The sequence below is a fragment of the Vigna angularis genome, chromosome 7 (assembly GCF_016808095.1).
Source record: "Vigna angularis cultivar LongXiaoDou No.4 chromosome 7, ASM1680809v1, whole genome shotgun sequence".
NCBI classification, from domain to species: Eukaryota; Viridiplantae; Streptophyta; class Magnoliopsida; order Fabales; family Fabaceae; genus Vigna; species Vigna angularis.
Genome location: NC_068976.1, coordinates 572026 through 635000, shown reverse-complemented (window position 1 = coordinate 635000; position 62975 = coordinate 572026). Strand labels below are relative to the sequence as shown.

Sequence of the window (62975 nt, the reverse complement as noted above, 5' to 3'; positions counted from 1 at the left end):
ATCGTGAAAAGAAGTAGAAAGCATACCTACATTGACTAAAGATGTTTTTGCTATTAATGATACCTCGTTTCAACCTTCATCATCATCTTCTTTCCATGAGAAATGAAAGAAAATCTTTCTAAAGCTCTTGGACTTATAAATTTAAGATGAATTACGTCACTTCACTAAGTGAATTATGAGTAAATATATTTGAATTTATTTGTTATTAATATATATTTGACATGAATCATAACCATAATATATTTTGATTATGTTGTAAGATTCTTCAATTGAGAAAGCACCTAAAGTATTTTGATTGTTCATGGTGTTACAATATACTTACTACTATCCTTAGAATATCAACGAATCACAGTCGTATTTGTACTACTAAATATGGAGAACTCAATCATATTATAGTTGAAATAATAAATTAAGGAAGATGTCACACAAAAAGAAATACAAAATTTGATGTAGAGGTTTGACATACCACAATTGAGATAATAGATTAAGGAAGAATCACACAAAAAGAGATACAAAATTTGATGTGGAAGTTTGACATGCAGGAAAAACTTTAGAAATATCACAAGAAGTATGTATTGTAGTGTAACTTAAAGTATATCCTACCATTAGAGTCAACATTGAAGAAAAGTTGTATTGTTTGAATATGTTAGTTTTTTTAACATATAATTATATATTTGAAAATAAGATCAAGTAGACACTAATTTGAACGTTAAATTGTTTCATACAAATAGCCATCTTCAAAAATTGAAGATTGACAATACTGAATAGTAAAAAATAAAATAAACCAACTAAAAGAGTGTCATACATCAATTAAGAAGAAGCAAAATTGAAATCCAAATGATAATGATGTGAAAGATTATTTCAGTTGTATAGTTACATTAGTATATTGAGTTTGGATAAAACTCTATAAGATAACTATGAGGTGGGTGCCAACAAAATTTAAGTTGATCATTTGGAGAAAAACTGTATTGTTTTAGGATGATTTCATATAAATATTACTTGTTATTATAAGAAAATGGTCTACACATGACATTGTGCTAGAATCATTAAATTCGCATTGTATAATCAATTTATGATTTTTTTTTCCAAAAAAAACAAATTTGGCTCTAGCAATTGATGTTCTATAAAAAAATAATCTTATCCTCTTCACAATTCTAAGAGTTAAGTTTAAAAAGGGATAAAATGTCTAAGAATTTGAGAAGATAAACTCATAATGAAGGTTGAAGTTATAGACATGAGAAACATTGATCAAATCTATAAAGAAACTGTGATAATGACAATTGAAAATAGCTAGTGAGAGTCTCTTTCACATGTTGTCCTATTAGTGGCTAAACCAATTTTTATTCATAAACTTATATGTGACATGTCAATAATTAAGTAAAAGAAAAATGTTTAAATATGTTGAGAAGAAAAATCAAGTTGTTCGATATTAAATACATTATTTACTGAAATTTTAAAATTTACTTTAAGAATTTTTTGTCTGGGTAGTGAAATATTATCTTCTATATCATATATTTGTTTTCTCTCATCATATTTTGGTTATATTATGATATTTTGGAGGAAACGTAGTTTTTTTTTTTAGTTTCATAGACTTTAACTAAAATAGAAACTTAATTTTTGAAGTAAATCTTAAATTTTATATTTAAAAATATTAGACCGAAATATTTTTCCATAGTGACAGTTAGTAAGATTATATAAAAGAGAAAATAAGAAGACATGAAATGTCTTTTTGATCATTTATTGATGAAGAGTTATGTCTCTCAAATACCTACCATTTTTTTATTGTAGAAAGAAATACTAATGCAATTATTTTTCTTGTGTTTGAGTGTTGCCATAACAACTGAAATATTATTTTTTTTTCTTCTCATATTATTTCCTCTATTTTTGTATAAACATGATATAATTTCCATTATATTAACCATAAATAATTATACACAAATCAACCTCTATAATTTTTGAGAGATAGAGCAATAAAACCTGTTAAGTTTCCAACAAGGCAGTTTGTCTGATGGCCTTTAACAGCACCATCACAAACAAACTCATAACACAATCATTGTCAGAAAACAACAACCCTTGGCAAACCACACACACAAGAGATAAAGCATACATTTTCTTTCTTTTATTATATCAAATTTTAACAAATATTTGTTATACACAAACATAAAATAAAATCATTAATTTTATACATAAAAGACAGGATTATCTAAGAATTATTTTACTTTAGTTTTGTTTGACACGTAAAGTTTCTCACTCTGTAGGTCGCCGACCCGTCACTGTTTGTGTGTACCCACACAGTTAACGCCGCACTACTGTGGACCCAACTTTGGTTACATTTCTACTTCTTCTGACTTTCACTTTAACTTATTTCTTATTCAAATTTTGTAGATTTTTTTTTTTAACTTAACTAAGTTTTGAAATTTTTAATTAAGTTTTTATTACACTTATAATTTATTAAAGTTTTAAATTGTTTTAATTAAGTTTCTATAGTTAAATTTTACTGCTAATATATGCCACTTATCTTAAAATTATAAAATATAAAATTAAAAAATTTAAAATTACAAAAAATTTAAAATTTAAAATTATAAAATTATGAAATACATAAATTATAATATTATAAATTTTAAAAACTATTAAATCTATAAAATGAAAACACTAAAAGAATAAAAATATTAAAAAATTACAAAAATAAAAATAATAAAATTAAAAATTTTAAAATATAAAATTACAAAACTAAAAATAAAAAATTATAGAATTATAGAGTTATAGAGTTATAGAGTTATAGAGTTATAGAGTTATAGAGTTATATAGAGTTATAGAGTTATAGAGTTATAGAGTTATAGAGATATAGAATTATAGAATTTAATTTAATTAAAATTTAATTTATAATTTATTAAACTAAATTTAGTTATACTTAAAATTTAATTTATATTTAATTTAATTTGTAATATATTTTAGTTTTTTATAATTTTATTTTAAAAATTTTAAAAATATAATTTTTCCGTCGACCGGTTAATCATAATCACTTTTATCTAGTGAATCTACGTTTTGTATTACATTACTAAAGGCTAACTTGCTTTTCGATATAATATCCAACAAAATATGTTTTTATTCTGTCCATTTTTCTAGATACACTATTTCTTTGTTCAAGTCTTGGTCTTTATTTCGTTATCCCTGTTAATATCCTATATTTCCATTTTTCTTTTTGTTTTGTTTTTCACATTTTTTATTTATTTATATCATATCATTCTTTGAAATATTCTTGTCTTGATATCCTTCTTTGATATTCTACATTTAACACTTAATTTTTGAATATCAATTTCAGTTATGTTAACTGAACAAATACATTGATAAATATTGACAATTACCCGACAAAAAGTTTGTTTTATTGTTTATGTGTATACATTTTTCTTTCTTCAATTTGTTTTCAGTATATTATCAAGATTGACTCTCCTTTCACACCCGTGATTTGATTTCGTAAAGATTAAAAAAATATTCATATTCTACTAATGAAATAGTTAATCATTTTCAATAAGGTAGTTAATTAAACTTATCTTTCCCCTCAATTTCGGTGAAGCTATAGAATTAAGTATAATAGAAAAATCACATATACTTATAATTTTTTTGTCTAGTAATATTTTATAATTTTCAACTTAAATTATATATTTTTAGAAGTTTTATAAATTACATAATTACTTTGAGTGGTTGATTCATTATGTAACATCTCAATTATATCACAAATATATATTATGGTAGTCCCCAATTATGATATAGGAGAAAAGTTAGGAGTTAAACTTGCAACTAAAGTCTTAAGAATTACAGTCATCTTCAAAAGAAGCCATAATTTAGAACTTTATGTACTAAAGAGTATTTCAAAATACATGAAATAACTAAGAAAATCCTAAGGAGTCTAGGCTGCAACATCATCACCCTCCAATGCCCGCTCCAGGGGTACCTCATCGCCCTCTACTCACATCCAAGTGGATGATCATTGCAAAAGAAGCACACAACACAAGCAAGACATAAACAAGCAGAAATGGTGAGTTAGATATACAAAAATCATGTTATACTATCACAAACAACATGCAAAATTCATTCAAGCATACTGAATTGCACTACAAGACTTGTTACACTTTAAACCGACTCGTCCAGACTTAGAATGATAGTCGAGTTATGGCGGGTCTTGCACTCATGGTGGCTTATGATACTTGGGTTCCCCACACACTCACGAGGTTAGCTTGTTCTGGGCCTTGAGGCGTACTGGAAGCCCTCAAGACTAAGACCTCTTGTCACTCCTCACCACATCGTTCAATCCTCTCTACGTGAGAAGAAAGACCATTGGAGTTTCAGGATGACCCCAAGACTGAGCTCCTACTTTCATTCTAAATAACTAAGGGCACCACCATGGATCTTCTCCTTGAAGATCATGGAATTACGTCCATCAACCATACTTTTAAAACCACATACTTTGAATCACCAATCATACCTTTGAATCACACACACTTTCATTTTAATAGTATACAACATGTTTGAATCCATCATACAATATAATCTGCTCCAACACATACTTCACACACCATACAACATTCAACTCTGTGTGAAACAATACAAAAGAAAAGATAGAGAATAAAACCCTGAACGTTTCGCACAGCGCACCCCTTCGCACAGCCAGACTGAGAGTGTTTCGCACAGCGCACAATATTCACAAGGCGAGATAGGATGGTCTCGCACAGCGTACCCCCCCTAATTCGCCATGCGACTTAACTCGCAGCATGCATCAGACTTTCAACCTCTCGCATAGTGCACCCAAGTCGCTGTGCGAGAGCCTAGACATGGACCAACCCCCGTAAAACTCTCGCTTTGTGCCCAATTCGCCTTTCGAATTAAACTGGCAGTGACTCCAAGTCACCTCCAGTCGCATAGCGACCAAATTCGCTATGCGAATCGCCAGACAGAGAGCAGCACCCTCTAGTCATTCGCACAACGCACCAGCTCGCACAACGAATGACTTAAACAGAGAGCACCTTCTGTAGGGAACGCAAATTCTGCAGAATCATGCACTCATACCAGCCCTCACCATTTCTTCTAACACCCTTAATTCATGTTTTACACCTAATTAAACTTGTCTAGATGTTTCTAAACCCTTCTAATATAATTTTAAGGTAATTACAACTCAACTATTACTCCTAAACATCAATTATCACCACTTGAGGACACCAAACCCAATTCTAACACTTTACACTTATTTGTACCACTTTGGTGACTCAAACAAGTCATAATACACTGGTTAAGACTGCCCCAACAGAGCACAATAGCCCCTGACCTCTAACTCTCAAAATCACTACCTCACTTCCTCTATAATAACCTAAAACACTACCAATCCTCTTTACTTTCAACATAACAGCTACTATCTTGGAATATACCCATCTCACATCCTCAATTGCAGTTACACAACACGTTTAAATCAATTCACAAGCAATAGTTCACAGATTCACAGATGAACATACCAATACATATAATCTCATTTACTCATAACTTAACATACAACCCAAACAACCGAATTAATACATAACTCAGTATATTCACATACATGCAACTAATTAATAAGAAGTATTCTAGCTCCCCTTACCTTAGAGATGCCACAACACAGCTCATTGGAATGCCCTAACACTACCCCGAGTTGTGAGTAACCTAGACAACACCCTACACACCACCACTTGGTGATTAAGAACAACTCTTAGAGCTAGAGTTTGACAGAAACATGAAGAAGTACATTTCTAGTTACATGCAACCAACAGAATCACATGTTCTAGGTTCGAAAACAACGAAGCACTGGATAAAGCCACTTACCCGACTAAGACCCAAAACTGATCGGTTGGTTTTGAAAATCTCTACGTTGTGGATGCTTGGGCACCACCTGATCAGAAATCAAACGGTTCAGAGAAGAGATTTAGTAGAGAGAAGGTAAAGAAAAGAGGAAGAACTGATTTCTAGAGAGAGAGTAGAAGTAGGCTAATGAACCAGGTTTGTCCAAAAATATATTTTATACTCAAATAGAGATCTGATTCTATTAGTCTAATATATACTAATTCACTCCTTTAAATCCCAAAATTTTTAGGTTCTCACACATTACCATAAGAATAAAAATTTATCCTTATTGTTATCAAAATTTAATTATTATTTTTATTAAAAATACATATTAAAAATTAACCATAATTCATTATTTTATAATTTTATGATAAAAACTTTAAAGACTTACAAACATATGTTAAATGCCTTGATTGAAAGAGAACTCAAGGTAAATAATGTATATACATTAAAAACGATGTAAAAGAATAGCATAAATATAACTTGTACATTTAAAATGATAAAAAAATCAAATGAAAAAAGAAATGAACAGAAGAATAAATCAGATCTAAGTTCAATAAAAAAACAACTTAATGGAAACTATTTTTGATGAAATAAAAAATAAACATGATAAATAAAGGTATCCATGAAAGATAAAGTTAGTAATTTTCATTAATCATAACTACAGGTTATCTTTAAGTTTTTAATATTTGTGTGATGTATTTGTCATATTAAATAGAACTTTTGGGTCACTCTATTTCTACATATTTTAGAGAGCTAGGAAAACTCTAATAAATTCATGACATATTCATATTTGATTTCTAGGCAAAGATGAAGTGTTATTATTTTATATTTAAATATGCAACTTCTTCATGTTTGTGTAAAGTTTGTTTTTACTTCATTTGTTTTATTAATTGTTTATATTAATTATTTACATTCTCTTCCTTTGTTTTGAAAGTCTAATGAACTTTCATCCAAAAAAGATGATGGGAACGGATGGAGACTGGTATCAGTGCATATGACCCACTAGGTGAGTATGTATGAATGACTTTCACCAAAAAAACAAAACAAACAAAATAAAATAATTTCAAGGGCTCAATTATTTGGCACTAACAAATTTGTTAATGCAAATTAGATGGGTGTTGACAAATAAATTACTTGATATATATATAATGCTAATTGATTGCATGAAATTGTTGAAGCAAGAAGCACACCCATCATTCCATTTATTTCATACCTAAACAATTGAGGCAACTCAACACATTGGAAAAAAAAGAAAAGTGGCCAAGGCCTATTGCAAATTGTGATTCTCATGGGTCACTTTCATCCTAAATGCTTCTGACCATAAGCATAATAAGTTTCACTATGATACCATACCCATGGTCTAGACATGTATCATGCAAAGGGATGAGAATGTTGAGGAAGAAGGATGGACTAATGTTAACTTTCAATGCCTCAACCAACAACTCTCAATTCATTTCTTTATCTTTTTCTATCTTTTATATCTATATACTTATATGTGATTCATTTTGTTTATTTTTAAAAGTAAAGGTTAATGTATATTTTTCTATTCAAATATATTCTTTTTTAAAATGTTGTGTTTTGATCTTAAACTAAATTACTTATCTCAGCCTATGCACTTCATAAAAGTTATCTAAAACATTCTTTTTAACCTATATTTCAAGTGACTTTCATAAAATATAGTTAATGATGTGATTGATGCAAATCCTATTATTAAGTTTACAATTTATTTTTTAAGATTTTTGAAGATGATATTAAAGTTCATTTATTTATCTTAATATATTCAATAGTTAACACCGAGATATTTGATGATCTCACATTGATTAAATTTCACATCTCAACTATAATTAAATTAATTGGTAACATTGAGTTAAGTCATTTTGCAAGAGAGAAAAATAAAATAAATACAAAGAGTAAAAAGTTAAGATATTTAATTAAAGAAGAAATTAAAAAAAAAAAATTGTAAATAATAAAATAATTTATTTTGATATCTTACCAAATGTATTAGGTGCATGAATGTTTTAATCAGACGAAAAAATATTCATGTTTTTTCACGAATTGAAATTTGAAATCTTTAACAAAAAATAAAATTACATAACTTGAAATATATGGGAACCATAGATCTATAAAATTTACATTCACAAAATATGATACGAAAGTGAAAGAGATTGAAAGATCAAAATTGTCCAAAACATTCGAGAGGACGAAAAATGCAATCAAAACAACTCAAATTAGAATTATATATGCAGGGAGCATAATTACGCGTTGATAACTTAACTTATATAATTTTTATGTATCGTATTTAATGAAGTAGTTTAAACTTACATTTCATATATTTTTTATTGAATTCAATTATCATATTTTAATGAATTTGGATTTTGTAATTAAGAAAAACGTTTATTCAATCAGTTTTTAAAAACATACAATCAATCATAGTCATTTTATTGTATACAACTACAACTGATTTAACCTAACTCACAATGACACACCTCACATCTCAATCTTATGAAGCTAAATCCATGTAAAAACATACTTTTCATTGTAGCAACGTTGAATTCTATTAACGTTTGACTAATGTTTAATTATTCACAACATTAATTAACTAATTAAACTGAGAAGGGTCAAAGCTATTTTATTGAACCTTTGCCCATAATTAACCTAATGAGGTTTTCCCCCAAAATAAAGAGCACCAAATGAAAACGTGTAATGTTCCTAACCCACTATAAAGCAATGTGCGTTTGTGCCAAAGCACCACAAATGTACGCGCGAATCACTTAACCAACGTGGCCTCATGCAATGTGAATGTGAGTTTGGACCAAACATGCACCAGTCTTTGATTATTTTTTTCATAAAATAAAATATATTAATAGCAGCTAATGCTGATAAAATAACTTGTCGGTCAGTGTACCTCGTTTCAGCCTCAAGTCAAATGATGTATTACACTTCAGCGAAGCAGCAAAGAAAGAATCCTATGACTTCACCGTCTCAAATCCCCTTAAAAAGAATAATCTCGATATAAATATGAAGTTTATTAAGAATAATATAAATAAATAAATATAAAAAATAAAAAAGTTATATCTCAATTTTGTCAAATAGAAAATTGGCACCTTTCTTTTCTTTTTCATGCATCATTAGCTTGACCAAGCTGGCTTTTACCACGTCTAAAAGCCAAAACAGAGCAAAGTTAAAAAAGTGTCATGTGGAATTTTGATGAATAAAACAGATTAGTTGGCAACTTTTTTTTGCTCTTGGTCGAGACCTAATTGGGTGGCTTCTTAAGGACCTTTTCTTCCTATTATTTGTTCTGGACATGAATCATGATTCATATTCTGTTTGCACATTGAAAAATAAATAAAAATGAAAAGCGCGTTCTGGAACTCTGCCAGCAGAGTTAAGCGCGTTTACTTATTTATATGGGAATATTATCCATTACTACTACCACTTCTTTGTAAAAATTATTCCTACTATTTATAGTGGTACTTTCCTGCATGCGCTTTTAACATCACAATCACACCAATGAGTGATTTTTTTTTTTTTATATAATTTTTTAAGCACTGTTCTATCATGCTTTGCAAAACAGTTTACGAGTACTACACCTTTTCTTTTCTGACAAAATAGTTAAACGTAAACTTATGTTTTATTCACTTTTTTAATTTTCAATTTCCGAATCTTTACCATAGCTGTTAAAGAAATTAAGTGGGCTTTCACTCACATAAATGAGAATAACGGTTAATTAATATTGATTTAACTTTTTAATAAAAAATAAATACTAGCAAAATTTTATCTCAATGTAGTGGACAAATAAATATAGTGAATAGAACAACCCTTTATTTGTTTTTGAAATAAATAATTTTAAAACACTTCTAATATATATAATTTTTTTTAATTTTACAAGAAACTTATTACGATTAATATTCAACTATACTTTAAATATTTTTTCTCTCATAAAAACGATTTTAAAAATTAGAAAGTACCTATCTTTTTTGTTTCCCAAAATTTTATAAATTGTTCTTAAAATTAAATATTGAATAAGAGTCTTGTTGGTGCCGATAAAGAGATAATATATATATATATATATATATATATATATATATATATATATTATTTTCCCTATAACATAAAGAAGATTCAATTCATAATTATTTTGAAGCAAAATTATCCTTAATTAAAATAAAGAAGAATTGTATGAATAAATAACTAAAAAATAATTTTTAATTATTTTTTAATGATAATTAATTATCATATGTTTAAGATATTATCTACTTTAAAATATGTCATTTATTACGACTTTATTCTTAAAAACTATCTCAAAGTGAAAGAAAGAAAATAATTGTATAGAATTATATTGAAAAAAAAAGTCTCATATTGTGTCTGGTGGGAACGATTATAAAGATAATTTAAAACGTATATAAATTTATTAGTGTTAAATTAATTAATAATTTCATTTATCTTGATAAATTAAGGAAAAGTGGTTATTTTTTTTTCAATTATGATATGAATGCGTAGGAATTATTATGACTATTATAATTTTGTTTCTTGGACAGTGTTTTGTGTCACGATCCGATCAGTACTAAACCTGCTAGCCTTCATAGAATCACTGTCTCAGACTCTCTCTCTCTCTCTCTCTCTCATTTCTCATTTCTAAAGAACACACTCTCTAATCATTCGAAGAGGCTTGTGAGTGTGAGGGAATAATCAATCACTGATCCACACCAACCAAACCATAACCGAGCACAAACAGCGTGCGTTCTTCTTGTGATTTGTGTTCCAAGCAACCAACCACAGACTCACACACACCCCCTCCATAAATCACTTCCACCATTTCCTTCTTTCTTCTTTTTCATCCCCAAAACAAACAAGGTGCTACTACTACTGCTCTACTATTCATCCTTTTCCTTTCAAATTTCAAATTCTTCATTTTCTTTCTTGATCTCAAGCAAACGCCTTTCCCTTCCCCTAGAAAATGAGCTTGTGCCATGGTTAGTAGTTACTACTACTAGCTTCTGCTTTTCACTGCTCTGTCTTCGTTACTGCACAAATTTTCTTTTTTCTTTTATGGATGTTGGTACGTACCCATTTCAATGCTGGGTCCGTGATGGATCTGATGCGGTGAATTAATTACTGCGGCCTTGTCGTTATTCCCCTGTTTTTGATTCCCTAATGAGAGAAAGTTTGTGTTTTTCTTTTTCTTTTTCTTTTAATTTCTTACTGTATAATAATGCTAAATTAGTTTCGTGACTTCACTGTTTTAAATGCACGCCACCAAGTTTGACGCGGTATTTCCTTTTCTTTTTGTAGGTTTGCATTTGCTTAACTGGAGCCAGATTCTGTAGATGGTTTCAGCCCAATGAATACAATGACGCTGGAGTAACTGACACTCTTCTCCTGTTTTCTGGGTTCTATTGAAGATTTGGTTTTTGTTAAAGTCCAATTGCATCGTGTGATCTGCTTAGCCGACTTCGCCTACTGTGAAATAAGACATTTGTTGTTGTATTTATTGGTTTCTGGGTGGGTTTTGTGGTGTTTCGATAAGAACATTTATTCGTAGGTGAACTTGTTTGTGCTACTTTGGTGATTGGTCAGAGAATGTCTAGGCCTCTGCAAAGAGGTGTGTCTGGTGGGGTTAGGTTCCCTGAGAGTGGCCATGACTTGTGGGACTCCCAATCTAAGGATAAACCAGAAAAGGAAGATTTTGATAAGAGGGGTTCTTCAGATCATAGCCCTTTTGCTTTGAGGTTTCCTTTGAGGTTGCTTCTGGGAAATAATTCTGATTCCAAATATGGCAATGGCATTGGTGAGAATGGTTTTGCATCCGATTCCTTCATCGTTAGCTCCCCGCGGAACCGGCTTAAGCTGATGCTGCTTTCTTTGAAGTTTAGTTTAGTGTTCATAGTTGTTCTGGCTATTACTGGATCTTTTTGGTGGACTTTATCGATTTCATCCTCGTCAAGAGATCACATTTACCATGGTTATAGAAGGCTTCAAGAGAAGCTAGTCTCAGACCTTTTGGATATTGGTGAGTTTTCTCGCGGTCCGTTGAGGTTGAAGGAATCGGAATTCTGTCCTCAGGAATTGGAAAACTTTGTTCCTTGCTACAATGTTTCTGAGAATGTGGAATTGGAAGTTTCTGATAGCAACGAAATTGACCGGCAATGTGGTCATGAGCCTAGGCAGAATTGTTTAGTTCTGCCACCCGTGAATTACAAAATTCCTTTAAGGTGGCCTACTGGAAAAGATGTTATCTGGGTTGCTAATGTGAAGATCACAGCACAGGAAGTTCTTTCTTCTGGAAGCTTGACAAAGAGGTGAGTGACATATCAATGTTTCTCTTGCTTTAAGCTATTTTTGATTGCTAAAGCTTTTGGATGTAATCTAATTACAGGATGATGATGCTGGACGAAGAGCAAATTTCATTTCGTTCAGCCTCTCACATGTTTGATGGTGTAGAAGACTACTCACATCAAATTGCTGAAATGATTGGACTTAGAAATGAATCTTATTTAATACATGCTGGGGTAAATATTTTTGTGCTTTCTCTTGAAATATACTCATGAATTGTTTGTTGCTTGATTTTTTTACGGTCTTTATTGATTATACTTGTATTTCACTAATTTGATACCTTCTCTCTGTCAATTTCATGATACTTAATGGCATATGTTTTACCATAATATATATATTAACTATCTTGATAAAATGAATATTCTTAAAATATTCACTGTGGGCATATAAGATGGTACCTTGTATATGCATAGTTGTTATAAACTAGTTAGGTCTGAAAGTGATGTTATAAAGTGCTTTTTAGGGACTTGTGTTAGATTTTTTTTTATGGGTTTGTGGCATTGGATCTGAACTGAGTTCAGAAAGTGTGGTTGTGATGCTCCTTCCATGAAATCTTATTTGATCGAGAATTTTGGCATCCTAAAATTTGCAGGTTCGAACTATACTAGACATAGGTTGCGGCTATGGTAGCTTTGGAGCACATCTCTTTGACGGTCAGCTTTTAACTATGTGCATTGCAAACTATGAGCCTTCTGGCAGTCAAGTTCAGCTTACTCTCGAGAGGGGTCTTCCTGCTATGATTGCTTCTTTCACTTCGAAGCAGCTGCCATTTCCATCTCTATCCTTTGATATGTTACATTGTGCCAGATGTGGCATTGATTGGGACCAGAAAGGTATCTTCCAACTTTCATTCTATGCTACTTTCTGTTGGATTGGATCAACATGCATCAATCATGTTCTCTACTTATTTGACAACATAGGTGATACATCACATATTATACGTGTTATAGGAAGAGGTTAGTTGTCATAAAATAAGAATAGGATCAACTCCTTGGTTCTTCACCATACGCCTTGTTTTTGTATATGCCTTGATGTATTTCTGGTAAGTTTATTACATTGACTTTTCCGATATTAATAAAATGATTCTAACTGGTATGCCTACAACTCATTGGGAGCATTTCTGATGCAACAGAGCTATTTTTTGCACTGCAGAATTAAGAAAAATGATATGGTACATACTTTAGGAAAAATGTCCATATTTAGTTCTTTGTTAAATGAAGTTTCCCATAGTTAAATGTGCTAAAATAAGTAGAAACCTTTTAATGTTTACTTGCCATTCCTGAAGTATCCAACAGAACCGGGTTTAACTTTTGAAACTCTCCATTCTGTTATCTGTTATAAGGTGTTAACATAAACTCTAAAAATTTGTATCTTCCTTCAGAACCATAACTTTGATTTATGTATAATTGTTATTAATATTTTAGTACCTTGTAACTTAATAATACTCATATTACATGGTGTAGATGGCATGCTCCTGATTGAAGCAGATAGACTTTTAAAACCGGGTGGGTACTTTGTTTGGACATCACCACTAACAAATGCTCGTAACAAAGAGAATCAGAAAAGATGGAAGTTTATACAGGATTTTACATTAACTCTTTGCTGGGAACTCCTGTCGCAACAAGATGAAACTGTAGTATGGAAGAAAACCAGTAAAAAAGGTTGCTATGGTTCAAGGTAATTCTTTCATACATGTACTTGAGAAAAATTATTTGACATTTTTTTTGTCCTGTAAAACAGAATTATAGTTAATAGATTCTATACTATGTATATACAATATGTTTAGAATTTTGAAATGAATGTGACCTGACTCTTAGCTTGGTCTTTTCTTTCTACCAGAAAGTCAGGTTCTGGCCCTTCTTTGTGTGGTAGAGGTATTGACGTGGAGACTCCACATTATCGAGAACTGCAAAACTGCATAGGAGGAATGCAGAGCGCTCGTTGGATTCCAATTGAGAAAAGGGAAAGATGGCCTTCTCGTGCTAACTTGAACAAGAACGAGTTAGCTATATACGGTAATGTTTATGTTCTTAATGATTTGTAGACCACTTTGTGGAAGTGATTGCATTGTAATTGTACTCTCTTGCCGAATCAAATCTCCTATTCATTTGGTTAACTTAATAGGCCTATATTTTTCAATGTACCAGGGTTGCAGCCTGATGAACTTACTGAGGACTCTGACAGCTGGAAAACAGCAGTCCAGAATTATTGGTCTCTTCTGTCACCTTTGATATTCTCTGATCATCCAAAGAGGCCGGGCGATGAGGACCCTTCACCCCCTTACAACATGCTCAGAAACGTGTTGGACATGAATGCCCATTTTGGTGGCTTTAATTCTGCATTGCTGCAAGCTAGAAAGTCTGTGTGGGTGATGAATGTTGTCCCAATAAATGGACCCAATTATCTTCCCTTGATCCAGGACAGAGGATTTGTTGGCGTTCTCCATGATTGGTACTTTAATCTCCTTTGCCCTTTTATTTAAATGACATGCTTGTCTAGTTCAATTACTTTTTTTTTGGTTACCTTGATATAGATTCTCTGTCACATGCTATACTCTTTCTTCCTTCCACCTTTTAAAACTCGATCCGTTGTTATTTTCAAAACCTTCACCTTAATTTCTTGATCCAGGTCTAACTATTTTCAATGGAGGTTTATACCATGTTAACATTTACACCTTGTGAACACAGCTTTTTAATTTTAGTAATGATTCAGCCATCTGACATTTCTAAAATACGTAGTTGAGAGCAAAATTAAAACATGATCATATACAATTTACTTTTCGAATTACATCTGGCTTATAGCCTTGATATGATTTTGTGAAGAATAGTTAGTTGGTAATTATAGTTTCCTTAATAATTTTTATTTTCTATGACTTCTAGGTGTGAGGCTTTTCCGACATACCCTAGAACCTATGACTTGGTGCATGCAGCAGGATTTCTATCCCTTGAAACTGAGCAGCACAGGTGTACCATGGTTGACATGTTCCTTGAAATTGACAGAATACTTCGCCCAGAGGTATGTCAATTTAGCACTGTTGAACCAAAACTGCTATAAGATTAGCTCATAAAGTACTGCATCAATATTTTATGCAGTTTGTTCTGTAAAATGTGGATGAACTTTGAATCAGGCAACCCTTCTATTGTGTACATTGTTGATTGAGTGTGATCAGTATGTTCATATAAAATACTTTTTTAAACAAGTAAAAATGTTTCATGATTTCATCCCCTTCAAGGACTTTTGATATGCTGACACTGGTCATGTGTGCAGGGTTGGGTTATAATTCGTGACACAGTTCCCTTAATAGAATCAGCCAGAGCTCTAACAGCACAGCTGAAGTGGGATGCAAGAGTGGTAGAAATTGAAAGTGACAGTGATCAGAGACTCCTGATCTGCCAGAAACCTTTCTTTAAGAGACAGGCAAGCTAAAAAATTGGAGGCCTGAAGAAATTAGATCAATATATATACATATATCTATATATATATATATATTCATTTCCATAATGACCATAAAGCTCCAAAATACAAAGTGGGGGGTTCAAAATTTTGGACAAAAGAACACAACATATAGAGGAAACTGTATCTTCCTCAATGATACCACCACATCACCTATGTAACCGTAAGGTGTGCATAGGACCATGTAATTACCAAACAAGCCACAGAGCAGATGAGAAAGTAGTATACTGGTAGGTTAATTTACTTTTTCATGTGATGTCTGATTAGAGTTACACAGTGACAGAATCAATATTAAGATTGGGAACATGGTGAGAAAATAAGTTATTGTTGTACAATGCTCTGTGGTTGATTACCCCTTATAGAATATTTTTCTGCTACTCTTCATAAGTTATTGAATGTCTCTTGTATAAGCTTTGGCAAAACTACACTTCATAGTTTGTCAATGTTTATAATGTTAAATCAAAATGCTATTGTTGATCAGTCCATTACAGATTGTAACAAGACATCTGCATATAGATGTTTGTTTGGCATTAGTAATTTAAGGAAAATTATAATTTGTGTAAGTAATTTTCTTAAAATAAAAGTAAAATGGTGAAAAAGTGAAGTGGAGATTATAAATCATTATGAAAAATGACTTTCATGTCTATGAAAACTTAATGAACCTAACTTTGAGGGAAAAAAATTTAGGAGAAAAAAGTATGATTGAAAGTTAAAAATAGTCTATATATGAATTAAAAGTTAAAATTTTTAAAAAAATCATGTGGATGAATTTTTTCTCTTGAAACGTTCATTGATAAATTTGTTCAAACATATCATATTAAAAAATTTCAACCATTTTTCAAAAACAGTTTTATAAAATTGTACCAAATACAAAAGATTTTTGATAACACAATTGCATGAAAAGTACTGTGTTATAAGTTGTTATGACGAGGGTCTTAATCAGATGCACTTTTAAATGTTAATATTATCACAATTTCCGAAAAATAAAAGATATCGTGGTAGATGTGTAAACATAGGATGGGTAAAAGATATCACAATTTTCGAATATATATTAGTTTCAAAAAAAAGATTCAAAAGCTTTGAATGATGACACGCTTTATTATTCTAGCAAAGGTACCATTCTTGATATTTTAAAATACATGCAAGTACATAATTTTAAAATACAATTCTTCATTCAAATTCTTTAAACTACAATTACAGAATATAATACTTTTTACTAATGAAAAAACATCCAGAAGTGCGCAAACATAGGATACCCGTTAGTTTTTATCATAATTAAGTGATAATATCTTGTCAATTTATTTTTTTAATTTCCATTTTTGGATGAATTTATTTTACTTCTTCTTTAATAATTAAATTAAAAAGAATCTATCTATTTTTATTGTAATAAATATAGGCTCGTCTTATTGGATGTAGAAGGCTTTTCCTTCTAAACAATTCCAAATCTTATCTGATGATAATGAGAAGGACATTTTTTGTTGGAATAAATATGAGAAGGACTTTGCACCCATATGAATTATGATCTTATTTAACAGGAATATGAAATGACAGCTTCTCCTAATTCAAATTTAAATAAAACTGACATTGATTTCTTTAATATATAAAAAGTTAACACAGTATAATAGTATATACTTTTATTTCTTATTTCCATTTCTTTCCTTTTCACATATAAGCATTTAATCAATAAAACCCAAGTTTTTGAACAAAATCTTCTTAATTTTCTTGTTCGCAAGACCTTAAAGAAGTTTTATAAAATAAATAAGTATTGCTATGGAAAACATCAAAACCGACCTTAGCTCAGTTGGTAGAGCGGAGGACTGTAGTAGGTAAATGCCTGATAGCTATCCTTAGGTCGCTGGTTCGAATCCGGCAGGTCGGAGTTACATTTTTAATTTTGCCTTATAAATGAACTCTGTGTAGTCTTTAATATAAATTTAATAATTAATAATATAACCGACCTTAGCTCAGTTGGTAGAGCGGAGGACTGTAGTGGGTATTATACCTGATAGTTATCCTTAGGTCGCTGGTTCGAATCCGGCAGGTCGGATTTTGTTTGTTTTTTATTTTTGTCCTCTTACTTTTATATTATAATTTTCTTTTTACTCTTTAACTAATTAAAACTAATCAGAAACTTTATGCACTGTTCTGTTGAAAGAAAGCTTACTAAAAATGTTAATGAGTTTGGAAATTGTTCGGCACCACTGAAGAATTCCACTAATCAGTCGCCATAAAATTTACGAATCTACTTTAAATCTTCAATGTGCAACTTTGATATGATTCTTTAAAAGAGCGCACACTCCTGCTAGTGCTGGAATCATTTATTTATACTCTAAAAGCAAATTAATTGACTGATATTAAAGAAAGACTAATCAGTGCATTAGATGAAACTCGTACACCCTCTCTGACAAGGGCTGTGGATTTTTGTGGTGTCCTACATCAGATACTTTATAGCATCTGAACTGAATTTTTTCATCATGCCTTGTTCTTCAGATAATTTAAGAGTGATGATTGATACCAATGGGCCACCCAATTATTCAATTTGTATATTTTCCATAGAATTTCTGAAACCCAGATGATCATATATCATATCAAGTTCCACACACCAAAGTTGGAGACAAAGAAGAGTCCATTACTTCAAAACTTGACAATGTTACAATCAAAAAACATTTCAAAAGTTCAGACTGTAGGATGAAAGCAAATAATGGCTTTCACATATAAGTCTGACACACTCCCTCATGTTAGAGCCCTTTGGGCTTGATGCCACTACATGATTATGGATCATTTTATCAAAAAAACAAATCAAGAGGCAGCAATACCTATAACACATTTTCCTCTGGTGTAACATTGCAAAGAAAAGAACCATATGAAACATGTCCCATTGAGTTGTTCCTTCTACAAGCACTAAAAACCGATTTTTCACCTCCTTGTTCGGTTCGTGCTTTTGTGGGAAGCACTTGCACTTCTTCTATACCCTTTGGAAAGAGTTGATCCTCCATGAGTAGGTTTTCTTATTGATCTTTTGTCACAGCTCCGCGTGCTGTTCCCAAGGGCAGTTCTGGCAACACTGTCACTTAATATTTCGCGTGTCCTTTGAGCCTTGAGTGGTTGTTTGTTAAGGTACACCAAATTTGGAAGAAGACCAGAGACTGCTTTAGTTAGCTCGCCATAGCTGATGTTTCTTTCAATTGGATTTCCCAGCAGATTAAGAGCCTTAAGTGAGTTGTAGTTAGCTACTAGCTGGCCTATTGCTTTTGTTGTTGTGATCTTGTTGAAGCTCAAATCTAGAAGTGTTAGTTTCAATAGCCTGTGTAGCCCTTCAGCATCACTTATCTTGTTCCCCACAAGATATAGTTCTTTGACAAGTGTGCAACTTGACAAACCTGACAAACCACACAATGAAATGGAAAAAACTGAAAATGAAGGCTAAACAAATTTGAAATGCTAACATCTTTGTGCATCAACTTATATCAAAGCTAACCTTGTCCAATTCTCGAGATGCGGTTGTAACTCAGGTCAATTACCCGCAACTTGGTCAATTCTCTGAGGCCGTCAAGAGTGCTGATCTTGTTTCTTGACAAGTTAAGTGTTTGAATACCCTTTGGTAGAAATCCCGGTGAGATGTGAGCTGCATGGTCAACGTTAAGAAATGAATCAGTAAATGCAGTTAGTGATTGAATTATTGATGTTGCATCAAGTGCTACATTCTAGTTCCAAGTTGTACCTATGAAATTGTTTGACAGGTTGACAGAGCGGAGATTGGATAAGTGTGAAATAGCAGGGATGGCTTTTACACCAATACCAGATATGTGAGCAATAGATGAAGCTGGATTTAGAGACTGGACTACACTAATGGCAGTTAAAGTCTCTTTTGAAAAATTGGCGTCTGCATAAGTCAACTGAGATGTGGCTCTCATCATTGTTCCACCAGTATCAGGGGAAGGTGGGAAGGTTATGCTTCTGCCATTGTCAACATCAAAATCATCCTCAGGAAGTAGTTGTTGAATTTCAAGACCTTTCACCCATGCATCCACTCTGGCAAAAGAGGATGATGACGCTTTGGAGAAAGCAAGCCATTGGTCACTTTGAAACCTGCTCCCCTTTTTATTATCTGTACTTTTACCAGTTCTTCTTTTGTTAAAGGATTCTGCAGTAATTGAACCAGAGGATTTCACAGGCCTCATTGTCTTTCCTTGTTTTGGTTCAAGGGTGTCTGAAGAGTACCCACTATTTAATGCAGCACTGGCAGGAACCAGCGTTGAATTGCCAGAGAAAGTTCTGTGTATGTTCCTGTGGCTCCGCAGGATCATTTTCCACCACAATTTTTTCTTTCCAGAAGGAAGTAACTGACTTGAAGAATGCCTTTTCAGCACTACTCTATCAGCACTGTAGTGACTCTTCACTGACCAAGGGCTTTCAAGATTAACCATTGCTGATAATTCCTTAAAATTATCAAAAGGCTTTGACTTTAAAGCTGTCAAAAAACGAGTTTTCGTACCATGCTCATCAAACTTTTCAAGGTTAGAGAAGTGTCTCTTGAACTTTGCAGAAGTCCACAAATCAGCTTTGCGAATCCCAGGATCACTGACGAGTCCACTTTCGGTTGTTTCAACACTCTTTTGGCTGTATTTGTCGGTTCTGTCATCCGATTCTTCGTTGACTTGATTTTCATACAAAATAGGATACTCTATTTCTTTATCAGTGGCACCATATCCTTTGTCTGCAACAGCTTCATGATCTTGGAGATCAAAATCAGAGATTTCCCTCTTGATCTTCAGTGAATCTTCATCCTCATCTTCCCGTTCATAAGCCTCCTGTACTTCAGCCTCCACACAAGTATCAGGACTCATAACCCCTGAATTGAAACTTGAATTTTTGGGAATACCATTGGATAATGTGGCATCAAAAGTGGTTGGCACTGATGCTATTTTTGAAGATTGTAGTTTGGCAAGTAGAGTGCTAAAATCTTCCTTTGAAGACCTTCCACTTCCCTGAATAAACAAACAAAATTGAGATAATATAAATTCAATCACAATTCACAAGTTTTATAGGAACTCCATAAAACAAAACAAGAGACACAAATCCTAATTGACTTTCTTACCTTGTATTTCTCCTTCCTTACAGTCAAAATAGAGAAGCACATAGCCATGATTGCCACCAAAAGATAAGGTTTGTTCCAACCCTTCAATTTTATCTTCTCTATGGCTTTTGAGTCGGTTGCACTTTCTTATAAGCAATCCTAGACAGCTTTCCACATAAATCTACAATTTTCTTCCTTTCACAACAATACAAAAAAACACACTAGTAGTTCAGCAATCACATTGAACCAAATGTTAGCCATAATCAATGGGAAGGCGCTGGAGAAGAGAAAACACTCTCTCTGAGCAAATCAGAAAACCAGAAAGAAAAAGACCAAAGCCTATTCCGGTTTGTGAAGATATCTCTAGAGAGTTGGCCAGAGTTCTGTGTGTCCACAGTCCACAATATCTTCCTCTCCAAACAGGCCTATACCCAGTTGAAGAACAATAATAAAAAAACAAGCAAATAAATGTGCCAAACATTCATCTCATGAAATCCCAAATGAAACAATGAAAATCAGATAATAACTTCATAAACACTCTAAACTATATACACCTCTGAGATACAATAAGAAGAAGAATGAAGTGGCTAAATGAATACAAGACTTGAATGATTGAAACACAAGTCAAAAGGGATGATACACACCCTAATGCCTCCTCTGCTCATGATTCTAAAGCAGGCACAACCACACGAAAATTGCGGCGAGAATTGGTAGCATTAGTGCAGAAAAGACGAACCTTGTAAAGTAGAACAGAGCCAGCTCCTCAAAGACAACAATAACCTCTCAAACAGTATCTGTGCTTTTGCTCGGGAATCTTCAAAAGCTTTGGGATGCTCAATAGTTATAAAGTTAAGATTGTGTTATGTGGTGTCGTCACGTGATGTCGTGTAAGAAATGCAAATGCAAAACACCAGACGAAGAGAAACATAGAGAGGTAGTTAGTATTTATCGTTAAGAATGAGAAAGAAAAAAAAGAGAAAGAGAAAGAGGTTTTTTCTATCTTTCTAGTTTGTACCTGTGAAATCACGGAAAGAGGGACGTGTGATATTCTAATAATTTAGTGTGTATATGCCACACACATGTAGGCCATGCATAACTCAGTATTTATATTCTTCAAAATTCTCTATCACCTTTTTTTCTCTCTCACTTCTGCAGCATAACACCAAAATTTAATTGGCTTCATTATCGATTTTGAAGTCCGAGCAAATTTATGATCAACTTTAGAGTCTGTTCAAACTTAAATTGCCATTACTCCCTTATTTATATAAGTTTTACTCACTTTTTACTCTTACTATATTAACTAAAATGTTTTCTGTGTATTTTTCAATATCAGATTGTTTATTTTATTCCTTTTTTTTTTCTCAGCTGTCTCTCTATTTGTAAACATTTTGTGTGTCCAATTGCGTGTGGTTAATGAAAAGTATATTTTTTTTGGTGAGTTTTCTGTCTTCAATCGCTATTATACCAAGTATTGTACCTTTTCATGTAGATCCTTTTCTGTGTGCAATTGTGTGAATAATAAAAAGGTGTGTATTTTTTTCTTTATGATTTCTCTTTATTTTTTATATGTTCTTTTAAAGATAAAATAGTAATAAAAATTATCTTTTAATGTTTTTTAAAAATAAAATTGTGATAGAATTTTAATTTTTAAGTCGGATAATATGTTGATTGAATTTAAAGATTCTGAACAAGGAGTTTTTCTCTCTTCGGTCACTAATGTTTAGATATTTTTTCAGTACAATATGAGTAATATAAAGGTGTATTTTTCTTTTTATGGTTTCTCTCCTTTTCAATCACTAAAATACTAACCACTATTCCTTTTCGTGTAGATGTAGATATTTTTCAGTGTACATTTTGTGTGATTAATAAAAAAGTATTTTTTCTTTTCATGATTGTAAGAATGATACCTTTTACTCTGCAATTGCGTCTGATTAATAAAAAGGTGTGTTTTCTTTTTATGGGTTTTTATTCCTCTTCAATCTCTAACTACATATATTCCATTGCATATTTTAAATTACTATTTTATAAAGGAAATTACTCAGTGGTTATAACAAATAGTAATAATTAATTAGTTTTTGTTTTTGTAAAATTCAGGTGTGTTAAACTTTATTATTAAAGATTGAGATTAAAAACAATTTATTTTCTTTTATATTTATTAAAAACACTTAAGCATATATTTATTATAAACACTTAAGTGTGGCGTATGAAATATGATTCCAAATAATATATTTAAGCATGTTTTTTATATGTAATTTAGTTACAAATTAGTTAGGTCAATCATATGAGTGTTAGGTTCAAAAGGCTAACATCTTCAATCTCAAGCATGAGTGCTTCTGTATGCACCTCATCAGTCTCTTCTTACACCTTTCAATTTTTTTATTATTCCAACGGTGCCCCTGTCAGAACCACATAATTATAGAGAATCTTTTGACTGTTGTTTGTATGTGGTATTTATGTGTTGTTTGTATGTGCTGGGATGTATTTCTGGGTTGGATGTATTTTTGGATTGGATGGGATGAAGATCGAGACCTTAGTGATTGAGAGGATGTCGGTGCTGGGTTGGATGGGACAAAGGTTTGGATCAGATGTATTTCTGGGTTGGATGCGACGAAGGTCGAGTCGAGACGTAGTGATTGAGAGCACACCGGCAAAAGAGCGGTTGCAGAGGTTGTCGTTCACTGTAGTCGCAGTTGGAAGTGCAATTCACATCACGTCGAAATTGGAAACACGGTTGATACGACACCGTAGTTGGAATTGCGGTAGCTACACTTGGAAGTACGGCTCAATTGGCCGTAACTGAAAATGTAGTGAATGAATATTTTATTCTTTTTCTTTTTGTTTTGATTTACTATTTTTTGAATTTGATTTGTTTTTATTTTCTATTAGTTTAAAATTAAAATTTGCGCATAATAAATATCTTTTAAATAAATAGATAATTTCAAAAAACATTATCTATTAACAAACAAATATAAATTTCAAATTAATTATATTATAAACAATATTAAATAAATATTAAATATAATAAAAGTTAACAATTAAAAAAATGTTAACAATTCAATATAAAAAGTTTAAAAAAATCACAAAAATACAACAAATTAAATTTAAATTAATAAATGAATAAAAACAAAAAGTATACAACTGTAACATCCCAATAAATAGTAATTACCATTAATTAGAACTAATTACATTTACAGAATTAACAGTGCAGTCTTAATTACAACAACTCTTAAAAGCCGAACGTACAAGATACAGGGTTCGGAATATATCTACAAAATACTAAGTTCTGAACGAACGACTTTTCAAAACTAAATAACCGAACGTCCCAAAATACAATCCAGAAACACTAACAGCTACTACTGAACGAGCGCTCTAGGGCTCGGCTTTAACCTCTACTTCAACAAGGTTGGCGTCTTCCAAATTTTCTTCTTCCAGCATTTCTTCAAGTGGCGCCTCACCATCTGCTCACATCCACACGGATGATCATTGCATTGACAAGACGGACGTACATAACCAGTAGACAACACAAGGAATTGCAAGGGTAAGCTTAGGTAGTTTAATTCATACAACTCATATAACAATTTCACATAAGCAATTAACATACGAGACATACAACAATACATCAAAGCATAATATAATTCATCCAAACTCTCATAAGACCGACCGTCCGGACTGTATGAATCCATGTAACTACAGGCGTTCGTGCACTCGGGTGGTGTGGTAACTGGAAACACTTATCAGCTGCCACCCGAGGTTAACCCTATCAGTCCAAAGTACTCAAGAGAACTAGGGCCTCCTGCCATTCCCACACATGACCTACTCCCCTCTACTTGAGGACGGGTACTCACGGAATATCAGGATGAACAGCCATCAGTAATTTTACCATGGTCATACTATACAACTCATCATATTCAAATTAGAGAGACGTTCCTCCTTGGAACGCTCGTTCAAATTCCAAACTCATAGTTTCATCTCATATATGGTTCGCACATTATATACTTCCCTCAACATCACATTTTCATTCTTAGTTCCACTTCCCTAAAAAGACGAGCGTTCAGACCCCTTCATAATGAGGACGAACGTCATCATGATACCGAGAGACACTCGTGTCTGACAGAAGAAAAACGAACGTCTTTCCGAGGACGAATGTTGTGATCACTTGAATCAACTACATGGACTGACTCTAGAACGATTTAACTGATACTTAGAATAATTTACTTTCAAGGACATTAGATCGAATCCAAGTGAATAAAACGTCATAAGACTTTTAGATATTAAAACGGACACGAATTTATAAAAGGTACTACCCGCCAGTCAATAACCGAACGCGGTAGTGGATATAAAGTTACTGTTTGGACGAACGCTAATTAGCTTTATGGACGAACGCTATTTAGCTTTATGGACGAACGCTATTTAGCTTTATGGACGAACGCTATTTATCGCTCGTTGAAATATTACGAAAAGGACGAGCGTTCAGTATAAAACCGAACACTGCTTAGAACGAACGCTAGGTAAATGACCGAGCACTAAATAGAACGAACGCTCGATCTAAGAACGAGCGCTCATTTGGACGAACGCTCAGTATAAGACTAAGCGCTCCTATAACGAACGCCGGATTACAAAACCGAGCGTTACTAATATAACTTCAATTAATTACGATCGTTGGACACCACTAGGATGAGCCGAACGCTCAAACCTAGCCTTTCACAAGAAGACGCTCGCTCTTAAACAGAATCCTTTCCAAATGAAAGAATTCCTATTCTAAGTCATTTTCAGGGGAAACCGAACGGTATAAGACCGTTTGATGACGAGCGTGCATTATCAAGCAAAGACTATGATATTTTCCAGATTTTTCATCTACAATAACTTCACAGTTTTCATACGATTCATAACTTATAATTTATCTCCACCATAAATCTCATACATTACAGAATTCATATTATCATCTCATACTATACAGAAATTATTTATTTTCCAAATCATACGTTTCATCCTCAACATACAGTTCATACAATATCACTCATACACAACCAGTACAACAGGGCTCGTTCATGCATACTTAAACATCATACATTTCATACATCCAGTACACTTCATGCTTTCACACACATCATCCAAGTATCAATTAAATTACTAAAGCTTCCCTTACCTGGTTCAGTAGTGCACTTCCAAATGCAAGGGTTTCGCTCGTTCTCTCACAGCTTTCTACCCAAAGAATCACTCCACAACTTCCACTTAATCTAACACACCAAAAATCATAAACAGTTCAGACCTATAACCCACGCATGCAACCCGAATTTGGTTCGCAAAAACAAAAGGGACGAATATTCAGAGACGAGAACTTACCAGTTCAGATCGCAGTTCTGTTCGGTTTAGAACGATGCTCACGGTGCAGGGAATGTTTCTACGGTATCTGAAATGGGATCGGAGGAGATGATGGTGAGTTATCTTAGAGAGAAGATGAAGGAGTTTTAGAGAGAAGTTGGAGAAGAAGAAGAGCAAGGGTTTCGTGAGGAAGAAGATGAATGCAGGGAATGATGGAAAGTGTTTTCAGAGAAATCATTTTTCTCCCCCACGTCAAACGGACATGCACTCCTGTACTGCCACCTGGTTCCCACTACAGATTTTAGAAGCTTCTAATGTGACAGACGGCGTCAGCGCATGCAGAGGGTGATTTCCCTTCTCACGCAGGACGAACGCCCATTCTCCACACGCCACTTGTCTTCCACTAACGTTTTTCAAAGGTTTCAGCCGTGACACATGGCAGATACATGCAGAGTGAGTGTGAGTGCTGTTTGACGTGGCACGGTGCCTTAAAAGGGTGATCAGAGTGTGGATTTGGGTGCGTTAATTAATCAGGGTTTCACATTCCCCCTAACTACAAAAATTTTCGTCCTCGAAAATTCTAAAGCTTACCAGGAAACAAGTGAGGGTACAACTTCTTCATAGCTTCTTCAACTTCCCATGTTGAGTCACCAGTCTTTGCGTCCCACACCACCTTCACAAGACGAACGTCCTTTCCTTTGTAGAGTCTGGTGCGGCTATCTTCCACGCAAACTGGTTGTAGCTCCAGCGTTCGGTCTGGGCGAAGCTGGACGTCTTCCAACTCCAGTACGTGTGATGGATCAGATATATACTTCCGGAGTTGAGAAACGTGAAAGACTGGATGGAGGTTGGACAATTGAGGTGGTAAAGCTAACTCATACGCAACTGATCCAATCTTCTTCAGAATTTGATAAGGCCCTACGAACTTGGGTGAAAGCTTCTTTGGACGGAGAACTCTTCCCACTCCAGTGATTGGATTCAGCCTGAGAAACACGTGATCTCCAGCAGCGAACTCTAAGGGTCTTCTTCTCTTATCAGCATAAGATTTCTGCCTGCTTTGAGACGTCTTCAATCGTTCTTGGATCAACTTCACCTTCTCAGTTGTTTGCTGGATCAATTCAGGTCCAGTTAATACGTTCTCTCCTTCCTGGAACCAACAAAGCGGCGTCCTACATTTTCTTCCATAGAGAGCCTCAAACGGTGCCATTCTTATGCTTGCTTGAAAACTGTTGTTATACGTGAATTCTACGAGCGGCAGAACTTCATCCCATACTCCCATATGATCTAGGACGCACGTCCTCAATAAATCCTCGAGCGTCTGAATGGTTCGCTCAGATTGGCCGTCCGTCTGAGGGTGATATGCTGAACTCATCAGCAACTTGCTCCCCAATTCTTCTTGCAACGATTGCCAAAAATGAGAAGTAAATCTCGTGTCTCGGTCTGAAACAATGCTCGAAGGAACTCCATGCAACCGAACGATCTCCTTAATGTACAACTTGGCCAAGTTTGCCATTGACATCTTCAAGTTGACGGCTAGGAAATGGGCGCTCTTCGTTAATCTATCCACAATCACCCAAACTGAATCATGGTTTCTGACCGTGCGTGGCAGGTGGGTCACGAAATCCATGGAGATGCTGTCCCACTTCCATTCAGGAATCTCCAGTGGCTGCAGTAACCCGCCTGGTCTTTGGTGTTCGGCCTTTGCACGCTGACAAGTTAGACAGGACGCTACAAAACGTGCAATGTCGCTCTTCATTCCCGGCCACCAGAAAGATACACGAAGGTCTTGATACATCTTAGTCATGCCAGGATGCATGCTAAGACGGCTGTGATGCCCTTCCTCCAATATAATCCTCTTCAGCTCACCATCATTGGGAATGCACGTTCTACCCATATAACGCAGTAGACCGTCCGCTCCAGTACTGAATTCCTTAGCCTGATCTGTGCCGAGCGTACTTAATATCTTTGCCAATTCTTCATCCTCACGTTGCTTCACTCTGATTCGGTCGAACATATCACTGGAAAGTCTAAGGTTACAGCATCTGATCACGTTTGCTCCTAAGTCGAACTGTAACCTTAGATCTCTAAAACTTTCCACCAAGCTCAGCTCTTTCATCATCATTGCCGAGACCCTTACAGCTTTCCTACTCAAGGCGTCAGCCACCACATTAGCTTTTCCAAGGTGATACAACAGCTCAAACTCATAATCTTTCAAAAATTCAAGCCACCTCCTTTGCCTCATATTCAGCTCCTTTTGATCAAAGAGATACTTAAGACTCTTGTGATCACTAAAGACTTGAAACGTTGCTCCGTACAGATGATGCCTCCAAATTTTTAGTGCAAACACGATCGCTGCCAACTCTAAGTCGTGTGTGGGGTAATTCTTCTCGTGGATCTTCAACTGCCTAGAAGCGTAAGTGATGGACAAATTTGTAAGCACCAAAATATGATGTCACAAACTTGTTTCACAATCGGCAAGTATGACCGAATCGTTCAAGTAATAAACTTGGTAAGACCAAGTATCGTTCTTCCCAAAGGACTCACGGCCTAGTTTAGTTGTGTGGTTTCTTGATTAACTAAGACTTACAAACGAAATATTTGGATTATATTATGCAAAAGACGAAAATAAACATGTATGCATGAAATTTGATCAATGGCAAAGACAAAAGATAAACACTTTCAATGAAATATATGAATGAATATGTTGTTGGGGGTCAATTTCATCTCATCCACTCTCATACATTTTAGGAATTCAACATTCAAATCATCATTGTTAATGCCACTCTCTAAAGTACCATTCTAGATGGCTTCTCCCTAATCACGAGTTCATACAATTCCTAGCATTCCTAATGATTAGTTCATAAGTGCAGGAGCTTAACGACAACCAATATAATATTGGGAGAAATTCCCCGGATCTAGACTTCCCCGTACGTGTCCGTATCGACAAAACCAATAATCATGCATTAGAATGAGTTAAACAATGCAAGCATTAAGCAAAGAGGAAAAACCCTAACTAATGATGAAAGAAAGCATAAATCTTAGATTAAGATGCAAGCATAAATTCCATATATGAGAGCTTCAAGAGATTACATTGATTCCCCAACAAACATACAAGGTTTAGTTCACCATATTCATGGTGAACCTAGATGAATTACAATGAAAGTATGAAAGAATAAACCCTGAAAAGGTGAAGAGGTAGCCTGAGCATCCAAGATCCTCCTTCAAAGGGGTGGAAGAGAGAGTGTTTGCCTCGTTTCTGCCAAAGATGTCTAACCCTAGGACATGCAAGTCCTTATATACTATTCTAGAGTTACAAAAGATTACAAAAGCCCAAGCCCAAAAAGTGCCGCTCAGCGGTAAATACCGCTCAGCGGTGACCTCGCTTCACTTTTCTTCCCCTCAGCGGCCAGTTTGCCCCTCAGCGGACCTCCCGTGACCTCCTGAGTGCCGCTCAGCGGTAAAATGCCGCTGAGCGGTGCCTTCGACTTCTCTTTTTGCACTCTTTGCTTCCTTTTATGATTCCACTTCTCTCCTTCTTTACTTCTTTCACTAAATTCACCTCAAAACCTGCACAAAAACACTCAAATCAAGCATAAACCTGTCCAGCTCTCTTATTTCTGAAAATATAGATAAAAGCATTGATTTCAAGCTAGTTTCTAAGTCTAAAGGTTGCTTTTAATATCAATTTTAAGCCTGAAAATAACAGTTTTTCAACTGTTATCACAACCCCAAACTTAGAACTTTGCTTGTCCTCAAGCAAAACAAGATGTAACTCCATCTTCAACCAATTCATATGATGATTCACTCATTCAAAATCCTCTTTTCAAGATAAATAACAACTTCACTCAAACTTATGACCAAGAGTTCAATCAAGATGTGCACATGCTTTAGTGTTCACAAAGTCATTTAAATTCCAACAAATGCTATTTTTCATGAATGATCAATCAATTAAGCATGGATGTTCATGTGCTTATGGACTATTTCCTCACTAGGTAAAGTGTTTCACTCAACACACAAGTGTATAAGAGGTGAGGTGTTTCACTCCTTCACTCTATTATCACAATGTCACACGAATCAACTTTGCCTTTCATTTTACCACAATCAAAAACATTCACAAGCATGCATCATCACAAGGACTTTTCAATGGCTTATAATGTGGCTGGGCTAACAAGAAAATTGGTTTTTCTGGATCACAAAATCCTTGAGTTAAGAGAATCATAACAACACAATTATCTTATTCATTCCCAACTTTCTTTTACCTTTACATTAGCATTGAGCTTTACTTCTTTTTCTTTTCTCTTTGTATATTCTGACTTTTTAGCTTCTTAGCTCAATGCTTTTCTTTTCATGTTTTCCCAACAACCCCAAACTTGAACATTCAACAATACCACACAAGATCTTCTACTTAACTCAAGGTAAAGATTTTCAATCAAAGGTTTTCAGTGTATGTTCAAGGCTAAGGGTTCAAAGGATAGAACACAACGTGTTCTCTTTTAGTAAGCTAACTTTATGAATTTGGCCAATAAAAAGGGTTCCAACAAATGGCCTTGATCACATGATGCAAAACAAGCAATTGATTCAATCATAGAAAACCTGGGCAAAATCATTCATGCTTTCAAAGTAATAGCATTCAATCATACCAAAAACTCTGGAGCTCAAAACCTCACATATAAGCTCATTCACATTTGACATACACATCCTGCTTAATCTCACAATCACAATCATGATATCATGCATTTGTTCACAAAGCTTGTGAACCACCTGTATAAGCATTTTAATGTGCACATCTATCTCAACATCAATCAATCAATAAGCATCATCAAGCAGTACTTATCACACAATCACAGTTAATAGCAAACCATCATAACAAACCAGGTTTTCAATAGAGTACATCAAACCCTAATCTAAAAACAAAAACAAATAAGTTCAGAAAACTTAAACCGCAAAAGCATAATCATATGATAGCATTCATCAGTAAATGCTATCTCAGCTCCTCATCAGTCTGAGTTGTCCTCTGTATCTTCCTCTTCCTCCTCATCTTCATCATCATCAAATGCATCCTCCTCCTCAGCTTCATCTTCTTCCATATCTCTTGCTGAAGCTTCAGCTGCTCCAGCTCCTCCTCCATGTACTGGTTCTTCTGGCCAAGCTACTACATTATGGAATTCATCCATAGTCCACCTGTGGGCTGGAGGTGTATCATACATCCCCACTATCATCTCAGCAGTAGCCACCTGCCCTCTGTGAATAGACTGCAACTGAGCACCTATAAGAGACATATACATGTCCCTCATCTGGAATGGTTCTGCTTCATGTGTATCAGCAGATGTCTGGCTCTGTGCTGGCCCTCTCTCTCTACGAGCACGACGTGGTGGAACTGGCTGAGCTACATCCTCACCTCCACAGTACTGTCTATAATAAGCCTCATCAATAGCTTTTCTTGGCCTCTCAAATGGTGGAACAGAAGTGTCCACCCCAGCTAGCTTGCAGAGGTGAGTGATCAAAGAAGGATGTCCTAGTGGTGCTTTGTTGTTTGAGGTGTTCGCACATACACTAATTTCATCAGCTATCACCTGCCCAATATTAACATTCAAATTTCTGATAGCACAGTAGATGAATAGTGCCCTGCTGAGAGTAATATCTGACACATGTGAACATGGCTGAATGTTGGCATGAGAAAATGCCATCCAATATTTTGCAAGAGGAGTCAAATCTGTCCTCCTAATGTTAACCACTGAGCCAGATCTATTCCTTTGGAAGTGTCCTCCAGGTATACACAACACTCTCTCCACATCCTCAAAATCAGCACCTTCCTCCATGCAAAGAGCAAACTGACATTGCTCACCAGCCCACACAGTATCCAGGAAGTTGTTGATCGAATCAGGATCATACCTGATAGCATGGCCTCTGACATAGCCCAAATAATTCTCAGCTGGATAATCACCAATCTTCTTTGCATTGGTGTAAAATTCCTTCACCACAGCTATGTTGGCAGGTGCAGGATAAGTGGCTAGCTTTCCCCAATCATTCCCTAACACTTGCTCTCCAAATTGAGGAGCAAAGTTAGGTATCATTCCAACCTTTCTCTCCATCAGAAGTCTTCTGTCCTGAACCACCCTAAAGTGCTTCTCATGTTTCCTAGAGAGGAACCTGCTAGAGTGGGGTTGCTCTGGTTCCTTTTTCTTCCTCTTGGTTGCCATGGTTTTCAATCTCTTTCCTGAAGAGGATGCCATTCCTACATTCAAAACACAACAAAACCACAGAACATGATGTTAATCATTAGTAAAACACAGAACACAACTCCTTTCGAAGCTAAACCACCGCTGAGGGCCAGAATTTCCCCTCAGCGCCACCAATGCCACATTCCAGCACGCAAAAACCAGAAAAAACCAAGTCTGGCAGAGTACCGCTCAGCGGTAACTTACCCCTCAGCGGTAACTCTGCAGATTTGTGAAAAACCTATTTTAAAGCTGTCCTAACTCCACCCAAATGCAATTTTCAGTGTTCCAGTTCATAATCATGCAGTTTAATCGGTTCAAACATCAAATATATCATCAAATCATGCATAGAAATCAAAACCCCTAAATATTCATGCTTTGACAATCACATTCAAATTCAAGAACCCTAGAATAAACAAAATGCATTTTACTTACTTGGGTGGAGATACTAGATGCAATGAGAATGCTTCCAAGCTAGAATGCTCTCTTCCAACCCCAAACTTTGATGGCACACTAGTGAAAAAGTGAGTGAAAGAGAGATTTTCTAAAGAGGGAAGAGTGAAAAGATGTGGAAAACCTAGGAGAAGATGTGTGGAAGTGTTTGTGCAGAGAGAAGCCTGAAAATAAACCCTAAAACACAGCTTGGGGTATAAAAATACCCTAATGGGCTCGGGTCCCGCTAAGGGGAACTAAAGCCCATTCTGCGAGAGTACCGCTCAGCGGTAAAATACCGCTCAGCGGCACTTTCGTGATGTGCTCCTCTCCTTCTTTTCTTAACCTACGTGTCTTCCCTACATGCCCCTCATGGGTTCCCTGCAATTCAATGTTAAAAATGCTTATGCAAATCCTAACTAAAATAAACAAACAAAAACAATCAATCAACTGGGTTGCCTCCCAGGTAGCGCTTGTTTAACGTCACGAGCCTGACCCAAAATCCACCAACACCCATCAGTAGGTGTTTCAAACTTACCAGCACCCATCAGTAGGTGTTACAAACCTAGTATCCTTCAGTAGATACTTAACCACCTAGCATCCTTCAGTAGATGCTAAATTCAACAAAATAATGTCCAGAATAAAGTCCACAACTTAAAAATTACAAAACCAAAATAAAATCAAAAGTTTATCAATCACTGGGTTGCCTCCCAGCAAGCGCTCTTTTAACGTCATTAGCTTGACCCAATAAAGTTCAAGTTCCATCTTCTTTATAGTTGATGTAACCATTCCACCAACTTCTCAACTGCTTCCTTTGGACTGTCTTGATTCTTCTAGAACATGGAGACTCTATCTCTATCATCTCCTTCTCTTTAAAGCCCTTCACAACCCACAACTTGTTCTTGATTCTTACTGGTGTGCCAAGTTGGAGTCTTCTTTTCTTCCAGTCTCTAGGAATTCCTTCTCCTCTTCCAATCTCCTCTTCCTTGGGTACCTGAAACAACAAACAATGGTTACCTGAAACCTCAAGATCTTCATCTTTATGTCTAGTCATGGGTGCATCTCGAAATGCAGCTTTATAACTAGCCTCTTCCTCCTTTGCTTGCGTTTCATCCTTGAAGACATCCACCACCACTCTCTCCTCTCTATCCTGAAGCACTACTATACCTTCATGTACATCAATGATGGCCCTGGCCGTTTTCATAAACGGTCTTCCAAGTATGATAGGTATCTTCTCGGTCTCCATTTTCATCACCACAAAGTCTGCTAAAAACTGAAGTTTGCCAACACAAATTATAATGTCCTCAGCAATCCCACATGGCTCCTTTGAAGACCCATCGGCCATTACTAGATTAACCTTTACAGGTTTCACTTTAACATTGCCAATTTGCTCCAGTAAAGAGTAAGGTATCAAGTTAACACTTGAACCTAAATCAAGGAGAGCTTTCTTTACCTTTTTCTTCCCTATAGTACAAGGGATAGAAAAACTACCTGGATCTGGTGCTTTAGGAGGGAATGACTCTTGCTTAACAGGTATACACTTTTCTTCCTCAACATCTCTACGTCTCTTCTTTGTAGAGGTTCCTTCATCTGATTTTGTGTATACTGAAATTTTCTGTAGAATTTGTTCCCAAGGTGCATCATTGTCCACCATTCTGAATAACTCTGTGAAGTCCATTTGTTTCTCTTGATTTGTTGGAAAAGGAAAAATGTTCTTTCTTTCTACTTCTCTTCTTTCTTCTGTTTCGTCTTCTTCTAACTCAATTATCTCTTCATTAACACTCTTTACCACTTTGCACTCTTCTCTGGGGTTAACCTCAGTATTAGCCCCAAAATTTCTATCTGGTCTTTCTTCCAATCGCTTGGTAATCTGACCCATTTGAATCTCCCAATTCTTTATAGCAGCTTCAGTGCTCTTTTGAGAAGATTCTGTTTTCTGTATGAACTGCTGAAGAGTTTCTTCCAACCTTGTTTGTCTTTCATTAAGCATAGATAACTGTTGCCACAAGGTTGGTTGCTGCTGCTGCTTATTATATTGATTCGCTTGCCCAGTTTGTCCTTGGCCAATGCTTGGATGTGGTTTCCACCCTTGATTGTAATTCCCTTGACGGTATGGAAATTGATTAGCCATGAAATTAACATCCTCCACGGCTTCCACTGGAAAAGCACACTGACCATTGACATGATCACCTCCACATAATTCGCACAACTGGGTTTGTACCTGTGCAGCAGATTTCAGCTCTTTAGGTAATTGAGCCAAAGTTTTAGTCAGAGTCTCCAGCTGTTGAGTTAGAATTTTGTTCTGAGCTAGCAAGGCATCATGTGTTTGTAATTGAAGAACTCCTTTTTGTTGCATAGGAGCTCCTCTCTCACTGTGCAGCTCATTGTCACTAGTAGCCATGTTTTCTATAATTTCAGTTGCTTCCTCTGGAGTCTTCCATTTAATATTGCCTCCTGCTGAGGCGTCCAGCATCATCTTGGTTTGTGAACCAAGCCCTCCAAGGAAAGTTAAGACTACTTCTTGATCTTCAAAACCATGCGTGGGAGTTTTACGTAACAAGCTTTTATACCTGTCCCATGCATGCCCCAGTGATTCTTCCATGCCCTGCTTGAATGATGAAATCTCTTGCTTGCCTTTGGTCACCTTAGATTGTGGAAAGTATTTGTTTAAAAATTTTGTGACCACTGCTTCCCACTCTGTGAAACTTTCTTCTGGAAAAGAGTTTAACCAAAGCTTAGCATTGCCCCCCAATGAGAAGGGAAACAAGCTAAGTTTGATAGCTTCGTCTGGCACCCCATTAATCTTGACCGTGTTGCAGATCTCATTAAAAGTTGTAAGGTGCTCATATGGGCTTTCGTGAGATAACCCATTAAATTGATTACTCTTCACCAGTTGAATTAATGCTGGCTTGACCTCCATGTTGGCTGCATTGACTCTAGGTCTAGCTATGCTGTTAAAGTGTTGAGGTCCAGCAATATTAGTGTAATCTGCAAGAGTTCTTCTAGCATTATTGTTCTCCATACTTCTTGTGCTATGAACAGAACCTTGTGGTGATGATTGTAAGAGAGTCTCTGGAGAAGGGAAAAGTTCTCTGGACGTTCTGATTCTTCTCCTCCTTCTACTCTCTTCTAGACCTTCAAAAAGTGGTTCTGTTGTTTTCTTACTCCTAGTTCGAATTGCTTCCTGCATACACAAGAAAACAAAACCCTAGAAAAGATTTGTTAGCACAAAAAGATATAGAAGAAGATATATATTCAGAAGATAAAAAGATTGAGAAGATAGAATCAAATAAAACCTAATCTAAAAATAAAATCTAATCTAACCTAACCTAAAAAATAAAATAAAATAAAATCTAATCTAAAAATAAAATAAAATCTAATCTAACCTAATCTAAAAGATAAAATAAAATAAAATAAAATCTAATCTAACCTAATCAAATAAAATAAAATAAAAAACAGAAAAATAAAATAAAATAAAAAACAGAAAAAAAATAAAAACAGAAATTCAAAAGTAAAGTCAAAGATAATCAATAATCACACAAATTAACCAGTTAAACCACGAGTCCCCGGCAACGGCGCCAAAAACTTGATGGACAAATTTGTAAGCACCAAAATATGATGTCACAAACTTGTTTTACAATCGGCAAGTATGACCGAATCGTTCAAGTAATAAACTTGGTAAGACCAAGTATCGTTCTTCCCAAAGGACTCACGGCCTAGTTTAGTTGTGTGGTTTCTTGATTAACTAAGACTTACAAACGAAATATTTGGATTATATTATGCAAAAGACGAAAATAAACATGTATGCATGAAATTTGATCAATGGCAAAGACAAAAGATAAACACTTTCAATGGAATATATGAATGAATATGTTGTTGGGGGTCAATTTCATCTCATCCACTCTCATACATTTTAGGAATTCAACATTCAAATCATCATTGTTAATGCCACTCTCTAAAGTACCATTCTAGATGGCTTCTCCCTAATCACGAGTTCATACAATTCCTAGCATTCCTAATGATTAGTTCATAAGTGCAGGAGCTTAACGACAACCAATATAATATTGGGAGAAATTCCCCAGATCTAGACTTCCCCGTACGTGTCCGTATCGACAAAACCAATAATCATGCATTAGAATGAGTTAAACAATGCAAGCATTAAGCAAAGAGGAAAAACCCTAACTAATGATGAAAGAAAGCATAAATCTTAGATTAAGATGCAAGCATAAATTCCATATATGAGAGCTTCAAGAGATTACATTGATTCCCCAACAAACATACAAGGTTTAGTTCACCATATTCATGGTGAACCTAGATGAATTACAATGAAAGTATGAAAGAATAAACCCTGAAAAGGTGAAGAGGTAGCCTGAGCATCCAAGATCCTCCTTCAAAGGGGTGGAAGAGAGAGTGTTTGCCTCGTTTCTGCCAAAGATGTCTAACCCTAGGACGTGCAAGTCCTTATATACTATTCTAGAGTTACAAAAGATTACAAAAGCCCAAGCCCAAAAAGTGCCGCTCAGCGGTAAATACCGCTCAGCGGTGACCTCGCTTCACTTTTCTTCCCCTCAGCGGCCAGTTTGCCCCTCAGCGGACCTCCCGTGACCTCCTGAGTGCCGCTCAGCGGTAAAATGCCGCTGAGCGGTGCCTTTGACTTCTCTTTTTGCACTCTTTGCTTCCTTTTATGATTCCACTTCTCTCCTTCTTTACTTCTTTCACTAAATTCACCTCAAAACCTGCACAAAAACACTCAAATCAAGCATAAACCTGTCCAGCTCTCTTATTTCTGAAAATATAGATAAAAGCATTGATTTCAAGCTAGTTTCTAAGTCTAAAGGTTGCTTTTAATATCAATTTTAAGCCTGAAAATAACAGTTTTTCAACTGTTATCAGTAAGCCACTACCTTCCTCTCCTGCATCAATACACAGCCCAAACCTTGATACGACGCATCACAATACACTTCAAACGGTTTGGCTGTGTCTGGAATGACCAACACTGGTGCGCTCGTTAATTTTTTCTTTAATTCCTGGAAGCTCTCCTCACAACGATCGGTCCATGCGAACGGTTGGTCTTTCCTGGTGAGATAGGTCAGAGGGGCTACTATCTTAGAGAATCCCTCAATGAACCGTCTATAGTAGCCCGCTAGCCCCACGAAACTCCTAACCTCAGTGACCGAACGTGGGCTTTCCCAATCCAGGACTGCTTTCACCTTGGCTGGATCCACTGAAATACCTCCAGCAGAAACGATGTGCCCCAAAAACTGGATTTCCTTCATCCAGAATTCACACTTTGACCTCTTGGCATACAGCTCCTTTTCCCTCAACACACTTAACACGATCCTCAAGTGGTCTTCATGCTCGTCAAAACTTTTGGAATAAATGAGGATATCATCAATAAACACTACAACAAACTTATCCAAGTATGGTCTAAAAATCCGGTTCATGTAGTCCATGAAGATTGCAGGTGCGTTCGTCACTCCAAAGGGCATCACCACGTATTCATAATGACCATAACGAGACCGAAATGCAGTCTTTTGAATATCTCCCTCCTTCACTCTAATTTGGTGATAGCCCGAACGTAAATCAATCTTTGAAAATACGCACGCACCTTGCAGTTGGTCCAGTAGGTCGTCAATCCTTGGCAGTGGATACTTGTTCTTAATGGTCAGCTTATTGAGTTGTCTATAATCAATGCAGAGCCGAGAGCTGCCATCCTTCTTCTTTACCAACAACACAGGCGCTCCCCAAGGTGAAACGCTCGGCCTGATGAACTTCTTATCCATCAATTCTTCAATCTGCATTTTGAGCTCGGCCAACTCGGCTGGTGCCATTCTATAAGGTTGAACCGAGATGGGTGCAACAGTTGTCACGAGATCGATCGTGAATTCGACCTCACGAATGGGAGGTAGACCAGGGACTTCGTCCGGAAAGACATCCGGGAATTCATCCACTACCGTTCGTCCTCCACTGCTAACAATATTGGACGAACACTCCACTCTAGCGTTCCTCACTTCGCTGTCTTCATACGTCATTATCAGAAAACAGCTCGCTCCTTCCATGATGTCCTCCTTCAACTGACCGCGATTAACAGATAACTCCTCCTCTTCTTCACCTGGGAAGACTAACTCCTTCTTTCCACAATCAATGAGAATTCTATTGGTGGCCAACCAATCCATCCCCAAAATTACTTCTAAGTCTTGTAGGGGTAAACAAATGAGGTTAACCTTAAATCTACGCCCCTCAACTTCTATAGGACATCTTACACAAACTGTAGACGTCTTGATCCCATCAGCCGCTGGGGTTGACACCACCAAGTCGAACTGTAATTCACTCTCCACTAGCCCAGTTTCTCAACGCACTCCTTCGAGATGAAGGATTGAGTTGCCCCCGAGTCATACAATACACAGCAAGGCTTTCCATATAACACGCAAGTACTGGTGATGAGTGTACCTGAACGAGCGGCTTCAGCACCCGTGATTGCATAAACCCTTCCTACTGCTTGCGCATGTCCGTCTCTCCCTTGTTGTGTTCTTCCAGCGTTCGGCGGCCTCATTGCCGCTCGACCTCCCATATTGCACTCATGATCTGAGTGTTCGTTCCTCCCACACTTGTTGCAATGTTTTCCTCCAGTCAGCTGAGGACAAGCCCAACGGTAGTGTGGTCCCCCACACTGATAACATGTCAAGCTCCTTGGCTGTCCAGATTGGCCGACAGTGACCAAGGCTTGAGATCCGCCAGATGATTGAGTTGGACGTACGTACGGGGGTCTTCTCACGTTCGCAGTGTTTCTTGTTAAGACCGACCCCCTACTCACTTGCTGCTTCTTTTGTTGCTCAGCCTCAGCAACGTTCTTCTCCAGTACCTTTGCCCTCTCCACCATAGCAGGGAACGACCTAATGCACAGGCTGGATATTAACACTTTCAAGTCACTTCTCAGACCGTTCTCAAACTTCCTGCATTGCCATTCTCCACTCATAGCCATGGTATTAAAACGGATCAGGTGCTTGAATTTATTGGTGTACTCCGAGACGGACATACCACCTTGTACCAATTGAAGAAACTCCACCTCCTTAGCAAACCGCACACTGTCCGGGAAATACTCTTCATAAAACTTAGTCTTGAAAACCTCCCAGGAAATTGGACTTTGGGCTTCGGCCAACAACATCTTCATACTTGACCACCAATGGCTGGCTTCTCCCGTTAACAAGTACTCTGTAAATGCCAAACGGTTGTCGTCTAGGCACCTTTTGGCATCATAAATCCTTTCCAAATCCCGTAGCCATTGATCCGCTTCATCCGGAAGGCCCTTCCCATTAAACTTGGCCGGACGGTGTTGGAGAAAACTCTCTAAACTCCACTCAGCAGTAGGCGGGGCATCGTTAGAAGAGGACGCTCCTGCCGCGCCCCTGGTTGCAGCCAATATCTCCATTAACTGCCGCTGCGTCGCCTCAGAGTTGGATCGAGAGGCTTCCAGACTCTGCATAGCTGCCTGATTTTGTTGCATCAGTGTAGCATTCTGTTCCATAAGGGTGGTATTCTGCTGTTGAAGTCTGTCGATCACCGTCTCCAACAACCTAGCGCTGTTGGACGTATCTGGTTCGTTGGGTTGAGGTGGCGGAGGAAGTCTAGGTGCCATGTATTCTCTGGACACAGAGAAAACGAACGTTAGTAATGTTCAAAGAGTTGAGAAATAATTCATTCAAACACATATTAGGCACACAGCAAAACATAGTGCACTCATAACCTACACGTCCTTAAAAGAACAAAACTGCTCTGATACCACTAATGTAACATCCCAATAAATAGTAATTACCATTAATTAGAACTAATTACATTTACAGAATTAACAGTGCAGTCTTAATTACAACAGCTCTTAAAAGCCGAACGTACAAGATACAGGGTTCAGAATATATCTACAAAATACTAAGTTCTGAACGAACGACTTTTCAAAACTAAATAACCGAACGTCCCAAAATACAATCCAGAAACACTAACAGCTACTACTGAACGAGCGCTCTAGGGCTCGGCTTTAACCTCTACTTCAACAAGGTTGGCGTCTTCCAAATTTTCTTCTTCCAGCATTTCTTCAAGTGGCGCCTCACCATCTGCTCACATCCACACGGATGATCATTGCATTGACAAGACGGACGTACATAACCAGTAGACAACACAAGGAATTGCAAGGGTAAGCTTAGGTAGTTTAATTCATACAACTCATATAACAATTTCACATAAGCAATTAACATACGAGACATACAACAATACATCAAAGCATAATATAATTCATCCAAACTCTCATAAGACCGACCGTCCGGACTGTATGAATCCATGTAACTACAGGCGTTCGTGCACTCGGGTGGTGTGGTAACTGGAAACACTTATCAGCTGCCACCCGAGGTTAACCTTATCCGTCCAAAGTACTCAAGAGAACTAGGGCCTCCTGCCATTCCCACACATGACCTACTCCCCTCTACTTGAGGACGGGTACTCACGGAATATCAGGATGAACAGCCATCAGTAATTTTACCATGGTCATACTATACAACTCATCATATTCAAATTAGAGAGACGTTCCTCCTTGGAACGCTCGTTCAAATTCCAAACTCATAGTTTCATCTCATATATGGTTCGCACATTATATACTTCCCTCAACATCACATTTTCATTCTTAGTTCCACTTCCCTAAAAAGACGAGCGTTCAGACCCCTTCATAATGAGGACGAACGTCATCATGATACCGAGAGACACTCGTGTCTGACAGAAGAAAAACGAACGTCTTTCCGAGGACGAACGTTGTGATCACTTGAATCAACTACATGGACTGACTCTAGAACGATTTAACTGATACTTAGAATAATTTACTTTCAAGGACATTAGATCGAATCCAAGTGAATAAAACGTCATAAGACTTTTAGATATTAAAACGGACACGAATTTATAAAAGGTACTACCCGCCAGTCAATAACCGAACGCGGTAGCGGATATAAATTTACTGTTTGGACGAACGCTAATTAGCTTTATGGACGAACGCTATTTAGCTTTATGGACGAACGCTATTTAGCTTTATGGACGAACGCTATTTATCGCTCGTTGAAATATTACGAAAAGGACGAGCGTTCAGTATAAAACCGAACACTGCTTAGAACGAACGCTAGGTAAATGACCGAGCACTAAATAGAACGAACGCTCGATCTAAGAACGAGCGCTCATTTGGACGAACGCTCAGTATAAGACTAAGCGCTCCTATAACGAACGCCGGATTACAAAACCGAGCGTTACTAATATAACTTCAATTAATTACGATCGTTGGACACCACTAGGATGAGCCGAACGCTCAAACCTAGCCTTTCACAAGAAGACGCTCGCTCTTAAACAGAATCCTTTCCAAATGAAAGAATTCCTATTCTAAGTCATTTTCAGGGGAAACCGAACGGTATAAGACCGTTTGATGACGAGCGTGCATTATCAAGCAAAGACTATGATATTTTCCAGATTTTTCATCTACAATAACTTCACAGTTTTCATACGATTCATAACTTATAATTTATCTCCACCATAAATCTCATACATTACAGAATTCATATTATCATCTCATACTATACAGAAATTATTTATTTTCCAAATCATACGTTTCATCCTCAACATACAGTTCATACAATATCACTCATACACAACCAGTACAACAGGGCTCGTTCATGCATACTTAAACATCATACATTTCATACATCCAGTACACTTCATGCTTTCACACACATCATCCAAGTATCAATTAAATTACTAAAGCTTCCCTTACCTGGTTCAGTAGTGCACTTCCAAATGCAAGGGTTTCGCTCGTTCTCTCACAGCTTTCTACCCAAAGAATCACTCCACAACTTCCACTTAATCTAACACACCAAAAATCATAAACAGTTCAGACCTATAACCCACGCATGCAACCCGAATTTGGTTCGCAAAAACAAAAGGGACGAATATTCAGAGACGAGAACTTACCAGTTCAGATCTCAATTCTGTTCGGTTTAGAACGATGCTCACGGTGCAGGGAATGTTTCTACGGTATCTGAAATGGGATCGGAGGAGATGATGGTGAGTTATCTTAGAGAGAAGATGAAGGAGTTTTAGAGAGAAGTTGGAGAAGAAGAAGAGCAAGGGTTTCGTGAGGAAGAAGATGAATGCAGGGAATGATGGAAAGTGTTTTCAGAGAAATCATTTTTCTCCCCCACGTCAAACGGACATGCACTCCTGTACTGCCACCTGGTTCCCACTACAGATTTTAGAAGCTTCTAATGTGACAGACGGCGTCAGCGCATGCAGAGGGTGATTTCCCTTCTCACGCAGGACGAACGCCCATTCTCCACACGCCACTTGTCTTCCACTAACGTTTTTCAAAGGTTTCAGCCGTGACACATGGCAGATACATGCAGAGTGAGTGTGAGTGCTGTTTGACGTGGCACGGTGCCTTAAAAGGGTGATCAGAGTATGGATTTGGGTGCGTTAATTAATCAGGGTTTCACAACAACAAATAACTAAATAATAATTCATATTAAAAATAAAATATTAATAAATAATTATAGATTCAAAAACTTTAAAAAATAAATTAAATTTTCAAAATTCAGAAAAAATAATTATATTAAAAATAAAATTTAAATAAATATGAAAAACAAAAATAAAATACAAATTACAAAATATTAACCACAAAATGTTTAATATTTAAATAAACTAATGACTTAATAGTTTACTTCGTCCCCAAGTTAAGAGCTGAATTTTCGTTTAGTATTCGATTTTAAAATTGTTTATATTTTATTCCAAAGTAGTATAAATTGTATCAATTAGATTCCTTCCGTTAAATTCACATAAACGCAGTTAACTACAACGAATTTGTACTTTTTCTTCTTTCTCCTATGCATTTTCTGCTATGTTCGAGCTTTTTCTCTCTCTCTTCTTCTCACTTTTTTTGTTCTCAAGTGGGAGGAGACGGCAGAGGCGCACGTGCTGAAGGGCGAGGTGCCGGGGCTGAGGAGGGAGGAATTGAAGGTGGAGATAGAAAACGAAAGAGTGCTTCAGGTGAGCGGAGAGAGGGTGGTGGAAACAGAAGAAGACAGCGACTCCTGCCGCTGCCTCCACCGCGGAATCTTGAAGTTCAAAAATTGTTTCACGATCCCTCCCCATACCCAACCCGATCGTATGATGGCCTCCATGGAAAACGGCGTTCTCACCATCACTCTGCCAAAGCTCAACCCTCCCATCGCCATCTCCAACTGATAGCATAACAACAATTCTTATCATAGCTACTTTCTTCTCTTCATATGTAATATCCGTTGCAGTAAAAATAGACAAAGAAATCTTCATATTTGTTTTCAATGAGATATATAAAAAAATAATAATAAAAAGGTTTGCATTTTTTTAAGTTTCTTGACAACGAAAAATAAGCTAGTAATAAATTAAATAATACGACAAAAGATATATATTTTTCTTCCCTCTGTATAAGTTTTCATAAAACTTTGTCTTTCATTTGCATATCAGAAGGAAAAATATGAAATGTAGTGTGAAGAAAAGAACATCATATTCAGCGTATAATTAAATTTGACCTTTAAAAAAAGATGACTAATTAGGACAATGGATTTTTCATGAGAGAAAAACACCGGAAATAAAAATATTTTTACAATTTTTTTAAATGTTAATGGAAAGTCGAGAATATTTTTCTATTGGTGCGTGAAATAGAAAAAAAGAAAAAACACTGACTAAGTTCCTGCAATGTTCCAGCTTCATCATAGAATGTTCCTGCAATGTTACAATACAATTAACATTGTGTATATTTGAAATCAGATTCAAAGCCGTCCACAAAGAAATAGGTCATTAAGAGTTGTGAGTGCAGAGAAGTACAGAAAAATTGAGGATGAAGAAAAAGAAAAAGCTGGAACATTGTAGAAAATGTAGAGGAGAGAGAAAAAAAAGTGTAGATTCGTCAGCTGGAGTTAACTCCGTTTATGTGAATTTAACGAAAAGGATCTAATTGATATAATTTATAATACTTTGGAATAAAATAGAAACATTTTTAAAAATGGATACTAAACAAAAATTCAGCTCTTAACTTGAGAAAAGAATATTAAGCCTAAACTAATAAAAAAATATAAAAAGCAAATAAAATTCAAAAACAATTGAATATAATAAATGTAGAATGAAAAAGTTTTCACCGCACTTCAAAGTTCAAAGAAAATAAAATTAAAAAATAATTAAATGTAATAAATGTAGAATGAAAAAGTTTTCACCGCACTTCAAAGTTCAAAGAAAATAAAATTAAAAAATAATTAAATGTAATAAATGTAGAATGAAAAAGCTTCACCACATTTCCAAGTGCAGAACCATATTTCGAACTGTGCGCATGATTTACCACACCTCCAATTATGCTTAGACCATTTCAAATTACAGCCACACTTCCAAGTGCGAACAATTATGCAACCCTCTTCCAAACAAAAATAGTCAAAATATTTTGTGTTCTGACAAGGTGATAGAAACACAATTAGAATAATACAAAAATTGAAAGATACAAAACGAGACTGGTGAGATGCATGGAGAAACACTCCTTAACGAGTGTCAAATTGTGACAATACCAATCATAGAGTCCTTAATTGTATCATGGTCAAATTTTAATTTTATGTGTCAATAAAATTTTAATTATAGTACAAATGTGCGATATCCAAATCGTATCATTTGAAAAATTCCTTAAATAATTTTCCTTTAAAAAAAGAAATTACATTAAACAAAAAAACAATAAATACAAAATTTAATACATTAAGTAACACTTTATGTTTTTACTATAATAACATTGTGTTCTTAATTGATTATTTTTTCCTTACTTTAAACCAAATTTACTTATTTGATGATCAACATTCATACTCACCAAATTTTTGGTTGACATTTACATAAATGAAGTTTTATTTACTTTTATGAACATTTACTTTATATTATCAATCATGTTTCATTTACTTGATTCACTTCCAGACCAATAAAAAAGAAGAATATTTCTAAATGTAACTTATAACTGAATCTGTTTATGTATGGATAATATTTATCACTACTTAGCATAAAAAAAATTATCTATTATCGACTGAATATTCGTACATACAGATGTTTAAAAAAAATATTATATAAAATTTTAAAATAAAATATAAATAAAATTAAAAAATGTAAAATAATAAATTAAATTAAATATAAATTAAATTTTAATTTTAATTAAATTTAATCTAATAAAATATAAATTAATTTTAATTAAATACAACCTAATAAAATATAAATTAGATTTTAGTTTTATTATTTTGGATGTAAGGAGTAGATAGTAAGATTTCAGCTTTTATAAATCGATATTAAAATATTATTATTATCCACAAATAATAAATATTGGTAATTATCAATTATTTGTAACAAATTTTATTTGCAAAACACAATTATTTTTTTCATCTCTAATTAAAGCTTCATGTACTAAAATAACATATACCAATTCCATAAATAAACAATTATACTAATTTAATCAAAATATTGTAATAGTTAAACTAAAATATGGCGGTCTTAAATAAAATAAAATAAAATGTCATGTTTCTCCATCATAATCAAAAGACAATTAATTATGAGGGTTTAATTTGACTATTTAATGGTTATGTATAGTTTGATTTATTATAATTGACATATTTATTTATATATATGTTAACTAACAATATACTAATTTAATCAAAATATTATACTAATTTAATCAACATGTGCAGTGTACCCCTCATAAAAGTGTATGTTTATCATTTTTTAAAAATCAATTACTTTGACGAAACATAATCGTATGTAGAATTTGGTAAATGAACATTTCCCACGGAAGAAAATACTTATGTAAAATAGGTTTAGGTATAATTATTTGCCGAAAGATTTCTATCTATAATGTTAAATATGGAAAAGTTCGTGAACAATGACTATGAGTAGTAGTAGGGAAAAAAATACATATATAATATAAAATTAAATTTTAGTTAAATTGTGATGTTACTAATTAGAGTTTACTAAATCAATTTTAATATGACACAATATGTTATTTTTTTCTTAAAAAATATTAAAAAGTATAAAATTATTTTTAGTTTTTTAATAGATGATTTTCTTGATGAATTGTATGAATCTTGTTGATTCTCTAAAATAGAAATTTAAAAAGTTAATATAATCATATTAGAATTAGAAAAGAGATGAATGGGAAACAACTTTTAAAACAAAATATGTATGAATGGAAAGTACTCTATTTTTTTTTTGACAAATGTGTTGAGTATTTTCATGAGATTAATGAATCATTTATTGAGAGTTCTTAGGAAAACTTGTGATTCTTTATTTTGATAACATTCTTATGTACACTAAAAATTTAGATCAGCAAATAGACCAATTAAAATTTGTTTTGTATGTATTTAAGAAAAGAAAGATTGTATATGCTAATTTGGAAAATCTCATTTTGTAAAGATCATTTGTTCTTGGGATCTGTGGTTATTAAATCTAAGAGAGTGCATTTTGATAAAGAGAAAATAAATGCAATTAAGGAATGTCCAACTCCTAAAAATAAGAGTGAGGTAAAAAAGCTTCCATGTGCTTGCTAGATTTTATAAGAGGTTGGTGAAAGATTTCGATACTATAGCTACACCTTTAAATGAAGTAGTCAAGAAGAATGTACCATTTAAATGGGGAGAAAAATAAGAGAAAGTTTTTGTTGTTTTGAATGATAAGTTAACACATTCATCCATACTTGTTTTTCCTAACTTCGCTAACTCTTTTGAACTTGAATGTGATGCATTTGAGATAAGAATAAAAGTTGTATAAGAGGGACACCCAATAACTTGTTTTAGTGAGAAATTAAAAGGGGTTGTCATTAACTATCCTACATATGATAAGGAACTGTATGTATTAATTAGGGAATTGCAAGTATAACAACGTTACATTTTTTCTAAAGAATTTGTCATTCATAATGATCATGCTTTAAAGTAATTGAAAGGGCATGATAACTTGAACAAGAGATATGCAAAATGGATGAAGTTTATTGAACAATTTCCATATATAATCAAGCATAACAGAGGTAAGTCCAATGTGGTTGCTAATGTTTTGTCACACATGTATGTTTTACTATCTACTCTTGAAAGTAAATTTCTTAGTTTTGAACTCATTAAAGAATTGTTTTAGAATGATGTTGAATGTTCTCATATATGTATCTAACTCTCCTTTTAGGATGTCACTATTCTCTTGATTAATCACTTAATTTGCTTAACTTAAAATATTTAAATTTATTTATTTCTCAAACTTAAAATCCATTAGAGTTTCATTACTTTAATCCATAAAATGGATCCACTATTTATAAGACATCACAAACTTTATTACATTAATCCATAGCATTTTTCAATAACATTGTTCCCTCTAAGCCCCAACACATATCCTTACCAACATTTGCACCAACATATGCTCGCGTATAGAATATGATCATGAACCACATTTCCACTGTAACTCTCGTATGCAACTTACTAACAATTGCTTTTCAAGAGGGTTTGAATAATATTTTAAAAACTTTTCACAAATAGTGTTTAATATTACTTTGCAGGGGTTAAACGATTTGCAATAGTAGTTAAACACTTAGGTTTAAAGAAAAATTTGAATGGAAAACAATTTAAACATAAAGGCAGAAAAACACACTTTGATTTTGATATGATCATAAATGGGGCAACAATGAAGAGCTTTCAAAGTGACAACAAGTATAAAAAAGAGTAGAATAGGTTTCCTTTGGGCGTGTATTTGCCTTTTGATTTCTTTCTCTTAGTTCTTGTGAATAATTGCTTATAAACTCTTCTTTCTCTTTAAGAGAAAGCAATGTGGGACTATCCATGGCTTGATCTTAAAAAGAAGAGAAGAGAAAGTGAGCATACTAGGCGTGTAGGAGTTAGTAGCATAGCTAGTTTTCATATTTTGAAGTATAGGAGAACTAATTGCCTTATAAACCCTTTGGAGTGGAGAGAATTGAGCAATGTGGGACTCAAAAGTCCCTAGAAGACCTGCAGCAGCTGCTGGACGGACTACACCCTCAAAAGTCCCACATCTCCTAGATCTTGCATCTTAGCTCACTCCAAAGGTTATATAAGAAGGCTTAGGGGTCTCCTTTTTGTACACCTTACCTTGAATCAATTGAATTTTGAGTTGATTTGCACTTTTGCAATCTTCTTTGAGATAGTATTCTATCTCCAAAGTCCCTATTTTGGGCAGACCTTATCTTGCTCAAGCAAGTGGCGGTCCTCCTTTGATGCTTATCTTGGAGCTTCCTTCAAGTGGCGCATATTCAAATCATAAGTTTCCTCTTCCTTAATCTCTTCCATTTTTAAGTTCTTTCCCATTCTCTTAAATGCCATTTAGTATATTCTCTCTAGGTATGCACTTCCCCATCATGTGGTATCTTGGCACACAATAAGGAGGCAGCAATCTAATGATTTTATGAAGACAAAACAGCAAGAAAAATGGAGGCAAAACAGTGGCACAAAATGAACAAGACAGCAAAGAAAAATTGACACAACTAAGAAACAAGTCACACCAAAATTCTATGCATACATGACGAGAAAGATCTAGCAATGGATGAAATTAATTTGGCAAACTTCAAACCTATATATTATGTAATTTTATGACAAAAGAGGCTGCAAAATTAGCTATCAAACACACCAAAATAGTGGGCAAACTTCTCAGCCAGACTAACACAAAACAACAACCAAATTTGGTGTTGGTTTGATTTTTATTTTAATCATACAGAATTGATATCACTAGTCTCGGCCAAGGAGGATTTAATTGAGTATGTGTATTTGATTAAAGCTAAAATTGGATGTAAGTAATGCCTCTACTAATACAGAACATACAAGCAAAGTCTACACACTTAAATCCTAGGTTGATCAAACTCAATTCAGCATACAAGAACCAAGATGCAACAAGACTCTTAAGAATTGCAATTTCAAGAATTATTTGCTAGAAAACTCCTAAGGATGAAACACATATGACTCAATTCAAAGTTAACAAGCAAGGAAAGACACATATAATCCAGCCAAGACAAGAAATTAAAGCTGGAACAGCAAGCAAAAGGAATAAGGACACCTACTTGTTGAAGACTTCCAATAGCATTGTTGCTGTTTGAAGAAATGTCAGCATGGATAAGGCTCTGGACAGCCACGGGACTCACCTCCAAACTGTGATATGAAGTGTTGAATCCTTGCTTAAGAGTGTAGGGAGGTCTTAGCACCGTCCAATTATCAAATCCAGCCACCACAAGTACCAAACAGCAAGCAAACAATGCAAACAGATTAGAAGTCACTCAAACAATAAGCACTGGACTGACATAGTGGAGAAAGTTTTTTACTGGGAACAGCACAGAACGAATTTGAACAAAGTAAAAATTGTACATGAAACTAGACATCCAGACGAAACTTTGAAAAAAAATTTCATGGAAAACGGACTAGAAATGAAGCTAAACTAAATCATACAAGTTGACTGTATTTTCACGCAGAGGCTGGGCGAGACAGAAAATGGCTCAGCGAAAATGAACATATCTAAGCTATTCTACTCTAGCATGCAATTCCTAAGAGATCAAAAACCTAAGGCTCATGATACCACATGATAGGGAAGTGCATACCTAGAGAGAATATACTAAATGACATTTAAGAGAATGGGAAAGAAATTAAAAATGGAAAGAGATTAAAGAAAAGGAAACTTAGGAATTGAAGATGCGCCACTTGAACAAGCTTCCAAGATAAACATCAAGAGGAGGACCGCCACTTGCTTGAACAAGATAAGGTCTGCCCAAATTTGGGACTTTAGAGACAGAATTCTATCTCAAAGAAGATTGCAAAAGTGCAAATCAACTCAAATTCATTGAATCAAGGTAAGGTGTTCAAATAGGAGACCCCTAAGCCTTCTTATATAAACTTTGGAGTGAGCTAAGATGCAAGATCTAGGAGATGTGGGACTTTTGAGGGTGTAGTCCATCCAGCAACTGTTGCAGGTCTTATAGGGACTTTTGAGTCCCACATTGCTCAATTCTCTCCACTCCAAAGGGTTTATAAGGCAACTAGTTCTCGTATAGTTCAAAATATGAAAACTAGCTATGCTACTAGCTCCTACACGCCTAGAATGCTCACTTTCTCTTATCTTCTTTTTAAGATCAAGCCATGGATAGTCCCACATTGCTTGCTCTTAAAGAGAAAGAAGAGTTTATAAGCAATTATTCACAAGAACTAAGAGAAAGAAATCAAAAGGCAAATACACGCCCAAAGGAAACCTATTCTACTCTTTTTTATGCTTGTTGTCACTTTGAAAGCTCTTCATTGTTGCCCCATTTATGATCATATCAGATTTTATACTAGTTCACTCAAACTGAGCTATGCCCAATTTTCACTTAAATTTTTTAGGGATTCTACTAAAAATGAGTTTAACCACTTCTAGTTTACAAAATTAACCAAACTGATTAGACAAGTTTCACCACTCTTGGTATCAACACTACACCAACTTTATAGAACATGTAACTCCACTAAGTTAAACTTTACAAGTGTTTTAATTCACTTCTGAATCAAACACATCAAAGGTGTTTTTGAAAACTTATAAGATAGAAGATAACTCTTGTAAAGAGGATATAAAATATTACGAAGAACTTTTGAAAACTTGTAAAAAGATCTTTTGAAGAAAAGTGTTAAGAGCTTTTAGAAAGAGAGTAGAGAGCGTAGCAATATTCTTGATAACAAAGTTTTCTTCTTCTCTTCATGTAAACTCCTTTGTATAGATTTCGTAAAAAAAAGATTCATTACTTAGAGCTTTTGACTTTCTTCTAGAGATGTAGCCTTTAAGGTAGAGTTAGAAGTTATGTTGAGTCCTAACAGAGCAATTGTGCCGAGTTTACGAAAAGAGTAGGCATAAAACATGTAAGAGATATTCCTTGAATATCCTCATATCTCTTAACGTTGTTTTGATTCTGAGCAGGCTTTGATAAAGTTGATAATAAGCAATAAAAAAACACAACACAACAGACAAAAAGATACCTGTATGTACATGCATTAAAGTATTAGATAACCTAAACATTTAGGCATGATACAAATACTAGGGTTTAGCGTTTATCTGTTTTGAGTAACTTATAAAGCGTTTAGGATATAAAATAGTCTAACTTTCTTTTATCATATGTTTTTTATTGACTCTCTATTATGAACTCTATATCATTTAACGCTTATTAGACATGCATTAAACAATCTAGATCATTTAAACTTAAACAATGTTAAAGAGTAACGTTCAACATTTCTAATATATTATCTTAGACTATTAAATACTATTTCATTTTAAATATTATGTTAAATTTTAAAATAGGTTTTTTTAAATGATTTTGTCTCAACAATATATATTTATAATTCCAAACATTCACATAGCATTCAATCACAACAATTTATAATAATTATTTAACACATTATCAAGACATAATATCTTAGTTTTTAATTAAATTACATAATATATATATATATATATATATATTTATTGATTTATAATGCTCAACTATTACATTATGAATCAATGAACTACCTCAAGAATACTTGGATAACATGTTTTATAAATTTGTACAATACATTAGAATAGATGACTTGTAATTTCATTTTATTTATTGACAAGTATAAAGTCAATAATATATATTTAATTACTCTTTATGATTCCTTTTTACTTTTATTTCTGATTGTTTTTCTGTCTAGATTGCTTAATTAGGGTAGATAAACTAAAATAAAACAAATACTACAAGAAAAAAACTCCCCAAAAGACTATGATTAAGTGCAAAATTATAGTTTATACATCAACATAGACTACTGTTTAATATCAAAATTGTAGTCTATGCATAATAGTAGGGATAGTGGGTTATGGTCCGCAGAAGAATCTTAGTCTATTTGAATATGTAGTTTATTTGAATGCTAATAGACTATGTTTTCTAAACAAATTGTTGTTTATCAATATTAAATAGATTATGATTTCTACCAAGTACTATAGTCTATTTGAGTTATTATATAACATTGGAATGCTAATAAACTATGTTTTTGGGAAAACCATATTACATTAACATGCAAATACACTATAAATTCTACTAAGAACTATAGTATATGGTGATGTTTAGACTATGATTAGAACTACAATTTATAATATTTGTTTTAGACCACGAATAATAAATTACAATTTTTTAATTGTAGTGTAAATCCTAAAATAATTATAGTGTAAGGTCTTCCCTATGTTAGTCTAGATATAAGTTTGACAAGTAAAAATTATTATCATTTCCATTCTTGTATTCAATTGATATAAAACTTTTGTCTCATTCTCATTGAGAAACAAATTGTATTTGCAACTAATTATTTTCAAAAAAATAACAATCACTTTTTTGTTAGGTTTATCGAGGAGGAGGTTCATTGGGGAGACAAAAACATCAATAACATCTGAGCCCAATCATATAAGGGAATGACACCACTCTGTACCCAAAACTTTAAGGTAATGGATTAATGAGTCTTTCACCTTTACATAGTGTTTGATGAATCACTATTTTGTACTATTCACTTAACTTTTCGCACTGAATTGTATTTAATTCTCCATTATTGTCTCATTTTCACTAATTGAACTTAATTTGACTAATAATTCTTATTTTAATTAATTTGAATTATTTGGTCTTAATTGTTCCAATTATTATTTGCAGGACAATTTTGGAATTATTATTGGGACGTCAAGAGGGCTGCCACATCATTTATTTTTGTTTGTAATTTTAATAATTTTAGTTTTGGACAAATTTGCACCTTTGGGCTCAATTTTAGGTCATATTTTGTAGAAGTCCATTAGAAGGGCAAAATTGTAATTTGGGGGTTTTAAAACCCCTCTAGGTTTGCAGCATTGGGCGTTTTCTTCTTCCCTTTTTGGGGGTTTAAGGTTTTGTTCCCCTTTCCTTTCAATTAATATATGAATCTCGTTTTTTAATTTGAATTTAATTTTTGTTTTACATTGTTACTTCAATTTACGCTTTCAATGTTGCAATCTCCTTTCCCATTTCATTTTCGTCTCCAATTTTGTTTTTGCTTTGAATTTAAATTTCGTTTACAGTTTCGTAGTTCACATTTGACTTGAATTTTATTTCTAGCACTGCCTAATGTTTTCACTTCGGTTTTGCTATTTTAATCTCGCTTTAATGGTTGCTTAAGTGTGCTTGGTTGGTCATAGTAAAATTGCATTGTTTCCATGAGATTTTTGAGTTGGAAGTGTGTTTTTGCTGCTCTGATTTGGCTCAAAATCTATTTTGCACTTGCGATTACGTATACGCTTAGTTGCCTAATTGATTTTTAATCTTCGCTTAGTTGATGAAACTGTATGGTGCAAAATTGATTGAATATGAACAAAGCGTTTGTTTTAATTAACTTTAATGAAAGCATAATTGGTCTTCGCTTAGTTGGTTAATTCATGTTGGATTAGGGATTAGAGGAGTGAGTATTTGATGCTAATCTGTGATTGAAAGCATTGTAATTGATTTAGTGACTAATCGTTTTTAAACTGTGTTGAATTCGTGTATTAATTTAGTTCATTTCAAGTCACAAAAGTCTTCACAAAAACCTCCACCAAGTGTTTGATCTAATGACTGAACCAATATTTGATCATTGAGAGACGACCTAGGAATCACTTCTTAGTCTATACTGCACTTTATTGTATATTCCTAGTCTCTACTTTCTCATTTCTATTCAATGTGAGACTTGAACTCATACTTGGATTCCCAACACTTTTTCTCATTTCATTTTCATTGATTTTAGTTCTTTGATTTCAAACCTTCCAAATTTTAAATAATTATTTTTAAATATTATTTATTTTAAAAGATATGAATAATTTTTGTTTCATAATAATTTTTTTTAGTACTCATGAATATTTTACCACTTTATTACAAAACTTGTATATCTTACTTAAAATAATCATATACATGTTTTGTTTAACACATAACTAATAAACTAGTGTCATAAAACCAAAGATTACAACGATCAAATTTAATTTAAGACAAACAATAAACAAGTTTTATAAAAATCAAAATCAAAACTCACATATTATAATTATATTCAAACCTAATAATGTTTGCATATTATATATATATATATATATATATATATATATATATATATATATATATATATATATTAGAAAAATTAGACGAAGAAAAAACTGATGAACCATCTGTTGTATGAAGGAATGGGTTGAGAACTCTGAAGTTGGGACAACTATGGTAGGTAAATCTGTCCTCACTCGTATCAATTCGTGAGACCTCTATCCCTCCAGAAGGGTATTAAATAAATATTAATAATTTTAATAGCCACCAACTACCCTCCTTAAATGTACATTCATGAAAAGGACCTATGCTACTAGCAGCTAAGCCATTTCCCCCCTTTCTGTTGGTAAAAAAAAAAAACAGGAAAGCAACGTTTACCCCATTTTCCCACTGAGTGTATGAGCGATATCATTAACATTATGAAGTCAAAATAATGTAGATTTTAGTTAAAAACAAAAGGTTTCTAAATGCTCCTCTGGTACGAGTCTTCGTTGAGATTTTCAATCATCTAATTAGAACATTTAAGTATTAGTGTGTATTTAACTAAGTTTGGAATATCAGAGAAACTTTATTAATTGTTAAAACTATCCAAAATATGAAAAAGATCAAATTCTCATAATATATATTTCTCGATTTCTTAGGTTTTCCGTTATTTTCATTATTTTAAGATAAAGGAAATTAACTGAATTTCATATTGTATATAGATATTTGCGAATGAATTGGTCATATTATGTTATGCATATTTTTCTATGTTAAGAGGTGGTTCTAATAAACGATTATTAGTGGAGATACGTGATAGTTTAGCTTGGGTTTTGTTCTGTAGAGTCGAATATTTTAACCTATTAATAAATAAATATATATTAGTTATTACATTAGACTTCATTAATATACTGTGAATGATGCAATAAACTTTTAAATGGATCATGTATTAGTTTATGATGATATTTGTTTATGTATCTTTTAGAAGAAATCACACTTTCTTAATCATTTATAAATCTTTATTGAAATACGAAATATATATTAAGAGATAACAATTTCAAAACATGATAATAATGTGGAAATATAGTATATATATATATATATATATATATATATATATATATATATATATATATATATATATATATATATATATATATATATATATATATATATATATATATATATTGTTAATATGGGCTCGAATCCAACCGATCGGTAAGGGTTGCAAAGTACATGAGTAAAACCGAGTGGTAGACGCTCGAAAATGTCTTGGAGCCGCTCGGTCCCGACAACCGTTGAGCACAATTAAGGTCATAACGGCTACTGTTAAGGTTTGCATTAATGATCATTAAAAGGTAAATTAATTGGTCAAATTCCTTTAAACTCTATAAATAGGGGTTTACTTTCGAGATAAATGGACTTTTGACTTTTGATTACTCATAATAGAGAAAAATTCTGACTTGAGCGTCAGAGTGTCTTCTGCAGGTCTCCCCCATCCGATGTTTAATATCCTGAAGGAAGGAACAAGGATGCTCGACACGTAGGATTACAAGACTATAAGGTCAGTCGGTTTGTCGGAGCTCAGAGCTAGGAGAACGTTCGGTACGGAAGGAGGGTAGGCGGTTATCCTCGTCCAATTTTAGCAGAAACATTTTGGCGCCCACCGTGGGACCGAAGATTTTCGAAGACACCCTAGCAAGACCATAAGGATGGCATAGGACCCAATGGCGTTTATGCAGGAGATGCAGAGGAGGATGGAGGCCATGCAGGCGGAGATTGAAACCTTGAGAGCTGAGCGTGATGCGGCAAGGGAAGCCCAGCCGAACCAACAATCGTTTGCACGCACTCGAACCCCACCCATTGTAGAATTCCCAGAGACTGATCAGGACACTGCTCCTGACGCTGATCAAAATTTGGACCATAGCGATGATTGTAAGAACCTGAAAAATAATTAGAAAGTTAATGGGGTGATTAATTTAAATGAAACCAGAACTCTTTCATTTAAAAGCTCATTTTCAGATATCTTGGTTCAGTAACCAAGCCCCATTCTCTCTCTAAAAAAACTCAGTTCTTCTTTTTCTCTGTCCTCTCTCTACAACCTCTCCTCCTTTTCTGTTCAATCTCTTTTCACTGAGCCACTGGATTTCGGTTTAGGTGGTGCCAAATCGTCCGCAGCGTAGAGAGCTTCAGAACCATCCGATTAGTTTTGGGTTCTAAGCTAGTAAGTCCCTCCATGCAACCTCTTCTTTATTCTTGAACCTAGCTCATGCAATCTCTGCTGGTTGCATGTAACTAGAAGCATACTTCTTCCTGTTTCTGTCAAACTCTAGCTCTAAGAGTTGTTCTTAATCACTAAGTGGTGGTGTGTAGGGAGCTGTTTAGGTTTCTCATAACTCGAGGTACCGTTAGGGCATTCCAACGAGCTGTGCGGTTTTACTCCAAGGTAAGGGGAGCTAGGATATGTTTTTTAAATTGGTTGCATGAACTGTATGTTGAGTATTGTACTGCTATACTGTTGATATTGTGTTTTGATTTGGAAAGACTTAGTTGCATGTGTTGGGTTGAATGACTGTGAAATTGGATTGTAATGTATGTAAACCTTTTTGGGATGTATTTAATTACTGTAATGTCTATGTTGATGTGTTTGGGCTGAGAGTTATGTTGTAACCGTGAATGGATAGAAAAATTGGTATTCTGTAAGGGTTTTGGGTCACTTGAGAGGAAGTGAGATAGTGAATTTGAGAATTAGGAGTCTAGGGCTCTTGTAGTCTGTTGGGATAGTACAAGGAGGTTATTTGTGACTTGTTAGGGTCATCAAACTGGTCAAAAATAGGTGCAAAGTAGTAGAATCAAAATTGGGTCCTTAAGTTGTGGAAATTGATGTTTCAAAAGATAAATCTTGATCTTAATCACTTTAGATTAGTAATAGGGAGAGTTAGGATCATCTAGGCAAGTTTAATTAAGCTTAATACATGAATTGAGGGTGTTAAAAGTTGATAAAAGGGCCTAGAATTGGTAAAGTGTATGTGAGTGTCATAATTCTGCAGAATTTGTGTTTTGCAGATTATGTAGACTCACTATGCGAGCTATCTCGCATAGCGAGACCCTGTAGAGGGTGCTCACTGTCTGAGTTATTCGTTGTGCGAGCTGGTGCGCTGTGCGAATGACCAGATGATGTTGCTCTCTGTTTTTGGATTCGCTTGGCGAATCCTGTCGCTATGAGACTGGTGGTGGTCTGGAACCACTGCCCTTTTAATTCGAAGAGCGAGATGGGCGCAAAGCGAGAGGGTTTGGGCGTGTGCTCTCTGTCTGAGCTTTCGCATAGTGACTTGGGTTCGCTATGCGAGAAGACCTAAGGCTTGTAGCCTCAACGAGTTAATTCGCATAGCGAATTAAGTGGGTGCACTATGTGAGGGACATGAGGTACAACACCTCAGCGAGTTAATTCGCCTTGCAAGTGAGGATGTGCTGTGCGAGACCATCCTCTCTCGCCTTGCGAATAGGGTGCGCTCTGCGGATCCTGAGTCCAGTCTTCTCTTTTGCTCTCTTTTTGGTTGAATCAAGTGTGTGGAATGATTGGAATGCATAGTATGATGTGGTAATGTGATTATATTGAAAGTATGCGAGTGTTTGAAACATTGTTTGGTGACTAAGAGTATGTGGTTTTAAAAGTATGGTTGATGGACGTAATTCCATGGATCTCAAAGGAGGTTACATGGTGGTGCCCTATGTTATGGACATAATTCCATGGATCTCAAAGGGAGGTGATAACAGTTGAAAAACTGTTATTTTTATACTTAAATTTGACATAAAAAACAATCTTTATGACTTAGAAACTAGCTTGGAATCATGCTTTTGCTTATGTTTTTGAAATAAGAGAGTTGGATGAGTTTTATGCTTGGTTTCCCTTGTTTTTGTAGCTTTTAAGATGAATTGAATGGAAGAAGTGAAATAGCCATAAGTTGGAGTCAGAAAAGGAAGAAAAAGTGCATAAAATAAGAGCCACAAGTATCGCTCAGCGGAAATTATCGCTGAGCGGCGCTCTGAAGACCCGCAATCATCGTTGAGGGGCAAAACTGCAGCTGAGCGTCAAATAGAAGAATCCCACTTACCGCTGAGCGGCAATGACCGTTGAGCGGCATTTTGATGGGCCTTGGGCCACTTTTCTGTAATCTTTAAGAGTCTATATAAAGTTTTAGTCGACCTAGGTTTAGTATCTTTTGGCAAAACGAAGCAAAATCATACTTTCTTCACCCCTTAGAGGAGGATTTTGGATGCTCAAGCTCCATTCTTCAAATTCTAGGGTTCTATCTTTCATTCTTTCGTTATTTTTCATCTAGTTTCACCATGATTATGGTGAACTAAACCTTCATTGTTGTTGCATTTAAACCTATAAGAATTTGTTTTACAAGTCTTATTTAATCAACAAATCACATAACTGTTTAGGGCGTGAGTCCTTTGGGAAACGATACTTGGTCTTACCATTTATTATTACTTGATACGATTCGGTTACACTTGTCAAGGGTTAACAGGAGGTTACATGGTGGTGCCCTATATTGTTGGACGTAATTCCATGATCTTCAAGGAGAAGATTCATGGTGGTGCCCTTAGTGTTTAGAATGATTTGCATGGTAGCTCAGTCTTGGGGATTATCCTGAAACTACAATGGTTAATCATTCTCAAGTAAAAAGGATTGAATCATGTCGTGAGTAGTAGTAGGAGGTCCTAGTCTTGGGTGCTTCTAGTATGGCCCAAGGTGAGTGATAACGGATTAACCTCGTGAGTGTGGTAGGGTGAAACCCATTGGTAATGGCTTTGCAAAGCAGTAGAGGCCACCACGAGTGCATGACCCGCCATTGCTTGGCAATCATTCTAAGTCCGGACGAGTCAAGTTTAAGTGCAACAAGTCATGTTTTTATAGTCTAATATATTTGTCCTTATTTGCATATGGTGTGTGGAAGTTATAACATGATTTTTATATCTAGCTCACCCTTGCTTTTGTGTTTGTGTTTTTCTTGGGTATGCTTTTCCTTTTGCAATGATCATCCACTTGGATGTGAGCAGAGGCATATGAGGTGCCTCTAGAGCAGGCTTTGGAGGAAGACAATGCTGCTGCTTAGTTTCGTTAGGACTCTTAGTTGTCCTTATTATTTTGAAATACTCTAGCATGTTTAAGTTTTAAATTATGACTCAATTTGGGATGATTGTAAGCTTAACAACTTTATTTACAGTCTACTCTAATTGTTCTCTTTTATTAAAATGTGGACTTACTATATTATATGCTTCTATATAATATGGGATTTTACAATGATCAGGGCGAAAACAATTCGCGGAGGAGTCTGGCCCGCCCGGTTCAAGCCGCTCGGGCAAGGGCACTTCACCCCTTTATGACAACCGTCATAGAGGAGCAAATGGTTGAAAGGGCATTCCCGACTTTGGAAAAATACGACGGGTCAGGAGATCCGGAGGAACATCTGAGGTCGTTTGCCGACGTTATGGCCTTCTACTCCCCTAGTGAGAATGTGTGGTGTAGGGTTTTTTCCCTGTCGATAAAGGGAGAGGCTTTAGCATGGTTCCATTCGCTTCGGCCCAAAACCATCAACAGCTTCGTGACATTGAGAAACCTGTTCGAACGAAAATTTTCTTCTAGTAAGACGCGAAATCTTACATACTTGGAGTTAACTAACATAAAGCAAGAGAAGGGAGAAAACCTCAGAGATTTTATGGACTAATATAATCGGACTGCCCGGCAGGTAAGGGACGTAGGCAAAAAGTTCATAATTAGTACTTTAGCTACTGCCCTGAGGCCTAGCTTTTTTGCAGACAACCTATTCGCAGAACCCCCTATGACTGTGGATGAATTGCAAGATAGGGCGACCAAATTCATCAGAATCGAGGAGATGCGAGCTGTCAAAAAAAGGCAGCATAAGCATAATACTTCGGTCCTAAGCCAAGAAAAGAAAGAAGACGTTCATCCCAAACGAACAGAAAAAGGCAGAAAGTTCAAAGATTGTCCGAAAGGGCCTCGATTTGAACGATATACCCAGCTAAACGCACCAAGGGCAAGAATTTTAGAGGAAGCCTTGAGTGCGGATCTTCTTCCACCCTTGAAGCCTATTCGGCCCTCCAAGAATGCGGATGGAACTAAACATTGCACCTATCATTTGAATATAGGGCACACCATTGAAGAATGCACGATTTTAAGGGACAAGGTTGAGGAGTTGGTGCGAGCAGGACATTTGAGGAGATTTGTGAAAAGTGATCGGGTGGAGAGAAGTCCACCAAGGAGGGGAAAATCTCAACCAACTTATCGTAGAGATGATCGCCATTTGGACCATCGACGTAGCAGAAGTCGGAGTCATGACCGGCCACAACATGGAGTTATTAACACTATTTCTAGAGGATTTGCTGGAGGAGGACCATCGGCCTTGGCGAGGAAGAAAAGTTTGAGGGAGTTGAAAAACGTTCATAGGGTGGGTGTGAAGAAGTGCTTAGTGCCACCAATTATGTTTACCAATGAAGATTTCCATGCTCCCGATCCCGAGCAAGACGACCCTATGGTAATTACTGTTGTTATCGCTCGGTACAAAATTGGAAAGGTTCTTATTGATCAGGGAAGTTCGGTCAGTATACTGTATTGGAAGAGGTTTCAACAAGTGGATCTGTCGGAAGACTTGATAGTGCCTTATTCATCATATACTTCATTAGCAAAACATTGCAAGATACATAGATAAGATATAAGGAAGTTGTAAAGATTACTTTGGCTCTTGTAATAGCCTACAACGTTTGAGGCCTTACTTTCAGGGCCATCAGGTAGTGGTGAGAATTGACCATCCGATTGCTAAAATTCTGCGCAAGCTGGACTTGGCAGGGAGAATAATAGGTTGGTCAGTGGAGTTGTTTGAGTTTGGATTGCGTTTCGAGTCGCGCGGATCAGTACGTGGACAACACTTGACCGATTTTGCGGCTGAGTTACCTTTAAAAGAGGAACCTTCACAGCCATGGAAACTCTTTGTAGACGATTCGTCCGACCGGACATGAGGAGGAGTAGGGGTCGTCTTAGAAGGCTCGAACGGTCTACTAGTCGAACAATATATTATCTTCCGGTTCAAGATAAGCAACAATCAAGCCGAGTATGAAGGGATATTTGCTGGTCTTGAATTGGCTAAGGACCTAGGGATGACCTCCGTCGAATGCCGAATGGATTCACAATTGGTAGTTGGACAACTGCATGAAAGTTTCCAAAATAAAGACGATAAGTTGCTCTATTACTACCATAAATAAAGGAACTGGTTAAACAATTCCAGGTAGTGGAGTTTAAGCATGTGCCTAGAGAGTAGAATGCTAAGGCTGATGTCTTGTCAAAGCTGGCTAGAGGTAAGGAGCAAGCTCAATTATCATCATTCATAAGATAAGTTATGAAAATGCCTTCGGTAGAGTGCTTGTCGGTTTTTAAGGTAATCGATCGACCTGATTGGAGGAGGGAGATCAGAGAATTGATCAAAAGACAAGAGGAGGGCTTAACTGTGCGAGCTGCAGAATCTAAGAGGATCGCTCATTTTTTGTTCATAGGAGGCAGCCTTTATAGGAGAGGAATTGGCTAGTTGGTTCCTCTTGTTGTTTTGTTTTTGTAAATATGTTGTGTATGTTGTCTCTTACAGTTGTGTCTTAAAGTGAGGGAAAAGAAAAAGAGACAAGATGAGAAAAGAAAAGAAAAAAAAATAGATAGAGAAAAGTGAGAAAAATAAAAAATTTTGTGAATAATGGAGTCAAGAAGATGATTGAATTAGAGGTTTTAGGTGTGATTTGACTGTGTTTACACTTGTTCCCCATTGCTCCTCTATTTCTTTTGGTTTATAACTTCTCATACATATTATATCCTCCCTTGTCTTTGGCCCCATTACATTCATAAAAGACCTTTTGATTTGAACATGCATATGTTTTGAGTGTTGATATTAGAGGCTTGCCAAGTCTGTTTGTGTTTGCTTTCTTGGGTGCATTGAGTTGACATTGCTTACCTTAGACACTTGAGAGAAACACGATAATGCATCTATGAGGTTTTGTTGTTTTTGGATTCACCTCTTAAGCTGATTGATTATGTTACCATGTTTTGGAATTGCTTGGATGACTACCATGAGTATCTGTTTCCTCTAATTATCTGTGTGTTGGATGT

General features: G+C 35.2%; 4 protein-coding genes, 2 long non-coding RNA genes and 2 other non-coding genes across 19 annotated transcripts; 4 read left to right on the top strand and 4 right to left on the bottom strand.

Annotated features, from left to right (window-relative positions):
- Positions 1-10435: 10435 nt before the first annotated feature.
- On the top strand, positions 10436-16079 carry LOC108338267 (probable pectin methyltransferase QUA2). Of its 4 annotated transcripts, none has more exons than XM_017575043.2 (9): positions 10436-10725; positions 11164-12170; positions 12248-12380; positions 12797-13037; positions 13668-13881; positions 14044-14219; positions 14352-14655; positions 15084-15219; positions 15472-16079. In XM_017575043.2, the coding sequence occupies exons 2-9, from the start codon at positions 11452-11454 to the stop codon at positions 15628-15630; spliced, it is 2082 nt and encodes a 693-aa protein (XP_017430532.1). In that variant the 5' UTR covers positions 10436-10725; positions 11164-11451; the 3' UTR covers positions 15631-16079. The 4 variants fall into 4 exon arrangements, with proteins under 4 accessions (XP_017430532.1, XP_017430533.1, XP_017430531.1 ...); XM_017575044.2 differs by having other exon boundaries at positions 10436-10844; XM_017575042.2 differs by having other exon boundaries at positions 10436-10930.
- A 1364-nt stretch (positions 16080-17443) lies between these two features.
- Positions 17444-17536, top strand: TRNAY-GUA (transfer RNA tyrosine (anticodon GUA)). Its single transcript has 2 exons — positions 17444-17480; positions 17501-17536. It is a non-coding gene; the product is annotated as a tRNA-Tyr (tRNA).
- A 74-nt stretch (positions 17537-17610) lies between these two features.
- Positions 17611-17704, top strand: TRNAY-GUA (transfer RNA tyrosine (anticodon GUA)). Its single transcript has 2 exons — positions 17611-17647; positions 17669-17704. It is a non-coding gene; the product is annotated as a tRNA-Tyr (tRNA).
- Positions 17705-18265: 561 nt separating this feature from the next.
- LOC108338680 (uncharacterized) lies at positions 18266-21694 on the bottom strand. 9 transcript variants are annotated; one of them, XM_052880421.1, is made up of 6 exons: positions 21379-21693; positions 20756-21159; positions 20153-20645; positions 19379-20056; positions 19136-19282; positions 18266-19037 (listed from the first exon to the last, which is right to left on the bottom strand). In XM_052880421.1, the coding sequence occupies exons 2-6, from the start codon at positions 20801-20803 to the stop codon at positions 18574-18576; spliced, it is 1830 nt and encodes a 609-aa protein (XP_052736381.1). In that variant the 5' UTR covers positions 20804-21159; positions 21379-21693; the 3' UTR covers positions 18266-18573. The 9 variants fall into 9 exon arrangements, with proteins under 9 accessions (XP_052736381.1, XP_017431200.1, XP_017431203.1 ...); XM_017575711.2 differs by having other exon boundaries at positions 19379-20645; positions 21379-21694; XM_017575714.2 differs by having other exon boundaries at positions 19379-20645; positions 20756-20929; positions 21379-21694.
- A 2248-nt stretch (positions 21695-23942) lies between these two features.
- On the bottom strand, positions 23943-26414 carry LOC108337932 (uncharacterized). The gene is made up of 3 exons (XR_001832971.2): positions 26078-26414; positions 25881-25971; positions 23943-24192 (listed from the first exon to the last, which is right to left on the bottom strand). It is a non-coding gene; the product is annotated as an uncharacterized LOC108337932 (long non-coding RNA).
- Positions 26415-39043: 12629 nt separating this feature from the next.
- LOC128197709 (uncharacterized) lies at positions 39044-40342 on the bottom strand. Its single transcript, XM_052880086.1, has one exon. It carries the CDS (start codon positions 40340-40342, stop codon positions 39044-39046), a length of 1299 nt encoding a protein of 432 aa, XP_052736046.1.
- Positions 40343-40561: 219 nt separating this feature from the next.
- LOC128197953 (uncharacterized) lies at positions 40562-43033 on the bottom strand. Its single transcript, XR_008250710.1, has 3 exons — positions 42697-43033; positions 42500-42590; positions 40562-40811 (listed from the first exon to the last, which is right to left on the bottom strand). It is a non-coding gene; the product is annotated as an uncharacterized LOC128197953 (long non-coding RNA).
- A 17615-nt stretch (positions 43034-60648) lies between these two features.
- On the top strand, positions 60649-61843 carry LOC108336846 (uncharacterized). Its single transcript, XM_017573293.1, has 2 exons — positions 60649-61425; positions 61607-61843. Exons 1-2 carry the CDS (start codon positions 60649-60651, stop codon positions 61841-61843), a joined length of 1014 nt encoding a protein of 337 aa, XP_017428782.1.
- Positions 61844-62975: the final 1132 nt, after the last annotated feature.

What these genes read in the sequence shown, in the direction of transcription:
- LOC108338267 (XM_017575043.2), top strand. Translation starts at nt 11,452, where the DNA reads ATGTCTAGGCCTCTGCAAAGAGGTGTGTCTGGTGGGGTTAGGTTCCCT. An exon ending in CTTATTTAATACATGCTGGG is followed by an intron (nt 12,381 to 12,796) that starts GTAAATATTTTT and finishes TAAAATTTGCAG; the next exon opens with GTTCGAACTATACTAGACAT. An exon ending in GAACGAGTTAGCTATATACG is followed by an intron (nt 14,220 to 14,351) that starts GTAATGTTTATG and finishes TCAATGTACCAG; the next exon opens with GGTTGCAGCCTGATGAACTT.
- LOC108338680 (XM_017575711.2), bottom strand. Translation starts at nt 20,803, where the DNA reads ATGGCTATGTGCTTCTCTATTTTGACTGTAAGGAAGGAGAAATACAAG. An exon ending in TAAGGAAGGAGAAATACAAG is followed by an intron (nt 20,646 to 20,755) that starts GTAAGAAAGTCA and finishes TTGTTTATTCAG; the next exon opens with GGAAGTGGAAGGTCTTCAAA. An exon ending in CATCTCGAGAATTGGACAAG is followed by an intron (nt 19,038 to 19,135) that starts GTTAGCTTTGAT and finishes GTGGTTTGTCAG; the next exon opens with GTTTGTCAAGTTGCACACTT.
- LOC128197709 (XM_052880086.1), bottom strand. Translation starts at nt 40,342, where the DNA reads ATGGCACCTAGACTTCCTCCGCCACCTCAACCCAACGAACCAGATACG.
- LOC108336846 (XM_017573293.1), top strand. Translation starts at nt 60,649, where the DNA reads ATGACTGTGGATGAATTGCAAGATAGGGCGACCAAATTCATCAGAATC. An exon ending in TTATTGATCAGGGAAGTTCG is followed by an intron (nt 61,426 to 61,606) that starts GTCAGTATACTG and finishes CCTTACTTTCAG; the next exon opens with GGCCATCAGGTAGTGGTGAG.